This window comes from Neomonachus schauinslandi, chromosome 3 (assembly GCF_002201575.2).
Source record: "Neomonachus schauinslandi chromosome 3, ASM220157v2, whole genome shotgun sequence".
NCBI classification, from domain to species: domain Eukaryota; kingdom Metazoa; phylum Chordata; class Mammalia; order Carnivora; family Phocidae; genus Neomonachus; species Neomonachus schauinslandi.
The window spans coordinates 23,235,809-23,307,897 of NC_058405.1; positions in this window are offsets into that span (position 1 = coordinate 23,235,809).

Consider the following 72,089-nt stretch of genomic DNA (forward strand, 5'->3'; position numbering starts at 1 on the left):
ACATAAAGATGGTGCATGTATATGTGTGTGTATGTGTGTTATTAAAATTACCTCAAAATTCTTGTCGACACAGGTACAAGAAAAATGAGGCCCAGGTTTTCACAAACACAGATGTGATGAAATTAGCTATTTCATCAACAATGTTTTGATAGAAGCAGTAATGCAGATATTGCCCCCAAGGCATCCAAAATGTTGTTTTAAGGCATACTCAGCTGTGCATTCATTAAAATTTGCTGTATAAGGATATTTATGTCATTAAAAAGATGCTATAATAGTAAATGAAAAAACAGCTCATACATCAGAATATCCACTATGATTATCATATCTAAATTATTATTTCTGAAGTGTATTTGGAAAATTATAAACTGAAATTATAAAAAAATTATGATTTCTGTGTGGTGAAATCATCTCTTTATTTTCATTTAATTTTCTTCTGCTTTCTAAATTACATCCAATAAGAACTTATTATTAATAGAAGAGGAACTAAATAAATGTGAGGGATTTAAGATTTTATCAACAGTTAAAATTTCTTTTACTTCATATATACTGCATCTTATGTACAATCATGAGTGTAAATGCCCACTAAGATTGCTCTAAAAAGTTCAAAAAAGAAAGAAATAGCGATCCTAAATGGATAATTCTAATTTAGTTTACAAGACTACAGCGTAAGATAGAAATAAGAATATAATTTCTTCCCATTTGTAACATAGGTGCAATCTGTATTAACAGATTTTGCCTATAAACATGGTAAATTCTCACTCAGATTGACAATGTCGTGTACTTTTTATGACAGTAAAGTCGGCCTTACTTGGGTTGAATCTAGAATCTGTCTTCACTGCTTTTGTCACCTTAGCAAATTGTTTAACTTCTATTCCTACCTCCATTTCTCATTCATGAAATGGGAACAATGACAGAGTTGTTGTGTGGATTACACAAATGAACACAATACAAATAAATCCCTTAGTACGGTGACTAGAAAATTATAAGCACACAATTCACATTAACTAATATAATGTTTTATTTTTGTTTTATTTTTTTTATTTTTTTATTTTTAAAGATTTTATTTATTTATTTGAGAGAGAGAATGAGAGAGCGAGAGCACATGACAGGGGGGAGGGTCAGAGGGAGAAGCAGACTCCCTGCTGAGCAAGGAGCCCAACATGGGACTCGATCCCGGAACTCCAGGATCATGACCTGAGCCGAAGGCAGTCGCTTAACCAACTGAGCCACCCAGGCGCTCCTATAATGTTTTATTTTTTATAGTTGCTGCTCCTAATGAAATGAACCAAAGTTAAAGTCTCTCCTTAGCTCTAGTATTCAAGTATTTCTGATAGGACCTTATTTCAATTTTGACATTCAAATCCCCAAAATAATAAATTCCTCTGTGTGGGTGACAGGAAAAATGAAATTCAAAAAAATTAAAAACACTAAATGTAATCAATTCATCCAATAAGATTGTATAGCTCTGTATTCAAGGGGAATATTAAATATGGATATATTTATGAGTAATTCATTTCTCTGAGAATTAGGTCAGGACCTGAAAAAAAGAATTTTATTAAAATTAGAGACCTCAGCAAATGATACCCTGAAAAAAAGTCTGAAGTGGTTAGAACACCCATAACTAGCAAAGACCTACAATACAAAATTAGAAGTCAAAAATCTAAAATCCCAAATATATGTCTTTCCTAAAATGTAGATACTTTGTAAGTAGAATTACGTCAATATATAACATAGAAGAGACTATTTATGATTTTTCCTCAAAGATAAGTTTATGTTACATGATAATCGTATCAGTCATTGCTACACTAATTGTCCTGACAATTGGTGGGATAGAGTAGAAAAGTGACAGGACACTGCACATTGAATCATTTGTTGCTCATTAGGTTAACCACATCTTCCTAAAAATAAAAGCCCTGTGTGGAACAACAGCACCAATTCAGAAATAATTGAATTACCTTTTCCTCATCAGTTAGATATCAGACCCCTTACAGAACCATGTGGATGCTGATTGCATCAGTGAAATTAAAGTCCAATTTGATTTTTGTCAGCACTTTTCTGTGAGATATGTTTTGCTTTCCTGTTTTAACTTACAGAGAAATACTCAAGACTAATAAAGCAACACAGAAATTTGAGTTGTTAAATGACTTAATTTATGAAAACAAGCCAGCATGTCTCCATTATCCAGATGTACAACTAAAGGTGTCTCCTTAGTCCACTGTGCTTTGTTGCCAATATTTTTTAATGTCAGTAATTTAAAACAAATGACATAAAAAGTGGACCATGTCATTGAAGTTAACTTACAAATAATCAAGATAAAGAAAAACAAACAAGTCAACAATAACAAAAGAATAAATAAATCCAAATGCATAATTAACATGAAAATATTTTCAGCTTTCCTCAAAGTCTAAAAAAATAATGTAATAATGACATTTATTTATAACTATGGATCAGGAACTGTAGTATTTATTTTATAATATTATCACATTAGATCTTCACTATAATTCTCTATGTGGAAGATCATATCATCATTTTAAAGATGGATAAATTGTAGCAATGACAATTTAAGACTTGTCAAAGAAATTAAAATTGGCGGAGTCAGGATTTGTTTTCTTGAGTTCTATTTCTGCACATGCACGTATACATGCACACAAGAAAATGGGCAAAAGACCAAAATTCACTATGCTTATTGCAGTTCTATATGTGCTTGCAAACAATTGAAGTCAATCTAAGTATCCATCACTAGAGGACAACATAAATCAATGGACATGTACACTATGGAATTACTCTGAATTTAGTAAAGAATAAAAATCTTTGTGGATTGACATAACTGTCTATGATATACGATTGGCTAATACAGCATATTGCTAAATAATAGTTTGTACAGTATTTACAGTGTACATACGTATACACACACATATATGCAAAAGAATTATTTAGAAGAATACAAGTTGTTAAACTTGGAAATGTGTTTAGGGTGTGTTTTATGTGATGCAGGGCAAGGAAAAGGTGTTGAAGTTTTGAATTTTTACACTTACAGAACATGCATTCCTATCAACTTAAAAGAATGACTTTTTACGTGAAATTGAGCCCCAGGGTAGGCTCTGCGCTGGGCATGGAGCTTACCTGGAATTCTTTCTCCCTCTCCCTCTGCCTCTCACCCCAATCACCCCCTCATGTGCTCGCATGCTCTCTAATAAAAACATGCAAAGTACTCACTTCTATACATGAATAGTCACTTATGAGACTTTTTATTATTATTATTATATTCATACCACATTTATTCTTACAGTGGTAAAGTACATACTTCTATGTGGCTTTGCTCATGGAAATCTTGAGAATCTTGATTGAAAAGAACCAACTGTAAGTCAACTCCACCACATTCATGCTTTCAAGTTCCTGAGTAACTACATAAAAGTAAACAAGAAATGCTATAAACTATGTCAGATTAGTTGTTAAAAGGCAAAGTACTCATTTCTCTAGATGAAAAGTCATTTCTGAAAGCAAAATCAAGATTGTGTTTTAGATTAGCAATGATATGACTGTGGGAAAGAAAATACAACAATGTTTGGATGTTTATTTATGAGAACAGATTTTTTTTAAAGATTTAATTGTGTTTATCTACCATGCGCATTAGTTTTCTTCTGTCGGCATTCATCGGGAGATAAAATGATACTTGTTATTACTAATCTACTTGTAGGAAAACATTTTTGTGTCTCTCTTTTTCTCTCTCTCACTCTCTTTCCTCTCAATCATAGTTTCAAATTCAGGAGATGGACAATCCTAGGAATTGCAATCTTAATTCTTTCAATAATTTACATTATTTTTTTTTACCTCAGATAAATTTATTTGCTGCTTTCATTCAGAGCACTAAAACTAAGATAAGAGGTTTAACTTGAAAAGATTTTTTTCATGGATAATGTATAAAGTGATTATGAAGCACTTTTACTGCACGATAAGGTTGAATAACTATTTTAGTTATAACCATTTTCCTCAGGTTACCTAACACATCAGGGAGCAAATCAATGTCCTCATTCAGTTTCATTTTCCACTTCCACAAAAGCCAAATGTTTACAAAAATGCTCATATTTTGACTTATACAAAACCAAATGATATTTGTTACCTAACATTTTATATCCTTATTTGAAAAAGCAATCATACTGTTTATTTGCCACTATTTTTCTTTGACAAACAATTGTTAAGAAAGGGTTACTGCTTTGTTTTCTTTTCAAAGGATACTTCTCAGTGAAATATCAAATGTTTTTTTGGTATGCTCAAATATTATCCATATAAATTCCTAAGAATTTTTTTTGGTTGGTGGTTTGTTTTTGTTTTGCAACTCAAAAATTTGAATTTATATTTATAAAACATACTTATCAATCACATGACTGAATAAATAAGTGATTTTAGATAGAGAATGCTCACAGGTTGATATCAGAATACATATGACACAAATGGACAAAAAGTGCAAGCTTTTTATAACTATGTTAATTTTTAAGACATAGTGACCCAAAATGATTTTTTAAATATATTCTTTTTTGGGCGCCTGGGTGGCTCAGTCGGTTAAGCGACTGCCTTCGGCTCAGGTCATGATCCTGGAGTCCCGGGATCGAGTCCCGCATCGGGCTCCTTGCTCAGCGAGGTGTCTGCTTCTCCCTCTGACCCTCCCCACCTCATGCTTTCTCTCTCTCAAATAAATAAATAAAATCTTAAAAAAAATGTTCTTTTTTAAAAAAATATTTATTATTTTTTAAAAATAAGATCTATGCCTAACATGGGGCTTGAACTCATGACCCTGAGATCAAGAGACACATACTTTACGACTGAGCCAGCCAGGTACCCCTTGAAATGATTTTGATATATTCTCAATCTCTACTATTAATTTCAACTGCTCATTAAGTATTTTATAAGTCAGAGGACTTTTTATGGCAAAAAAAAAAGGATTATTGAAATCACTTGATTTTCAAATTAATATGCAGTTTATTTTAATTCAAAATTTATAAACCTTATTTTATTACCCTTAATTTGAACTTAGGAAATGCTTATATTTTCATATATAATCACTAAGTAATGGTATTACCCACATAGTTATCATTCTAATAGTATTGAAAAAAAGTCATATATTCAGTGTTATTTAATATTCCAAAGTTGCTAAACTCAAAATAACCTTATAAATCCTTTGGCGACAAATAAGGAGTAATGTTATGTATAAAGTATATAAGCATAGAATATCAAATTGTCTTAATCAACTTTTATGCATATTGAATATGCACAATTTATCTTTTATTTTTCAACCCAAATCTTAAGTAACTAAACATTTTGTCATTTAAATCACCAAACTAGTTCATAATTATATCTAAAATGTAGGATTCTCATATATTTATAGGTAATTTATTCATTGCACATATTATCTAAATGATTACTAAACTTACCTAAACCTGACATAGACTATCAATATTAGAACTTGAAATATATCATCACCTTTCATTTCTATGCACACATACAATCCGCCTACTTAAAATCCCCATTAGGACGTCAAATGGACAACTGAATGTCTTAACGGATCCCAACGGGCCCCCTGCCCCTGTCCTCATCCCCAAATCTGTTCCTATAGCAATCTCACTCATGTTAGTAAATGGACAAGCATGTTCTTTTCCTACTTTCTTCAACCCAAAACTTGGAGCATTCCACAATTTCTGTCCTTTCGCTTCAGTCTCTACTCAAACCACAAACTTCTCATACTACCACATTTTTCAAAATACAACCACTCTCACCAACTCCATTTTTGTTTTATTTTTTACCTACAGCATTACAACACTCTCCTAATTTGTCCTTTTCTCTCTTCATAGTTATCCTCATATCACCTAGAGTGGAGATGCCACTTTCTTGCTTAATGTACCTCGATGGCTTCCCTTCTTAGAGTAAGTTTAACTATTAGGGTTTACCAGGACTACATGATCTCCCTCTTAATCTTCTGCCTTCATGTCTTATTCATTTCCCCACAATGTATTATAGTCACACTAACCTCCAGTCATACTAACCTCCTTGCTATGTGCATTTGCTTTCTTCTATCTGAGATGTTATTCCCTTGATTGGTACATAGTTCACTCCCTCAACCCCTTCATATTTTTGTTCAACTATCCATTGCTCCAGGAGACAACTCACCCCCTTAGTCTCCTTATATCCTAATTCTGGGGATTCCTCTCAATATTACTTCTCTCCATCTGATATTTATATATTTCTCCTTTCAGTGTCTGCATCCCCTCCATAGCTTTAAAACTTAATAAAGACAAGAAGGTTTTTTTCGTGTTCCTATTTATTCACTAATATGTATTCAGTTCATAGAAAAGTACCTGACAACTCTGAAAAACAAACAGGGTTCTAGAGGGGAGAGGGGTGGGAGGATGGGTTAGTCTGGTGGTGGGTATTGAGGAGGGCACATTCTGCATGGAGCACTCTGTGTTATGCACAAACAATGAATCATGGAACACTTCATCTAAAACTAATGATGTAACGTATGGGGATTAACATAAGAATAAAAAAAAAATCACAGGGCACACGAAAAAAAAAAAGAAAAGTACCTGACATATACTGAGTTCCCACTATATATATTTTTTATGGAATGGAACATTTTTGAAGTTCATCCAAATATATATCTAGCAATATACCTGCATCTATGAATAAAGTGAAGTACGAATATTGCACTAGATGATTATTTGCACCGTGGTAATATTTAAAAATAGAGATGGATTTTCTACAGATCAGTAAGACCTAAAGATGAAAATTATTACATTAAGAGTGATATAAAGTATTTTTCTTATAATTTCTAATATAGTAATTGTGCCTGAAAATAAGAGCATATGAACATACACTCATTTTATGTAATAAATATTAAAATATAGTATCATTGAGGATAAATATAGTGAGAGACTTTTTTCTTTTTTATAGAAATATTCATAGCAGCTTTATTCATAATAGTAACAAGCTACAAACAACTCAAATATCCACTGAATTGATAAATGAAGTGAATTGATAAATGAATTGTGTAATATTCATGTAGTAGAATACTACTCAACAATACAGAGGAACAATGTACTTATAGAAGCAACAACATAGCTGTTTCTCAGAAACATTGTGCTGAATAAAAAGTCAGACAAAAAAAGACTGCTTACAATGGGCAAAACTAATCTTCAGTAAAAGAAAGCAGGTCACTCATTTTTCTGGAGCTGGACCTGGGCCTCCTGACTACAAGAAGGCAGAAGAAATCTCTTTGGGATAATTGAAATAGTCTTAGTTGTAGTGACAGTTACACAAGCACACAGATTTGTCCATGGGGACATTTAATTGTGTGTAAATTATACTATAAAAAAGTAATTTAAACATAAATTAAAATAACATGATTTACCAGGATATTGGGATACTGCAAACTGAAAGAGCAGTCACTACTCCTAAATGTTTGCTGGGTGCCATTAATTACGAAGAATCTCCCCCGTGACTAAATTGGCTGTGCTCTCCAGTGTCTTTGAGTGAGCACAGCTGATTCTCCATCTTCCTTCCCCTTCTCTTTTGTCTTCTCCTTTTGACACTAACTAGGTCTTACCTACATATGTCCTGTAAAAAAAAAAAATGTGTTGTAGTACTTGGTGAAGGTTAAGGAAAACTTACGTTGATCCCTAACAACAAATCAACTCTGGCAAACAATGTAGTAACCAATATGGCAGTCTTCTTGGTGTCTAGTATTTTTTCCTACTGGCAGGATGTTAAATCTCCCCATTTTCATTTGATTACCAGTCTCCTCTTATTCCTCCCGATAGAACCTTCAGGAAAACAGTGAGTACTGGAATCAGAGGAAGCTACTGCAGCAGCAAAACAGGTTGTTTTACAGGAAGACACCTGGAATCTGGCCAATCTTCCCTTCTACTCTAAGCTCATCTGGTGGCCAGCTTGTGCACTGAGAGCAATGTTGGCTTCTTGAGAGGCTTATCGAAAACTTAAGTATTCTAAAATATTATAAAGCTTATTTTCACAATATCTTTTAACTTAAGGCAAATGAGGTAATAGGAAGAATGACATGAATAATTGGAAAACTGTGTATTAGGTATGAGCACATAAAAAGAAGTGAAGATATTTATTCTGAACAGTAAAATTAAATTTTAGAAAATCCACTATTCAATATCATGATTGTACTTTCTTGGTCAAGTTTTATAAATAAAAATTCTATATTGTAGCTCAAATAAAGTCCATTTAACAGCATTCTGAAAATATGATGACAATATATCTTATATATGGATAATAATTTTGTTGCACTTGCCTATTCAGGTCAGTTCAGAGTTATAAAACAGCAAAGCTAAATGTTCTCTACTGTGAAATGAAAAACAGTATCAAGACACAAATAACGTTATTGATAATGAGAAGAACTGTTGACATATTGAGGTTGAGTTAACGTATAGATTTAATTTCTAGTTCCTTGTTCACAGATTATTAAATAAAGTACACCACAAATCAACATGATAGACACTTGAACATTGGAGAGCATTTCAAATTTTTAGACCTTCAACTGGGACCTAATTGCATTATCTATATACTTTGACATAGACTACAAAGAAATGAGCTTGATTGTTTAATACACTAATTAATACATTAATGCATTAACAATACCTCCATTAATTAATTAAAATAAAAATCGCATGCTTAGGGGCACGTGGGTGACTCAGTCAGTGTCTGCCTTAGGCTCAGGTCATGATCCCAGAGTGCTGGGATCGAGGCCGGAATTGGGCTCTCTGCTCATTGAGGAGCCTGCTTCTCCCTCTCCCTCTGCCTGCCACTCTGCCTACATGTGCACTCTCTCTCCCTGTCAAATAAAGAAATAAATAAAATCTTTAAAAAATAAAAAAATAAATAAATTCTTAAAAATCACATGCTTGAACAGGTATTCATTGTGATTGTTAATTTTATGTGTGAACTGGGCAAGGCAATGGTGTCCCATTGTTTGTTAAAACATTTGTTTAGATGTTGATGTAAAGGTATTTTGTAGATGTGATTAGCTTTTAAGTCACTAGATTTGCCCTTCATAATGTGGGTGGGCTTCTTCTCATCAGTTGAAAGCCTTAAGAGCAAAGACTGAAGTTTCCTGAAGAAGCAGCAATTTTGCCTTGAGATTGCATCATAGAAATCCTGCATGGGTTACCAGTTTGCATATTTCAGGCTCACAACTGCAACATCAATTCTTCTCTCAATTTCCAGCCTGTCTACAGATTACATACTTCTCATCCCCCACAATCATGTGAGCCAATTACTTAAATATCTATACGTACACACGCACACACACACACACACTCTTGATTTCCCTTCTCTGGAGAACTCTAATACAGTCATTGACTGACTTCTATGTGCCTGGCACTAAGGACGGTGATAAACATGACAGCAGAGTACCTATTCTCATAAGTCTAGTGGAGTCAAATGACAACAAGCATTTCAGGTCATGATAAATGCTATAAAATAAATTTTAAGAAAGTAAGGAGTGAGAAAATCAAATGAATTGGAGATGAGACCAAGCTTACATGATGGTTAGAGAAACCCTCTCTTGGGTGATAATAAAGCTATCAATAAATGGAGAAATATAATGTGTGGATTTGGGAGAAGGGCTTTATGAGCAGAGGCAAGAGCAGATGTACAAAGAAGCTTGGGATATTTGAAGAATAATAAGGTTAATGTGGCTGGAGAAAGTAGTAAAGAGGAAAACTGAAGGATACAGATTTGAAGAGATGTGCAGAAGTCACTCAAATTGGCCTATAACCATAGTTAGAAGTTTTTATTTTAGTCCAAGTTTTTGGAGTCTCTTAAACAGGCAGATAATTTAATCTGAAAAATACCAATTAATGAATTATTTCTGTATGGAAAAATGCCAGTATGACAAGCAAGCACAAATCCAGTTGCAACTAATGAGTTCTCTACATGATGAAACTGATCATATGGCGAGTTGTGATTAGTAAAAAAAGGGGATGAAGTAATAGCTGTGCAACAATGACTAAAGTAGAGAGGCATCTATGTGTTGGTACCTTTCTCAGAACTTCAAGCCAGTGAATGCTGCTTGACCTTCTGAATCTACTTAGCAGAAGTCCAGTATCAAAGTCTATATCTCAGAATAACATAACAATATTCAGATATTACTTTATGTGAACACTCATGTCTTCTTAATAGAAACACACACAAAATGGTGCCCTATATGCTTGTCAGTTTGTTTTTGGATAGAAGGTATAATTACTGTTGCCATTCTTGCAGATAAAAATGTAGATAGCTCTGATCTTTTCCAACTGATCCATGCCTTAACTGTACATATTTCCTTCATTGTCTCCTTTAGGCTAATGACCATGGGGATTTTATTTATTCTCCTGACAGTTCTTTTCCAACTGCTTGAAAATTCTGTCTCCTCTATACCCCATCTTCAAGGCTCCATCTCACTGATGGAAAAGCTACTTTCAACATTTTTTTTTAAGATTTTATTTATTTATTTGACACAGAGAGAGAGAGATAGCGAAAGCAGGAACACAAGCAGGGGGAGTGGGGGAAGGAGATGCAGGCTTCCCGATGAGCAGGGAGCCCCATGCGGGAGTCGACCCCAGGACCCTGGGATCATGACCTGAGCTGAAGGCAGACGCTTAACGACTGAGCCACTCAGGTGCCCCATACTTTCAACATTTTTAAGACTGACCAGAGGAATAACTCTGTAGTGATAGCAAGGACTGCAATGAGGAGAATAACTGGGAAAAAGGAACAATTAAATTCCCATTACTGGGGGTGCCTGGGTGGCTCAGTTGTTTAAGTGACTGTCTTTGGCTCAGGTCATGATCCTGGAGTCCCAGGATCGAGTCTTGCATCGGGCTCCCTGCTCGGCAGGGAGTCTGCTTCTCCCTTTGACCCTCCCTGCTCTCTATCTCTCTCATTCTCTCTCTCAAATAAATAAATAAATAAAATATTTTTAAAAAAATTCCCATTACTCTGCTGTCTCCTGTCAACCCTGGACATCACTCACAGCTTTCTTCTCACCTACATTTCCTGTTCTCTGTCTCTTCCTCCTCTGATTATTCTATTTTGTCACCACCTCAAGATCCTCATACAACATCTGTGGAAAAATGCCCAGTTCAGCCATCATTTTAAGTAGGAGGAAAAGAAGGGAAGTTGGATAGTTTTGTTTTTGTTTTTTTAATACAGATGGTTCTAATTTAGTTCTTTGTAGATGAAAACACCAATCAGGATTACTACACAACCTTTATCTTAGACATACTAGGTCAGTGTTGCAGTCACAGGTTGGGTTCTACTGGAAACCACCTAAGACATAAAGATTACTAGGAAGTGTTCCTGCAGGTTTATTAGTGAGTACTCTTGGAATCAACACCTGTGGGATGGATAGAAGAGAAGCATCCCGGGTAGAGGGAGAAGCTGAGTTGTGATGCAATCCCAACCATGACATTGGCCAATGTTTCACGGTATTCTGGAAATGAAACAGGCCTTCAGAGTTGTCATGAGTTTGATCTAGATGGCTTGGTCTTTATGGCTCCACACTGGTCAGTCACTGAATGTGGTGCAGATGGACTTGAGAGGGATCTTTTTATCGGAGGCATCTCAGAAGAGAACCAAAAATGAAATGTAACATTCTGACAACATTCTCACCAGCTGAGACAACAAATTCTTCATTCCTGAAGAGATCTGAACATTGCATCAGGGCATGCACCACAGAGTGAGTGGTATAGGGTTACCTGTTAGGTAAATCCTGGTCATGATCCTGAAGAAGAAAGGCAGTTGAAGGGATAATGATATGAATAAAGAAGTGACAGGTCCTGGTATCTACAGAATTCAAGTGAAACCAAAGACAGTTTTATCATTAGACATTTTTTTTTTTTAAACTTTCGATTTATTTTTTCTTCCTTCCTGGCTCTTTCTCAAATAATTGGCTGTAATAAAGGAGTCAGAATAATCACAAAAGGGCTGTATGCTTGCCTTGGTGATAGGCAAGAAAGTTGGAAAGTATGGGATGTTGTCCTATTTTTGTGTGTTTGGACCTGAGGAAGAGAAAGACTGCTGGCTGGAGAGGAGATGAAGGAGGACTAATCCCGAAGGTTCAGAAGAAAAGTCAGTGGATTGTTATGAACACTCTCTGAACACACACAATACCCCCAGGAGGTTTGCACCGTCAGAAGCATGGTGTTTCTTACCTGCACAATCCTTGAGCTTCTGTCTCTCCTCTAAACTTATGATCAATTGAAAAGTTTCAGGAGCGATAGATGTGTTTTATGACAGAAGCATCACCTGCCAAATTAATGGTTTAGGAAAACATCCACTGTCCCTTCCCGGTACTTCTCACATCCTAAGTTCAAACTATGGGAACAAGTACAAGGAATTTTGTAATAAAAATGATTAGCATTTCTTAATTATAGCATACAAAGAAAGGAGGCAAGGATACTGAAAAGTCAATATAGACAAGACTCATGCTGTTGAAAGGTGTTAAAATATAATTAACATAATTGTCAAGAAGATCAAATCATAAGTCTCACATAAATATAAATTGAACACATGTCAAATATTTCAATACATTAATTAATTTTTGGTTAAAGAGCATTTGAAAAGCTAAAATTCTTATAAATGGCAAAATTGCTGGCTTAGATAAAAAGGAGTAGCTTAATGTCCAAAAAGGATATAAATTACTAATTCCAGAGCTATTTACTCCACTAGACACCAATAATTTGCATCTCTACTGTACAAAAATCTACAAATGAGCCTGTATGTTGTCTAAGGCTGAAGCTTTTAATTAATAGTAAATAAAGAATAGAACTACATACATTCTCCTACAATCTAGATAATCTTTGGGAGACATTTAACCTTCATACACACTGAAAAGATGTGGTCCAAATTTTTTTCTATGAATATAAATGTACAGAGAAATAATGTATTTCTGATTTCAAGAACAAATAGTTAAATAAGAAGTTAGGAAGACAATTATGATCTAAAGAAAAAAAAAAAAAACACCAAAAGTTGTGAGTCAGTGATAAAATGAGTATTAAGAGAATAATCCTATACTTTAGTATATAAATTCTCTAATTGAGCCTTTGAAAAACTCTAGTATATGTTGGCCCACAAGTATTTTCATTAAGTTATCTATATGCTCCCTTGCTTGTACCCAGTAGCATTTTAAGATACTGCTATCATTCTGAAAGGTATTCACCCAATAGAACAAGGTACTATTCAGTATTAAGTTAGGGGATAAAGAAAACTGGGCTTTATTAGAAAAGGAAAAGCATCATTTAGGGTGAAACATGGTAGGGAAATACAGAACAAAGGCATCTGCAAAAACAGGAAAGAGCCAGAAATGGAATGTGGGGTTGTAATGGAAGAAAAAATAATTTGAAAATTAACTCATATTTTACTTCCTGTTCACTCATTCCATATTGCTAGTTTTTCAGATATTATCTCAAATCTTGTCTTCAGCAAAAGTCCTTCACAGACTATATTAGCTCAGAATGAATTTTAGATTTCATAATCATTCTTAATGATTTCATCTTCCATCATTCATTCAATTATATCAAGTTTGATATATTTAATTCTTCTTTTAAATTGTTGCTTACCATCCTAAAGTATGGTTTAAGTTCCTTGATTTGAAGAATAATAAAGTTTAATATGTACATCAAAAAATTAACAAGAGTAGACTTTACATAAAAACTTATTTAATCATTTGTTTACTTATTATTTAATTGTTTAATTATTTATGTGAACAGTGTAGCTCCAAAGAGAGTTACGGTGTCTAGCTGTAAGTTATGGTGAAGAACTGGGTTGAATAAGGAAATCAGATCAGAATGTTCATGTAGGCACAGGAGAATTCCAAACTAAAATAACCTCAAAAATATAATCAACAACGATCCCTAAATAACATTGCTTATTTATTTGTTCTCATGCCTTATTTTCTGAATCTGACTCTCCATGTACTCTTTTTAATAAAATAATAACACAATATACTTGTGAATTAGATTCAATATTGTTCTTTAATTCCTTTATCTGATTTTGTTTGAAACTTTTGAGTAGATACCTTGGCTATCTCTAGAATGATGTGTGTTTGTTTAACAAATGTTCAAGCAAAAGAAAATATTGCCAAGTAGTTTATCAAAAAACAAGCATGTACACTCCTGTCAGCACACAGACACATGCAGAGACAGATACACACACTCACAAGCATGCATGTATTTCTTAACATAGAAAAATAAACTCAATTGTCCAAAGAGTAACAATCTCTGTGATAAATAGAAAACAGCAAATAGTCACTTATACGAATGTTACCATTTCCTTTTCTCCTGCTAAGTGACAAAATGTTCAGTGTTATATCACAGATTTTTCAAATGAGCTGGCAAGACAAACAGATACAAATTTTGTAAACACTTGCATTATGTGCAAAAAAAGTTATTTAAAGAATCTAATTTTAAAATGACAAGTACCTTTAAGGATTGCCAATAGCAGCAAATTAAAACATTCTATTTTCAATAGTACTTTAGATATCTAACCACACAACAGTCATTTCACCAATTTTTATTGACTTCATCTCAAAATAAATACCACTATTTTTAAAGTTTTGTCTTTAGACAAAGCTTTTCCATATGTAGTTAGGTTTTTTACAATTTCATCTCTATTAATAATAATGAATTTTACGTTTCATTGCAATTTACATAATAAAATATACAACTTTTTGTGTTTGTTATACGACATCTGATCTTCACAACAGCCGAATGAGAAATGTTCCCTGAATTCTCAACTTACAGATAGTTGAACCCACATAGAATTGTTCAGTAATTTGGCTAGGGCCACAAAGCTAGTAAGTAGGAGAGACAAATTTTGAAAAAGTGAATTCCTACACCTATTGTTACCACAATTGCACCATTTCCAATGTATGGAATTTGAAATTCCACATAGTTTTGGTTTCACGTTAATAACTAGTTCACTACTGTATTCATTATTCTAACCCTTTAGGAAATGCCAACACATTGACTCCAACATTTTTTCATTCATTCATTCCAGGATTGTCATCCTGTCCTTAATTATATATCACAGATATCCTCCCATTTGTATACACTCTCAACTGCTATGGTTACTAATGCTCATAAATACGCCGTTTTCCTCTTTGTGAGCACTTCAGCTACTGCACTTCCCAGTGGTCTTGGATTGAGCTGACAAATGATTTGTTCTAAACAATGAGCTGTAAACTAAAGCAATCCGTATTAATTTCCCTGCTGAAGGATTTCACTGCGAGTGTGGGATCACCTAGTCGTTCTTTCCCTGGACAAGGATGATGATGTACTGTTACCTTGGGGCATCTAATTGTCCAGAGTGGCCCCTTGCTGAAGTGTACTACACATACTACATAACTGAGAAGTAAATATTATGCGTTAAGCCTGGCATTTTGGAACTGTTTCTTCTGCAGCATAATCTGGTCAATCCTAGCATAACGCCCTTGTAGATCTCTCCCTTTTTGGCACTCACCTGGAAAAACCTCTTTTATCTATTCTGCTTACATATACCCCAGCATTGGATAAGGCTTAAAGAAATATACACAGCCTTTTTGTCTGACCCAACTTTATGATCTTAAATTTCAAATAGGTCCTAAGAACTAACCATCCAATTTATTACATTTATCAATCTTATTTTCCAGTCTCTGAGAAAGCCAGGACACACCTTCTCCTCTCCTTGTCAAACTCCTCCTGCCTTCCCTGGCTCCACATTCTCATCTGATGACTAATTTTCTTCATTCCCTGAAATATTGAAGCAATTTGAAGTGAAGTACCCCAAATGCCTACCATCAAATTTAATGACCTCTCAACTTCTATATCCAATTTCTCTACCTCTTTTGATCAATTGTTTTTATTCCTACCTCAAAACCAGCCTTTCAGTTCTGCATAATACTGTTTTGTTAACTGAATCCGCCTGTTTCTTCTTCCTATTGAAGCATTGATTTGATACTTCTCCAGGATCATTTCAGTTTCTCACAAACGGACTCCCATACAAGACAAAAGAATGACTACAACATAAACTCCAAAACAAAATCCCTACTTCGGCCTCTGATCCCTTCCAATCACTGCCTACTTGTTCTACTCCCTTTGTATCAGAACTTCTTGATATAGTTGACTTTGGTCATTGTTTCTGTTTTCTAGATTGTCATTCTCCTTTCAACCCACTCTGAGAAAATTCAGGTTTTTGTTCCCATCACTTTTTGAAATTACATTCGTCAAACTTGGCGATGACCTCCATTTTACCAAACTAAATAATCAATGCCCACTCCTCATTTTTCTTGATCTTCTTGAAATATATAAGTTCATCTTTCAGGTAATTCCAGTCTTCTTGATTTCTTTCTCCCCACTCCACTGGAGAGTTTTTATCTCTTTGCTTCTTCTTCCTCTGCTTTCTCATTCTTAAGTGTTTGAAGACCCAGGGATTAGTTGGTTCTGTTCTCTATATTCACTCTAAAGGTGATTTCATTTATCCCTTCACTTAAATATCATCTTTCCAAATGCATATCTCCAGAGCTGAACTCCATGTGTGTGTCTCTGTGTGTAACATATTTAGTTTATAACCATCTCCTGCCAGACTTCTCCATTTTGATGTATAATAGATACATCAATCACAGATTATTGATAATCCTGTTCCTCCCAAGTATCTTCAAGTACATAAATAGCACCACCATTCATCTAGTTGTTCAGGACTAAAATTATTATTGAATCTTCTCTTTTTTTCATACCTCATTTGTTTTTCAAATTCATTCACTATCTTGATGGCCAAATTATACCCCAAATTCATCCAATTCTTGCCCCCTCTTCTTACTTCTTTTTCCTTTACACGGGAGTGTGAACGACCATTATTTTGGCTCCTAGACCATAATGAACTTGTAAAGTCTCCATACCTGAACTGTGGTCTCTCCTCTGCGGAGTTTATCCTTCTAGTATCCAGAGAGCTCTTTGTTGATATACGTCATGTCATAACATTTAATTGAGCACAATCCTACAACAGCTTTCTTTACAACTAAAATAAAGCCCAAACTCTTTACCAGGGGCTACAAAAAATCTATATGATCTGGACCCTGCCTACCTATTCAACTAATTTTTCTCTCATGGTTATTCTTGACCGCCCAATTTCTTGAGTACATTAAGCTAATTTCTTCCTCAAAGTTATTGAACATACTATTTACTTTGACTTTAGTATTCTCCCTCCAGTTTTCTTATAGCTTTCTCATAAGCATTTTCAAGTCTCTGCTCGGAAATCTTTCTGAAAAAGTATTTCCTAAGCACCCCATTTAAAACAGCCCTCTAAAAGCACACTTCAAATTCAAATACCTCATCTCTCTTCATATTCTGATGCTCCTTCATTTTTCTTCAGAAAATGTATTATTTCCAGAAATTGTACACATACACACACACACACTCACAAAAAAAGAACATCCAAAATCCCTAACCCAAAGCTTTTCCACTGAAGCTCTCTCTTGTTGGGTTTCTGTACATTCAAGGACCTTTAAATCAAATAAATTTTGTGTATATGTGTGATATTGGAGAGGTGGGGGAAGGGAGAGGAGACAAATCTTTGCGGAGCTGAGGGCAATAAAGCAAAGCTTGTAAACTTTTGTGAAACATACAATAATTTTCCTAGCAAAGCCTCAAGGTGCTATGAAAATTTCAGGGTGTATGACATCTGATGATACTTAAGAATATTATCAGCTCACTGAGGGCTCTACTGGCCAATAATAACTCCTCTGGTCTTTTAGTTGTTTGTAATACCGATTTTCAGGAATAAAACCTTAAAGTAAGGGCGCCTGGGTGGCTCGGTCGGTTAAGCGACTGCCTTCAGCTCAGGTCATGATCCCAGGGGCCTGGGATCGAGTCCCACATCAGGCTCCCTGCTCTGTGGGGAGCCTACTTCTCCCTCTCATGCTCCCCGCTGCTTGTGTTCCCTCTCTTGCTGTGTCTCTCTCTGTCAAATAAATAAATAAAATCTTAAAAAAAAAAACCAAACCTTTAAGTAAATTTCCCTTATTCATCTACTTGAAAAATCCTGGTTTGTTTTTATGTTGCTCTTCTAGCATTTCTATATATTTTGTTTTAATCATGAGCACCAAATAAGTTATTGGGTTTGCAAACAAATTAGAATATTATTAATAATATTTAACATACTTCAAATAATCCTACATAGATTAAAGTGGTTCAGACACTACATTTAAAAATATTATTTGCAGTCTAAAATGTGTATGGGTTGGCACAATCAACAGTAAAATACAATTGTGCTATTATATTGCCCTAAATAAATTTTGAAGATGCTGCAATATTTAACTATTTTCTGTCACTAAACATTGTACCTTTAAAGTTTCATTGATTTGAATAAAATTAAATATAACATGAATTGTTCTTTTCTTTCCTTTGTTGTGTTTTATCTACATCTATGTCTACACATCTGTATCTTATTTTTCTTCAACAGCTTTAAGTTTCAAAAAAGCATAAAACAGAAAAATAGTTAAATTATAGTATCAAAGAAATTGATTAAGTTTAGAAAAAGATCAAGGGCATCTTTTTTTTCTTTTGAGACTATTTCATTAATTTTGGATAGTTGATTCCTACTGTCTCCTCTATTTGGAAAAGATATGCTCTCTCAGTAGGATAAAAATAATTGTTGCATGTTACATATGGATGTACAATATGTGAAAATATCTGAATGAGAAAAAAAGAACCAGAAAAACAATAAATATATATCAAACTATGGCAAGATTGGTATGTGGCAATAAAGTTTACTACCCTCTCTTCCTCATTTTATTTATATATTTGCTTGTTTATTTATATATAAGCTGGATTTAGAGTGCTTATAGAAGTTATGTGCTGATTAAATTGCCCCCACAAGTGAAACAAGATACTTTGTTCTATTGGTAATGTATTGCATAAGTTTTGAAAAAAATCTAGGAATCGTTTGTGCATTTGATAACGTATTAAACTTAGAGTAACAATTCAGGTTTTTTCAATGTAGCTAATACCACTTTAAAAAAAGGTTACTTTTATAAGCTCAACATGAAAAAGAAAAAAGATAACAGAAATAATCATTTGCAATCATTTTTACTTATCCTGGTTCAGCAAATGTACCAGTTTAGTGTAAAATAATCAGACTGATGATGCTAACAATATTAATTATTTCATGTTTTACATTAGCTTCATGATCAAACTAAGAGACAATTGAGAAAATTTTTTGGCTAATTGGAATCAAAGCTGTTATACTATTATAAAATTCACAAACAATAAAAACAAAATGTTGTTGTTTCTACTATTTTTAGCAGTAGTCCACAAGACACACAAAATGATATTATATTACAACCCAAGGGACTTTTATGGTAGACAGTTTAAACATGTTTAGTGACAAATGTGAAAAGACATCACATATTTTGAAATATGACTCTTGATCTAAAGCACTCTTTACTATTAGTGATTGTCAAAGAAATGCCAATTTATGCCCAGATGTCAGAATTCTAAATCATTGTTAAATTGTATAATATGGGATATCAAGAAAAACAAATAAATTAAAAGAGTTGGCACGATGACTAAATCTAATTTAATAGCCAAGACAACCCTAAATCTGGAAGTCTTTACAAAGGAACCAGCAATCTGAAACCCAGATGTTAAGGAAGGTAATTCAAGTTTATTGAGTGCCTGGGGAACTGTGCTAAGGACATTCTCTTTCTTTTATCATTTAATGGATCTGCCATTTCCAGAGATCATTATTCTCATTTACAGAGTAGTTAACCAACCTAGAATGTAAAATATTCAAGTAAACTTTCTCAGACTTGTGGAAAGAGGCAGGGCTCAGAGCTAGGCCTGTCACTCTGTAAACGTCCAGTCCTGTAAGTACTAAATTCTTTCCCTGAGAGCTTCTTGGTAATCCAGATATGGAGGTTCACCCATTATGGGTATTCGTGTATCATACACATTCATATAGTCCCGATATTTGCTGATATATTCCACAATATTCAAATACTTGAATATATTTGAATATATTCAAAGTAAAAGTAGGTTAGTGTACTAAGAGGAAAAAATATCAAACCAAAGCAACAACAACAAGGGTTAACAATGAAACAATTTGTGGAGAAGTACTCTACTCTCTTATGTCTTTTATTACATGGAATCATTAAGTTTTGTATCTCAACTTACTTGGAAACAGAACCATTGGGATTCATAATGTTTAAAGAAAGAAAAAATAAAAGCAGCAAAAGTATCTCAGGTGTTTATGTACAAATTATAGGAAAAAAATAAAAGCTAATGTGTGTCAATATATTGATGATTAAAAATAGGCAGAAATTAAAGTACAGAAATTGCAATAGTATCATGATTAAATATTGAGCAATTAATTGTCTTTATAAAATTGTTATTTTACAGACAGGAAGACAAAATATTGCACTTTTAAATTCAAAATCAGGGGCACCTGGGTGGCTCAGTCAGTTAAACATCTGCCTTTGGTTCAGGTCATAATCCCAGAGTCCTGGAATCAAGCCCCGCATTGGGATCCCTGCTCAGCAGAGAGCCCGCTTCTCCCTCTCCCTCTGCCTGCAGCTCTGCCTACCTGTGCTGTCTCTCTATCTCTCTGTCAAATAAATAAATCAGATTTTTATCATATGACCTCACTGATATGAGGAATTCTTAATCTCAGGAAACAAACTGAGGGTTGCTGGAGTGGTGGGGGGTGGGAGGGATGGGGTGGCTGGGTGATAGACATTGGAGAAGGTATGTGCTATGGTGAGCACTGTGAATTGTGTAAGACTGTTGAATCACAAACCTGTACCTCTGAAACAAATAATGCAATATATGTTAAGAAAAAAAAAAAAAGAAGAAGAAGATAGCAGGAGGGGAAGAATGAAGGGGGGAAATCAGAGGCAGAGATGAACGATGAGATACGATGGACTCTGAAAAACAAACAGGTTTCTGGGCGGGGGTGGGAGGATGGGTTAGCCTGCTGATGGGTATTAAAGAGGGCACATATTGAATGGAGCACTGGATGTTATGCGCAAACAATGAATCATGGAACACTACATCAAAAACTAATGATCTAATGTATGGTGATTAACATAACATAATAATAAAAAAAAGGAAAAAAAGATATAACATCAATATATAAAAAAATAAAAATAAAAATAAATAAATAAGTAAATAAATTGAAAATCAACTACTCAGGAATCCTTGCTAAAAATTTTCAAGGTTTGCTAAGAGCAGTTTTCTAATTGATTCAAGTATAGACATAAGACAGTGATTGGTAATAATAATTAAACTATTTGTAATGAGTAATACAGTATGGATATTGATAGTCTATTACTGAGTTAGATATCTGCATTTTTAAAAGTGGATTCTTCATGTGACTCTGGTTTTATGTTATATATTTATATTACTACAACTGGAAAATGATGCAGAGTCCACAAATCTGTTTTTTCAGAGTATCTATAATTAATTTTCATCTCAAATTAATTACTTTGCATTACATGTGACTGTGGAAATACATCTGAAATATTTTTATCTCTGAACAAGTCATGCATTTGCCAAGATAAAGAAAACCCATTCCGATTTCACAATCGTAGGTTTCAAATCTCTACAGTTGTCAAAATCTTTAGATACAAATATGTATGCCCTTTAATATGCTGGCAGAGATACACAGATATTCATTCAGGTTGATGCTGTGACTATGGAAGGCTCTCTTTCGCTTTGCACTCAAAAAGTTCATATTCTTCCAGTGACAACAATGAAGACACTCTGCCAGTGCCTACAGTATTGAATAAATGTGACAAAAGGATTTTTTTAGGTGCCCTCATCTTGTTCACATAACACGCATATGAGTTAAGCCATGTAATTTATTCACAAGAATATTAGCAATCCAGGGATGTGAAGGGTGAATGAAGCTTCCCTTGTCATGTATCTAGATTTAAATGAAGTTCTCATTTTGATGAGGAAAAAATCAAATATTTTTCCACCTTTAACGCAACTCTAATTTTCTGAATTTGATTGTTTTTTAAAATTGAAGGGAGAAAACAGTCTTTTACTTTTGCACTTTCAAGTTCTTGGTTGAGGACCCTATAAAAAGACATACAAGTAATCCACCACTTTTCAAAAGTTTGCATTACGCCACTTTCCTTTTATGAAAGACCTACATTAGTACCTATTTTCATGGACCAAAAGAAATCATAAGAGGACTTTCACTTTTATGAGAAAAGGCAAAAGCAAAAATAGTGTTTAGTGTTTGTTTTGCCACTAGCCTTTGCAGAGGCAGCATGCACCCCAACCAGCAAGAGTAGCCCCACCAGCCTCCTTCCCTGGGAACTACACACAGCATCTCAGTCAAGCCACTGTAGCTTTGAACTGTGTTTGTGAGCATCTGTGTTTTATCTCAATTTATTTTGTGCATCTGTTAGTAAGATGTGTCCTAAGATACGAGAAAGGCCTAAGAGAGGTTATTTTTTTAAGTCTGGGAATGTTTGAAAAAATTTTCATGTAAATTAATGGTAATTGCTTCTTTCCCTTAAGCCATGTCAGTTTACAAAACCTTTCAGAGGAATGTTCTATTTTCCGAAAGCAGAGGAAACCTGTATTAATAAGAGAAAAGCATAGAAATATATTTAATATAAGTCTTATGTGACACAGAATCCTTCAATAGGAAATGAGGACTCAAAGAAGTGGTTCAACTTGAATGATTTTATGCTAGGTTTGATGAAGAGTGGAAAGTCTTGGAAAAATGTGATAGATTAAAAGAACGTGAGCTAAGGGTGCTAACCGGGGAAAGCGGAGTAGGGTTTGTTCCTTTAGATTCTTCTCAGTATCCACCTCTGTCATGGAGATTAGGATGTTCCTTTCTTCTGGGTGTAGAAAGAGTATCTCTCTTACTACACTCTTCAGGGAAGAATAATGGGAGAAGGTCAGAGTCCTTCCTGCTCTTGCCCCTTTCTCAGATTTTTTCAGGTTAATATATTCAATATGCCAAAGTGCCATATTCTGGAGTAATGTGTCCTGAAATAATGTGCTTCATCAAGATCTGAAGTTCTAGTGGAACATCTTTAACTAATTTTCTAAGATTATCATGGATAGGCATTCAATTGTTTTAAAACAAAGTATAATAACATGAGTGTCATAAAATGATTCACAAAGATGGCTATATTGAATTCACGTCATGCATTCAATTTGACACAGGCGATGTGAATGACAATTTTGAACGATGCAACATTACCACTGTACCTTAAATACGGACAGTTTTAGATTATATCATATAGAATTTGTTTCCATATCTTCCTGATTATCTTCTGCATGGTCTTAAAATTTTAAGAACATCAGATCTTATGAATTTATAATACCTAATGTCTTCTAGAAATCTCTCTATACAATTTAGAAAAAGTTTAAGTAGATTTTCTTGTTTTACCTTAAGTACAAATATGAAATAAGTAATTATTTTTTGGGCCAAAGATTTCCCATCCAAAGAATTATTTTATTGAGAAAGCCATGAATAAATATATAAGCATTTAAAGAACACAGATTCTGAAAATATTACATCTTTTTTATGCATTATACATGTTTATTTCTCAATGAATGATATGATCTAACAAGTAGTAATCATTCAATCATGATTTGTTTTGTTGCTACTAGGTTGGCCAGAACAACATTTCATATCTTATCATTTGAAATGTTATTTTCTTAGTAAATAAAATTAATATTTTTAGGTGTTTTGGTTTTAACAAAAAATTTAGAATTCTTATCTAAATTATCTTTCTAAAAAATGGAAATTGTTATATCTAATAGTAAGTGGTAGTGAAGTTACATTAAACTGATCCTTCATGAAAAATAATATAAGTAAACCATATACCATTATAAAATAAAACAGTTAAATCATACTTTGTAAATGAACTATTTGGTAACCATATAACTGATTATCTTCATTATTTATTAATACATAGTTTTGCATAATATCAAATTGACTCCTATAGAGAAAACGAATGCTATATTAATACAGACAAAATCAAAGTTTATAACTAATAGTTACAAACAGAATAGAGCACATGAAAATAATTTATATTGGCCATGCTAAAGAAATCAGAGAAAATATTGCAAATATAATGAACACAGAAAATTTTGGATAAGAAGTCTTTATTCTCTGTTGCTGCAGACTGAAAGTTCTATTCCCCCAAAATTTGTATGTTGAAACATAATTCCCAATGTGATGGTATTTGGAGGTGGGGCCTTTAGGAAGTACTTAGGCCATGAAGTGATGCCTTCATGAATGGAATCAGTGCCCTTATCAAAGATCCCAGGAAGCTCCTTTACTGCTTTCTCCATGTGAGGATAACAGTCTAAAAACCAAGAAAAGGGTTTTCATCAGACACCAAATCTGCTAGTGATCTTGGACTTCTCAGTTTTTAGAACTGTGAGAAATAAACTTTGGTGGTTCATAAGCCTCCCTACATATAGTATTTTAATACTGGAATGGATTAAGAATATCTGTCATTCCTAGTCAGATTGACAGAAAATTGTCCAGGATTCAGTGTCTCTTTCTCAAGCATCAAAACCTATAGGGATATGAACTAAAAAAAAAAAAAAAAAAGAAGAAGAAGAAGAAGAAAGGAAAGAAAAAGGATATTGAACTCATTCTTCACACAAGAGTTCCAGAATCGGGCTTCTCAGGTGATTGACAATGACAAATGTCCAATTATCTTTGTCAATAAATTTAGCCTTGTTTTTAAAAATCATTTTATTTTATATTTCATCATATTAAGTATACTCTCTAATTCCCATCACCTATTTCCCCATTCCCCTCTGGTAACCACCAATTTGTTCTCTATAGTTAAGAGTCTGTTTCTTGGTTTGCCTCTCTCTCTCTCTTTCTTTTTCCCTTTGCTCATTTGCTTTTTAAATTCCATGTATGAGTGAGATCATATGGTATTTGTCTTTCTCTGACTGACATATTTCACTTAGCATTATACTTTCTAGCTCTATCCATGTTTTTGCAAATGACAAGACTTCATTTTTTATTATGACTGAGTAATAGTCCATTGAATATTTGTATATCACCTCTTCTTTATTTATCTATCGATGGACACTTGGGCTACTTCCATAGTTTGTCTCTTGTAAATAATGGGCAATAAACATAGGGGTGTATGTATCCCTTTGAATTAGTGGGGGTTTTTTTGTATTTTGGGGGTAAATACCCAGTAGGTCAATTCATGGATCATATAGTAATTCTATTTTTAATTTTTTGAGGAACTTCCATACTGTTTTCCACAATGGCTGCAACAATTTGCATTCCCATCAATAGTGCGTGAAGGTTCCTTTTTCTCCACACCCTCCCCAACACTTATTGTTTCGTGTGTTTTGTTTTGTTTTTTTAAAGATTTTATTTATTTATCTGATAGAGAGAGACAGTGAGAGAGGGAACACGAGCATGAGGAGTGGGAGAGGGGAGAAACAGGCTTCCCACCCAGCAGGGAGCCCAATGCGGGGCTTGATCACAGGACCCGGGAATCATGACCTGAGCCAAAGGCAGACACTTAATGACTGAGCCACCAGGCGCCCCTGTTTCTTGTGTTTTTGACTTTAGCCACTCTGACAGATGTGAGGTGACGTCTCATAGTTTTAATTTGCATTTCCCTGATGATAAGTGATGTTGAGCATCTCTTCATGTGTCTGCTGTTTATCTGTATGTCTTCTTTGGAGAAATGTCTGTTCATGCCCATTTTTGATTATATTATTTGTTTTTTGGGTATTGAGATGTATCAGTTCTTTGTATATTTTGGATACTAACCCTTTATCAGATATGTCATTTGCAAATATCTTCTCCCATTCTGTAGGTTGCCTTTTAGTTTTGTTTGTTCCCTTAACTGTGCAGAAACTTTTTATTTTGATGTAGTCTCAAATTAGCCTTGTCATACAATTTGTCTTTCTGAGTGTCACTATTTTTCCTATAATTGTCATTTTGAACATGTTTGCAAAGATGCAGAACCATTCTCCAAACCTCTCTGTTCCTAGTTATTAGTCATTGCTTGCACAACAAAAATATATAAACCTGAATAAAGTTCAAAGGACAATATTTTTAAATATTAGTCTCTTCTATTTTGAAATTGACAGTTATCTTGACCAGTGAGTCATTAGTCATTTAATTATCTTGCATCAGCATACACATCTACACACACATCCATACATATACCATATAGGCCTACAACAGAGAAAGGTGACGTCAAACTTTTGATTGTATAAATTCTTCACATGAAAAACACTGGCATTTATTGACAGTATTTACTTATTTATTTTTAAAGATTTTATTCATTTATTCATGAGAGACAGAGAGAGAGAGGCAAAGGCAGAGGGAGAAGCAGGCTCTACATGGAGCAGGGAGCTGGAAGCCAGACTCCATTCTAAGATCCTGGGATCATGACCTGACCTGAAGGCAGATGCTTAACTGGCTGAGACACCCAGGCCCCCCTATTGATAGTATTTATCAAGTGATAGGAAAAGATCATCCAAATAGTAAGAATAATAGTGTATTTTCAGAAATACAATTAATTTCTGAAAATGCATTGATATTTTTTACGAGACACTAATTTATAAAGAAGATTTAAGTTTTTATTAATGTACAATGGTGTTTATATCTTTCCACTTATGAGCATATAAATGTTTGCTATTTGAGGAACATTCTTCTAGATCTCAAGGTACCAAGGAAAACAAATTAATAAAAGGATCAGTTTAAGATTTTATTTCCTTGATGGTCGGATGTATATTTATTCTGTTTTGGTGCAGACTACAGACTTGTTTTTACCCCATTACACAACAGAGTTTCCCAGTGGCTGGAAAGCTTGAGACTGACATTTAAAGATAAATCTTCTTCAGAAGTAGGTAATAGTAAAGCGTTCTAGGCCACCACCCTGTGTTGTGGCAATAAACTGGACCTACTCAAAATTAAATTAGTTCAATTGTTTACGTTATATTCCCTATTATTTATTGAATGAGATTTTTAAACTAATGTTAATTTCATTTTTTTAACTTATTTATGTTTTCTTAAAAACAATTCCAAGTCATTTATTATGTTAACGGTCAAGAGATGAATATTTCTTTGTAGCTCACAGCCCCTATATAAAACTGCACTTTTGGGCACCTGGGTGGCTCAGTTGGTTAAGCGACTGCCTTCGGCTCAGTTCATGATCCTGGAGTCCCTGGATGGAGTCCCGCATCGGGCTCCCTGCTCGGCAGGGAGTCTGCTTCGTCCTCTGACCCTATCCCCTCTCATGTGTTCTCTCTCACTCTCTCTCTCTCAAATAAATAAATAAAATCTTTAAAAAATAAAAAAAAAATAAATAAATAAATAAAACTGCACTTTTTTCTCAATGCTGTAGGATCTTCTAGTTAATACAAAAGTCTGAGAGATGGAGTATTCACTGTCATAAAACTTTGAGAGAATGTCTTTTTGATATTTACTATGATCAAGTCTGATGTTAATTTTTTAAAAAATTGTGACATATGTGCATATTTATCAACATATTTAACATTTACAGAAATAATCTTGGAGATAAAAAAATAAGGAAGAAATAAAAAATGAATACCTGCTATTTTAATCCCTCTATAGAATATAATGATTTCTCTAAATGGCTTTAATGTAACTTTTCTATAAAACCTCTTTCAGCATTCAGAACATTGAAACCAAAGGTGGGTACAGCTTCAATTACCTCATTGTGACTATATTCTATTTTTATCTCTAGGACCAATGAGTGCCTGGGCAGCTCTTTTGAGAAAAACAACAAAACAAATCTTAAAACTAAAGGCAACAGAAAAGTTGGCCTCAGGTATGGGAAAGAATGCATTGTCTTCCCAAGGCCATTCTAACCTGGAAGGAGAAGGGAAGTTTGTGTGGAGATAGTAGTAATTGCTTCCAACTGTCAACAGTATGTCCTGACTTGCAAGCTAAAGTTTTGCAAGCATTTCAGGGCAGAATGCATTTATTTTTCAACAAGTCAGCAGCTCATAACAAAAATTCACCTATGCATAGACTTTAGGCTGCATCTAAATTATTGATGAGTTTAATAACTTGCTAAGAGCAAAGTTTTTCTGGTCCCAGGCTTCTAATATGCAAATGCTCAACTGCTCCTTTTTGAGAGTAAAAGCTTTCTTTTTTTTTTTTTTAATTACTTTTTTTTTTTAAGATTTTTTATTTATTTATCTGAGAGAGAGAATGGGAGACAGAGAGCACATGAGAGGGGGAGGGTCAGAGGGAGAAGCAGACTCCCCGCCGAGCAGGGAGCCCGATGCGGGACTCTATCCCAGGACTCCAGGATCATGACCTGAGCCGAAGGCAGTTGCTTAACCAACTGAGCCACCCAGGTGTCCCGAGAGTAAAAGCTTTCTTAATTGCCTTTGATATTTTATCAATAAACAATTTAAAAAAAAGAAAAAGAGAGAATAAGAAGAAAAACAAAATTACTTCACAAAATCTCAGTGGGATGTATCACATAGCCAAATAGATTTATTTTTCTTCTAAGAGAGAGATAGAAGTTAGATATTTTATTTCTAGATACAAAATTTATAATCCTTTGAAAATAACAGTAACAATATATACTTTTAGAATATGTGATGCAAGTTTTAGAGATTAACTACAGGCCTAATAATATCTGACAGGTTTTTAAATATACAAGATGCCAAAAGAGGTTTGGAAGATAGAATCTCCAGAATTCTTAAATTTTTGGGTGTCTGTCAAGAAGGGGATGAGTGAATGGAACACAATTGCTTAATATCTCTGTTTAATTCTTTCTGCTTCAAGGTTTCTCAACCTTGATATTAGGGACCTTTTGAGTCTCTTAATTCTTTGTTGTGATGAGCTTCATAGGATGTTTGACATCATCATTGTCTTCAACTTACTAAGGCCTGTAGCAGCACTCACTGTAGCACTCCTTCTCCAACCAAAAATATCTCAAATGTTTCCAGACATTGCCAAATGTCCCTTGGGTAGGGTTGGGCAGTCGAAATTGCCCACTGTTGGAAATCACCACTTGAGTGCGTAGAAACCAAATGACCAATACTAGATCAAAGAAGAAAAGAACAATAGAACAATTTTAAAAACACGATGTGTCCCTAAATTGTAAAACATATTGATTCTGCAATCTATTAACAGACTCTAAAATAAATTATTTTTAGAGACAGAGTATGGAATGTACATAATCAAATTACAATCAATCAACTTTGAGTCAACTTTTAAACAGGAATTTTATATATAGATGAAATACATAAATGGGATCAAAAATTTATTTTGTTATTTGGAATCAATCACTGCCAAATACTTTTAATTGGACCTTCCTTATCTATGTCATTCATTATCTTACTGAATTGTTTATGTGTTGCTGAGTGCCAAAAAGATTCAGTGGGAAAAGCCAAGATAACTCTTGGAATGGGTCCTTGAGTCAATGAATTGTGGACAACCGCCAATAGTTGTGCATTTTCAATAATTGTATTACACATATCCTTGGGCAAATATAGGTAAAACATCAAGATAACTACTCAACTTGCTTAATTAATACAGGTCCAAGTCACATAATGACTGATAATTAAAAACAGATTTCCCCCCCAATCTTTTGTAGAAGATAATGAAACCTGTAACAATCTCTAAAAAATAATATTCTTTTTTTTAATATTTTATTTATTTATTTGACAGAGAGAGAGTGAGAGCACAAGCCAGGAGACAGAGGGAGAAGCAGGTTCCTCGCTGAGTGGGGAGCCGGACATGGGACTCGATCCCAGGACCCTGGGACCATGACCTGAGCTGAAGGCAGCCGCCCAGCCAACTGAGCCACTCAGGCGCCCCTAAAAAATAATATTCTTAATGTTTTTCCAGGATAGGACTTCAAAAGAAATTTGAATTTACTCATGAGTCAATATAGCACATAAAAGTTCTATGGGTTTAGGGGCATCTGGGTGGCTCAGTTGGTTAAGCGACTGCCTTCGGCTCAGGTCATGATCCTGGAGTCCCTGGATCGAGTCCCGCATCGGGCTCCTTGCTTGGCAGGGAGTCTGCTTCTCCCTCTGACCCTCTCCCCTCTCATGTGCTCTCTCTTTCATTCTCTCTCTCTCAAATAAATAAATAAAATCTTAAAAAAAAAAAGTTCTTTGGTTTTATGCAGAAGTGCCTTTTATGTGGTGAGGATACAAAATAAAAATTTATTTTTGTTAGATTCTCAGAGTAATGTGTAATCTCCCAAACTCAGAAATTCTTACAGGAGTGTGAATTTTGTTTTTATGTAAGATCAAGATATGGTTATGTAGGAGAATGGTACAGTATGATTTTATTCATTTTGGTTTTATATGATTAAAAATACCATTATTACAAAAAGAAAAATATGAAGTAATAATTTGGATATTTTCAACTTTCATCCAGCTATGAAATTAATTGAAGACTTTATTTGTTATATTTAGGTGTAATTTAAACATAATTTCATACATAATTTTGCCTTAGTTTCTAAAAAGTAACACATTAGCAAACATTAAAATGTATACCCTTGGGGTGCCTGGTTGGCTCAGTCGGTAGGTAGAGCATGCAACTCAATATCAGTGTCATGAGTTCAAGCCCCACATTGGGCATGGAGCCTACTTAAAAAAAAAAAATGTATATATACCATTTCTATCACTCCCCTAAATTTGGATTTAATTCCATCTGATGTTGTATGGACCGTAGATATTCGAGGAGTTTGTTGCAAAATCTCACTCTTTTCATTGGTGTAAGATAAAACAAAAATCACTTGCAAACTTATCTCTAAACTTTTCTAATGAGATATTATTTTTCGAAGGTTTCAGCTTTCCTTGCTACAGATGTTTTGAGTATTTACTTGAAATAAGCGATCACCTATATGTTACTTATTTTGCACTTTTTTCTTTTAGCAGTATGACAATATTCATATACTTATCATTTAAGTGTAATGTATTGGTCTCTATTCACATTATTTTGGACCTATCCAGATGTTATATAATAATGCTAACAAAAATGCCTACCGTCATATCTGTCTCTAACCAATTTTTATAATTATATCTCTTTCCATTTCCTATCACATTTTCCTTGAAGAGCTGTAAGTTTTAATTTTTCTGAGTCTTTGTACATATTGTTTCTTTTGGCCAATATAATCCTTTCCTCAAGGATAATATTAATTGTCATCTTCTCTACTTTACACAGAATGAGTTGTTCCTTCCTGATGTCCCCACATCCTCACCATCACACATCAATTGTATAACTTGATGAGGGGATTTTCTTATTAATTGTTCCAGAGTAGGGACTATATCTAAATAATTTCTGTATGTTTAATCATAAAACACAACCTGGCACATACAGAGTGTTCATTAAATCTTAAATCAATGACAGAAGGAATAAGTGACAATGGAAGTGCTTATAAAGACACAGAGAGACTTAAAGGTGACTTTTGGATGTTTAGCTTATTTCTAAAAGTAATAAGGAATTATTATAAGCTATTGATGATATGAGTTAAAAGATACTACCTGTGCAATTTGGAAGGTAACTTCCAGGAGATTGAAATCTGATTCAGTGAGAAAGTAAGGCAGAAAAATCAAACTGGAAGTTATAGTAAAAATCTAGGCAAATAGGATAAAGAATTGAATTAAGCCAGTGATAGTTGCAATGAATAAAAAGTAATAGAGAAATGATGTGTCGTTGTTGTCCCATAACCTGGGAAGAGTGAAGTGTACACACAGTTTATTAATATAGTCAATTATCAAAATGGTGGTTATGAATTATGATTACATACATCTGTTTAAAGTTTAGTGAGTCAGGTATTAAATTAAAAGGCTTGCAGACTTTATCTCACTGAATCTCTAAGCAATTTTATGTAGTAGGCATAAGTAATCTTATTTTACAAATAAACCAATATTTGTAGGTCATAAGTTAATGTTAGAACTGAAACTTTAATGCAAATCTATCTCTTGATCTAAAATATCTTTTGTAAAACATTTAATAAGCTTGGTGAAAGCAAATTAGACTTTGATTAAATATGGATAACATGCAAAAGACTAAGAATTTCCTGATTTTTTAAATCACCTGTTGTTATAGAATATCTCCTTTAAATCATTATTATTCTTTCATCCAAATCACATTTTTTTATGCTCTAGCATTTCTGATGACTCTTGAGCTTGGAAAATTCTAGTTCATTTAGAAGAACATTTCTCTAAGCCTGGTAAGTGAGTAAACCACTAAGAGTTAAGTAATAATGGTGGTGATTCACAGATGGTTGGAATTTGGGAATCATGAGAAATATATTGTATGACAAGTAGAAATCTTAAACATCTGGATATGCTACACCTGTGGTCTTCATTTTACAAGATAAAAAAACATAAGGAGAATTGTACACATAAAAGATGGTAATAATAGTAATTAAGGATAATACAAATAAAAATCATTACCTGTCCATAGAATAATTATCAATACTAAATAAATAGCCTATGGCAACTATCAAATATAAGCTAAGCTAAGTTAATAATAGGGAGACATATATTCTAGTTTGTTGAGGGCAATTCCTCTTTTTGCCTATTGTGCAACTTAACCATTGTATAAAACTGTTCAGTTTTAGTGAAGAGTTGTTATAAGAGCTGCCTCGAAAACTGGTGATGTATTGTATAGTGACTAACATAATAAAATTAAATTAAAAAAAAGAGTTGCATTATTATAAGCCAGATGGATTTGAAACCTCTACTTTGACTTCCAGTTTTTGCTGTGATCTTATCTAATAGTATGTGAGAAGCATGCATTTATTTTTACATGTAGTGAAACTGAAAGTCAACCAGAAATAATTAATCTTCCTTTTCCCATCCCCTTCCAAATAGGATGTATTTGACACTTCCTTTTCAAAGACAGCCTTCAGGATGCTATTAATAGAAATCTTCTTGGATAGGAGGTATTAAGGAAGGCTAACTCACTCCAGGTTATAATGTGAGCGGAAGCAGATTTAAATGTAGCTGCCTAAACCAATCACTGTTGTACCAGCCAGTTGGAGCATGGCTCATGCAGCAAACTGTGAGCTGCATGAAGCTATCAGGCCACAATAAATAGGATTAATTGAGAAATAGGCTAAAGTATAGATTTGCTGTACATAAAAATATAATAAAAATAAAGTAAAAATAAAAGGTGAGCCATTCAGCTATAGAGTACACAAGAACCGCCACAAAGGCCTTGTTATATTGTATATACTATATAGTTATGTTGTAATTTAATCAAGTATTATTTGGTGTTAATTTACATTTATATTTATTTTATAGCAATGCCTTTCATTTTGTACTATAATATTTTGACAATACAACAATAAACTAAAAAACAGGATTGAAAAATATAGCATGTTTAATAAAAAATTGCCATTCAAATTTCATTTTCTCAAATTTGATTGCCATGTGGCTTACATCATAAGGGTATTAAGATATCACAAACTACATAAAAAAAAATCTCCTTGAAGTTGTTTCAGCATTTACTTCAAAATTTATTACTTACATTAAAAAGATGTGCAGCACACACAAATTTGACACGTGCACTTGAAGAGCTTATGTTTACATATTGCTCTGTGAAGTATGATTTTTCATTTAGATTAAACGATTGTATTTTCAGTTTTCAATTGCAAGTTTTATTTTTATTTTTCATGTGTGTGTGGGTACAGGTATAAAAGAAAATCATAGAAGTTAATATGCTGATTGCATTACCAGAAGAGGAATATTTCAAAGAGTTAAATTATGCCAGGTTTACAACAGTGTCATCAGATTTTTCAGATAGAGAATCAGGTTGTTGCTGTGTTTGCTTGCTTTTTTTTTTTTTTTTCCCAAGTGAGGATTTAATTTTTTTTCACCTAATTCACGGAGTCAAAGTAAAACTTTTGAAAGTTTATTCTACTGTACATAAATTGTCTTATGATATTATGAGTGCAATTGTAAAGTCAGTTAAAAGTACAACAGGGAAATACAGTTATTTGCTTTTGGGCTGATAAAGCAAATATGAATTTTAGAGGACCACATTATTTTCATGAAAACAATATTCTTACTGAAGACATGTGTGAGACAAATATATACTTGGAATATGTTTTGGTATATATTCAGAATTGTGTTCAAACAAGATGCAATATTTAACCAATTTAATAGAAGCATAAATTGCCTACATTTTTAGATAATCTTATATGTAAACAGAATAAACAAACCATAAAACTTGTTAATAAAATTAATGCAATCCATTGGATTTAAAAATATTTGGCCTTTGAGGAATTACATTGCAAAATCACTTTAGAGTAGTAAATAGTTTGTGAGACAGTTCTCCATTGATTTCTTGTATTTTATGAAGGAAATACTGGCTGCCATTTGTTTAGAACATCCTACTCAAGGATGTTTTTATAGCAAACACTCTTGGAAGATGGAGGTAGTGTCTTTTTCTAAGTAAAAAGGAGGCATGCATACATCTCATTATAAAAGATTCAGCTTTAATAAGCTCAATGTTCCTCTCCTGTAATGCAATCCATTACAAATGGCTGTCATCTTCTCTCTTTATGTTGTCTTGAGTAAATTGGGCTTTGGAGAAGATTGGTGGAATGATGATACTCTGGCTACTTCTCTTTCTGTGAGTAGTTAATGATTCTTCTCTGAACTAGGTGCCTTGTATCTTCTAGTGACATAATAACATTCTAGCTTACAAGTAGAGTGAAACCTCAGAATCTTTACAGTTCTTGTCAAATGGCAATGATAGATTATTAAATATGTCATCTGGATTTTGTTTTCACTCTGTTTCAAATCAGTTGGAAATAGTTAACCAAAGAACTCAATAGAGCATCATAAATGCCAGTTTCTGAGGCTTCTAAGTGATTTTGTTAATTAGAAAAAAAACGCTTGGAAACCGGTTGATACTAAAAAAATTTTCACTACCAAAGCAAGGGAGGAATTGCACATATTTCATAATGAAAATTTTAAAAAAAGATAAAACATTATTTCTGATAATCCATTATTTTCCTTGAAATAACTCAATTTATAAAATAATCTTTGTATAGGGCTCCGCTTTTTAATTTCCTAAATTCATATTATGTACTTTGATGGAAAACATTTAGAAGCCTGTGATTTGAACATTTAAAAAGAAGAAATAAATTTAACTCATAAATATAACTCGAATGACATTTTTTTCTTTAAATTTAACTGTTAAAGAAAGATACTCTAACTGCAGGCCAAAAGTTAGAGACTAAAATATTTGGGCTGACATACTTGCACATTTAAGTACAAAAATTGGATTTGAGAATGGACGCATTCAAATTTATCTAGAGTTACCAGGTATCTCAGTTAAAAAATGTTATATCTACGTGATACAATCATTTACTCCAAAAATAGAGAAACCAAAGTATAGACTAAATGAACTATGAGGTACATGAAGCATGGATTTTTAAAAAGAAATAAATTTGAAAATAAGGAGAGATAAACTTAAATAGGTAAGTGGATTAAAAGAAAATCAGTTAAATGATGTTTAGTTTACAACAAAATTATGGTTAACATGGGGTAAATAATAATATTCATGTGCCTACTTATAGTAGATTCAGACTATTAGCTAGTAGGTAGCGAGTTAAATATAGAAATATACAATGGTTTGTTTCCAATGCTGGATAACTGTGATATTTATTTTCTTGCCCAAGAAAGGCTCTGTAGGTACAAATAGCGTATAGTCGGAGGTCCCATGGTCAATGAAAAATAATACAATCTGTTATAAATAATATATGTCACTAAAATATTTTAAATGACTCTATACTTGACATCAATAATTCCATTGTTGGCTGTAGCACCTCGAGGATTCCTCAATGTATTAGTTACTTATGGCTAACAAATAATGTAGCTACAAGGAATGAAAAAGATGGACAATGATGAGGGCGTAGCTTCAATTGCATAAAATATTTTTACTAGTATATATAAAAAGCCAACAATTTTTAAGATAAAATCTGATGTCAACCATGGGCATAGAAGGTGGAGCAGGCATTGGAACACTTTGAGAAGGACCAGGCAGTCCCACCGCATGTATATACTAGAAAGATTCTTCTAATCCTTCCCTTAAAAAAGCGGCAGTCATTTATCAGGTTAATATATATTAAGCAACAGGGAATACCTAGAACATTGGAGAACTACCAGATATGATGTCTGAACAGACGGTTATAACAGGGAATCTAGAAAACTTCATTGTTGCCAATTAGAGAGAAAACTTATAAAGTCTAAATAAAAAGTGAAGTTCTAATTCATATATATCTTACACTGTATCCAAGAGGTGTTTGGGGACCAATTCTGTGGTTATTTTTTTCCCTTGTGTATAATCAGGGTAGATATATTTAGTAGTTGCCCACACTCTCTTATTGATTTCTTGACCTATGGACTAAAAGCTTTTATGAAGGCTTTTTCCACTCCCTAGCCAGTAGAGAAATTCAGAAACAGTATGGTACCCCAGGAAGTATTACCATGATGAGGAACAACATAAAAGCCTTAAAAGATGCAGAGGTATTAGTCACCATCACATCTTCTTTCTAGTAAGGTGTTCCTATTTTTAAAACTGGATCAGTCATTCTGTAAGACAAATCATAAATTTAATCATTTTTATTTTTTTATTTTTTAATTTAATCATTTTTATAGGGCCCAGAACAAGTAAGAACTCTCCAGCAGGTCCTGCACACCATCTTCTCTATGATCTGGTGATGTTCGAGGGACCTGTGTCAGACCAATGTGTTGTGTGGTGTATCTTTGAAGCCTCAGTAGGAGAATTTCTGGTAGATTCCTAAGGTCTCAGAGCATGTCCATGCCTTCTGGAGCAGGCAATTGGTCTCAGTTGGAAAAGAAAGTCACTGGTATAATATGAGACTTTAGAAAAGAATCACAACAGATCTGTGGGCACCAGGTTACTGTGTAAACAGAACTTCCTATCATGAGCTGGTTAGCATAAGATCTACTTAATTTTAAAGGCAGCCAAGTATAGTAGGAACCCAGTATATGATGAAAAGACAAAAAAGAAAAAAGGATTTGGCATAATCGGTTTCAAAAAGCACAAACAAATTACATAAACATTTGTCACTGTTTCCTTGACAAATGGTCCTATTGCATAAGGATCATGCAAAGAATGCCTATGACCACATAGTCAGAGGGAAAATATCAAACCTGGTTCACAGCAGAAACAGTGCAGTACGTTGTTGATGCTAGCTGTAAATATACTACCACCCTGTTATAGTGGTACCGTGTGCCACCCTGTGTCCCTTCAGCACTGCCCTCCAGAATGCAGTGTGTATGCTAAATCCACCTTTGACATAGAGGGTTACATTTGGGAGACAAAAGTCGTAAGGAGGATTAGCCCTTCTCACCGTGACTCCCTGAGACCCAATGGCAGAATTTTTGCATCCCATTCCCACAACCTAAGGGGATACCATTTCAGAGGCATTGTTTTAAAGGAAAGGACACTTCCTTTTTCTGTAGTTTCAAGTTTTTATTTAAATAACAGTTAAAGTACAGTGTAATATTAGTTTCAGGTGTAGAATTTAGTGATTCATCACTTATATACAACACCCAGTCCTCATCGCAAATGCCCTCCTTAAAGGGCACTTTCACTGAACTGGAAGAAACAGCCACTACTGGGTCACTTTTGTCTCCAGCTGCCTGTAGAATAGCAGGTAAATGCAGGAGTTCCTTCAGTGATGGCAACAGTGACCCTGATTTCAGTGCCATTCTAGTTGTCTCCATGTTAAAAGAACGTATTGTGGTATGTCTGAAATGAAGGAGATTCACTGGGGTGTTTCTTGGTGTTTCCTTGCCAAATGATAATTATGAACGGCAACTGCAATGACCCAGGCCTGACACAGATAAGGAAACTAAAATGTAAGACACTTTGGGGGTGAAGGTCTGAGTCATCCAACCAGGTAAACAACCTGGACCATCAAAGTGCAGGCTAGGGAAGGGAGACTCCAGAATGGTTGGAAAAGACCTGAGATGATTGCTCTCAATCAGGGCTTCAGGACAGGCTGCAAGTAACAAGGATCTGCAGCTTGTCCCATTAAACTCTCCCCCTCTTCGTTTAGTTTTTTTTTTTTTTTTTAAGATTTTATTTATATGAGAGAGAGAGAGAGAGTGAGCACATGAGCAGGGAGGAGGGGTAGAAGGAGAGGGAGAAGCAGGCTCCATGCTAAGGGAGCCCCAACACAGAGCTCAATCCAGGGTGCTGGAATCATGACGTGAGCTGAAGGCAGACACTTAACCCACTGAGCCACCCAGGCACCACTTCATTTAGTTTTTGTAAAGATTGGGAAAGCTACCATCTTGACTGGGACTTTGTACTGAATGGGGAATATAATGCCTAAGTGAAGGGAAATGATACAAATGTGGAGTCTCCCTTCTACTGTGCATCACTCCACATCTTCTCTGTCCCACCCCTTACACCTGATGAGTCCATTGGTTTTCTGCATACACCCACCAGCTATTTACAGTTGCAAATTGATAACATCTCACCACTGTCTGTAGCATGTGCACATCCTGTTTTGCTCTCAGGCCTACCTAATACAAAAATGTGGGCCACCTTGACAAACGTACTGGGCACTCACACTTGGGCAACTTGGAAGTGAGGGCAACTTTATGTGCAATGTGTTGTCCTAGATGAGAGAAGGATGTAAGTTGATGAATAAATGCTTCACCGTTTCATGTCCTAGCAGAACAGTGCTGTGGCACATTTCTTAGGGCGTTTTAGAACGTCCAATGGCGGGGAGGGGTGCCTGGGTGGCTCAGCTGGTTAAGTGTCTGCCTTTGGCTCAAGTCATGATCCTGGGGTCCTGGGATGGAACCCCACATCGGGCTCCCTGCTCAGCGGGGGTCTGCTCTTCCCTCTCCCTCTGCTTCTCCCTCAGCTTGTGCTCTCTCTCGCTCACTCTCTCTCAAATAAATAAATAAAATCTAAAAAAAAAAAAAAAAAGAGGAAAAAGAAGGTCCTGTGGGATAGAGCTGTAGGCACAAGCAGGAGGAACAGTAGAGGCAGAGGGAGAAGCAGGCTCCCCACCAAGCAGGGAGTCCCACACAGGGCTCCATCCCAGGACCCTGGGATCATGACCTGAGCGGAAGGCAGACGCTCAACCTACTGCACCACCCACGCGCCCCCAGTGGTCAACTTGATAAGGCGTCCTTGTATGCTGTATCTTTTTGACCTCCTGTCCCCAAGACCCATTTAAGCCGGCATCTTGGAGTTACAATCCTAAATAAGCCACCTGTACACAAGACTTTTTCCTCAGGCCCTCGGTCAAGGTATCCCAGACTAATTACTCTGGTAGAGAAAATCCTTGTGGCATATAATATAAAGAGCTCAAGGAGGAAAAGAAAATTAGAAAAAAACATTTTCTGATGGCATGGAATATACTTTTCTACTGAGATATTTACTTGGTCAATAAATTTATTAATTAACAATCAACGGAACAAATATTTTTTTGATGAACTAGCACTTGTTAATTGCAGATGTCATTATGGTGAATAAGACATGATTACTGAAATAAGGCTTAAATATTTTAAAAAGGTATTAAAATTATAAATTCAACATAATTACAATAGAAAATGAGTAATGTGAAGTAGGAAAAGGATGACTAGGAAGATACGAGTCTGTTAGATGTTCAAGCAAGAAATGACTATGTTGTTTACATTGAGAAGTCCATTTATTTTTAGTTATTTACTGGCTAGCTCTTGAATTTTCTATAATTTTAGTTAACAGCTCTCAGCTAAAATAAATAACAGAAGTTTTTATTATGCTCTATTTATTTTCCTAATAGAATAGTCTTCTTTGAAAAGTAGCCCAAATATTGGCGAAGTAACTTATGCTTTGGAGGTAAAAGATAAAAGCTTTCATTACTGACATAACATTTATTTGCCATATTAAAAAAAATTGAGTTAATCTCTAGTGGAACCTCTGTTCATTCACTGTAAAGTGTGCTTTGATATAAACCTTGAAGGGTAGTTCTGATTACTTAGTGAGATAAAGTGTAAAATTCCTGGTTCATAGTAATTGCTGAATAAATAATACCTATGAATAGGCAGGTAAATGATAATTTTGCTTTTTGGTTTATTTCTCTGTTTTTTTACGGTAACAGAAGACAGAATATATGAAAATACATGTCATGTCTGATATAATATAGATATTTGAAGAATATTTCAGGTTCCGTTTCACACTATAAGAATTTATTTTTGGGCTACAGCTACCCAACATCCCTATTTACAAGCAAATCATATGTTTCGGTCAAATTTCCATCTACACAGCAGCAAGCAAAGTGACCAATGTGGGAAATTAGGAGCCGTTCCCTACAGTGCCCAGACAACTGTATTTTTTATGTTTTGTGAATGCTTTTTTTTTTCTTTTCCCTAGGTTGCATTTGGAATTAAAGGTTCTCTCTCATCCTACTGATGATATGAAAATCATCTGCAACATTTTTGTCTTCAATAAAATCTACTAAAATTTTTAACTTTACTCCAAGACCTAGGATTCATTCTTTGCTTAAAAATAAATCTTTAAATAGAAGAAAGGTTAAAGCATGTAATTTTTGTCTAGTGGTCTTCTCATAAATGATGTGCCTATTTAGTTGGTTTCATTTCTATTGTAAAAGCACAGACCAGGGAGATAAAAACTTACTGTCAACCGGGTCGCCTGGGTGGCTCAGTCGGTTAAGCGTCTGCCTTCAGCTCAGGTCATGATCCCAGAGTCCTGGGATCGAGTCCCGCATCGGGCTCCCCGCTCCACGGGGAGCCTGCTTCTCCCTCTGCCTCTGTCTCTCTCTCTGTCTCTCATGAATAAATAAATAAAATCTTTAAAAAAAAAAAAAAAAAAAAACTTACTGTCAACCATGAGATACACTATGTTTGTAAATATTTATCTCAAGTCAGGAATGGCAAAAAAAGCACATCTTTCAGTGGAATACAATTTATTCTCATCTCCAAGCATACGTATCTTGAAGCCAAAAGGAGAAAAGCTGCTATGCAAATCCTTCTGGAATATTTTGCTCTTCAAAACAGACTAAGAGTAAGAATAATATTTGAAGGAGTACACCAAAATGTGATAGCTATATAATCTGTAAGTAACTCTTTTTTTTTTTTCACTTACATTTACATACCATTTCTCTTTTTTGGTTCTACTGTTAGTGCATTTTCTATTTTATGGTATGTAATGAATGATGCTACCTATGCATTTAAGTCTGCGCATAAGACTGAATGTCTTCTTATGAAAATAGTTCTAAATATTACTTTAAAAATTTCCCCCATTTTTATTCTTATAATAAAAAAACATTTAGTTGGAGTAAATCTCAGTATTTTAACTAATTGATTTTTAATTTAATAAATTTTGCAAAAAAATTGTCATGGGCATCCATCACATTTATGTTGATAGGCGAACAATGTATCTCTGAATGTGTGTGTATATATATATATACATATATATAGTCATTAATGTCTTAATTTTAAGTTGAAATGTAGAGCATATTTAAGGAAAATAGGATATCTAATTGAAAAATTATTTGGGTCAGCAAAGTAGACATTATAAAAGGACAAACAAATCAATAGGCAGCATGTTCAGTCTTTTTTGAAAAATATGATTTTTAAAGAGTTCCTTGAAACATTGAACATCTAAGCATTTGAATTCTATATTTAAAAACTGATGCTAAAATCTATGATTCCAGTAATATTTTAGAAAAAAAAATTATGCCAGAATACAAGAAAGATTGTTGATAAGGGAACTAATTAGGAGGCTATAACACCTTTAAAGAGTGAAGGCAGGTGATAGTAAGGGCCAGAGCTAAGGTGGTTCTGTGGAAATGGAAATTAAGATATGGATATCATAAAGAAAACCTCATCAGGATTTTGAAATAAAAAGATACTGGTTCAAAGCTGTTAGAAATCCTAAAGCTGGGGCGCCTGGGTGGCTCAGTTGGTTAAGCGACTGCCTTCGGCTCAGGTCATGATCCTGGAGTCCCTGGATCGAGTCCCGCATCGGGCTCCCTGCTCGGCAGGGAGTCTGCTTCTCCCTCTGACCCTCCCCCCTCTCATGTGCTCTCTCTCATTCTCTCTCTCTCAAATAAATAAATAAAATCTTTAAAAAAAAAAAAAGAAATCCTAAAGCTGTCTCAGAGATTTTAATCTTGCTGAGCTGGAACAGTTGTGATATTAACAAATGTAGACAAGTCAGAGGGGTAGTTGGCTTTCACACCTGGTGAATGGGGATTATATTAATGAATTAGTAACCATGCAATATCACATGTAAAGTGATTAAATAGTAACAGGTTGATCAACTGATTTAGTAGAGGTAAACGTAGATTTATTCAAGATTATATATTAAATGCCATGGTATCCTGGAAAGGAAGACTCATTCTTTTTCACTTTAGACCTTTACCAGCTTTGCTAAAAGGAACTGTATGTTTCTCTAGGTGCCTCAGTACACAGAACAGAAAAACTGATTGCAGCCAAGAGCCCATGATTCACAGACAGAGCACATTTGCACAAGGAGCTGTCATGTCAGAAAAAAAAGAGGTAAGCTATTTCATGCATGTTTAAAAAAGAAGGCAACCAGCCAGAATTTTGTAAAGCAAATTGGAGAGGAGCAAAGAATCCCGCAGAAGACAACTGATAATGAATCAGTATTCAATGTACTTTGTGCAGGTGCAAAGGAAATCATGGCATTTTTGCTTATTAGTAATAAAGATTTTGAAGCAAGAATGGACTTCCCAGTATGGTTGAATAAGACAAGGAAAAATGGAATCTGAAGAAACAGATCCACATTGATTCAAATTAAGGTGAACCCATATCCAGATTTGAATGACACCATTCACTCTTTTACCTTTCAGTTCCTTACAGAAATAACAGTTTTTAAATTTCATGTTGTGACTTGTTTAGAAATATTTTACTTAGACTATTATATCCTGTGTTATGAGCTACTGTATCAACTTGCTAAGATATAAAAGTGAAATTATACCTGACCCAGAAAGGTGGGTGCCCAGGCATAAGGAGCCAATTCAAAATATTGTGCTTAGAAAAAGGTTATTGGAGACATTCACTGTCATCTCTATTCTAAAAATATGTTGTTATGGTGATTGGGAAGACATCACTCCTTATAAAACTAACAGAACAAGCCTAAAGGAACTTAATAATAAAAATATTTATAAAATCTACTAATTATGGAGTACTTTATATATACAACAAATAAATGGTTAAAGTGTTCACTCATAATATTGAATTTAAACCTGACAGAAAACTGGAATGTGAATGTTATGATATCCACTTTACAGATGAAAAAGATAAGAGAAAATAAGCAATATGTTCAAAGTCACAAAGAAAAAAAAAAAGAGGAGCCAGAATTGACTTTAGTTGCTCAATTGTAACAAAATCCAAAACTTTATCCCTGCATTACTATACTACATTTTCTTACAAAGTGAGGGTTTTTTTAAAGGGAATAGTTTTCAGTTTTATGAAACAAAATTAATTTTTATATGTGTCTTGATCAAATATATCTTTATTAAATGTTATTCATTGAGTTTCTAATAGTTTACTAAGATTTACAATTAACAATGATTCCATTATTAAATATAACCCAACTCAATTGTATTATAAATAAATCCTAGACTCCATAAAGTTAAATATAAATGAGTTAATGTGTTTTTTTTTGTTTTTTTTTTTAAGATTTTATTTATTTGACAGAGAGAGACAGCAAGAGCAGGAACACAAGCAGGGGGAGTGGGAGAGGGAGAAGCAGGCTTCCCGCTGAGCAGGGAGCCTAATGTGGGACTGGGTCCCGGGACCCCGGGGATCATGACCTGAGCCGAAGGCAGACGCTTAACGACTGAGCCACCCAGGCGCCCCTAAATCAGTTAATGTTAATGGAGATAAATAGTGGGACAGACTTGATTTCAGGATCATTTTCCTTTTCTTCTTCTTTTGAGGTTGATAATGGAGACATTTTGAGATTGAGAGAAGGAGATCATAGTATGTAATTTTGAGAGAAAGAAATCATAGTATGAAATGTAGTAGTAGCTGCTACTCTTTACACAAATTGCTGGAATAGCCTAAACCCATACTATAAACACCTACAAATCAGTGTTAATTATTCATGGACTTTGAGGACATATGCATTCAAATTTTTTACTGTGAAGTCTAAGGATTCATTCTAATTAACGGAAGAAACACAAAAGGGCATGCAATTTACAGAGTCTTTTTCTCCAACATTACAATTTACCCAAATTCACATTATTAACAAGAATTGTTAAAATAATATATCTCTAAGGTATTCTACACACTAAGGTGTTACCGTCACAGTTAACTGTCGTGGTTCCTGAAAAAGAGGTGGGAGAAAACTATCCTAGCTCTACTTGACAGATGAAAGTAAATAAGGGCAAAATTCTTAAATATCAGGCTATCAAACCATCTGGGTCTGGGGAATTTCAATGAACTGGACACAGAACAAGTCATCTCAGTGAGGACGGTGAGAAAATACCTGGGGGATTCACAAGAAGAGGCTTCAATTACAGATCAGCTCTGCATAATAATAGTAAATGAGTCTTAGCCTTTGTTATAGAAAATAGGTTGGTTCCCAGATTACCTAAGGAAGTAACAGAGAACGCCACAGGACAGATGGGAATCCTGAAGAAAAAAAAAGAAAGAAAAAGAAAGAAGAAAGAAACTGTACAATTTCATGGACATTTTGGTGATACCTTTTATAATATGAATAGAGGCTTAGAGAGACAATGGATGAGCCTAACTAACAGAAATTCTAACTGTTTTCAGTTGTCCCAAAGTGGCAAATTTCCAAGAGGCTTCTTAGGATGAAAAACACTGAGGTCATGAAGGATACACCTAGAAGAATACTTTAACACTGCAACTTTGAATATTCTTTAATTTGTACATACTACATAAATGTCTTAGTTGTTCAATATCAATGGCAGTAATTCAGGACCTAGAAATTCACTTATCCTTTTATTCCTGTTCCAGCTTTCAACTATGAAAGCCACACAACTGAATTCTCTGTATCTTGTAATTGAGGTTTACAATACAAATTTGTACGCAATGATGATTTAATACTTATTTTATCATGTTGTATATGTTTATTTATGTTACACTCAACCAATATGTGAATCACTTCTAGGAGTACTATATTTTCTGTATATGAGTGATTTATTCAGCAAATATTTGTTAGGTGCCCACTATATGGCAGGCACATAATGGAAAAAATTTAAAATGAGATTTTAAATATAAGATGCTCATTCACTTCTTTGTGATTCTATATGAATTCCATGGTAATACATTTAATATTTTCACATTTAATAGTTTGAAAATCTGCCTTCTTCTATTAGAGTCCATGTGTTTTATGTTTAACAGATAAATGATGATGTACCATCATAACTTTACAAGAATAATATGGTTCTAAAGCAATGTTTTAACCTTTAAATTTATCTGATACTCTAATAATTTCTATAAATTATTTAAAATTATTTAATAAAAGATAGTATCTCCATATTACCTTTTCCTTTACTGACTCTTATGTTTATTAAACACTCTAATCTTTATGTAAGGTTTAAGGTTTTCTGTTTTATTTACCTTATTCTAGCTACCTGGAGGATGAGTAATCCTATATGTGTAAATGGTAAATGCCATTATTCAGAGGGATGGAATTCCTAGGGAAATACAGGGGGATCAAAAAAATAGAAATAGATTGGTAGCTCTCTTTGTAGCTCAATGAATCATCTTTCCATTCTTGTTCTTGAATCCTTTCTAATTTGGGTCACTTAATAGTCTATGCAATAGCTCTCACTGGGGAGACAATCCCATTCTTGAAATATCTCCTAAAGCGAATGTGACATCAAAAATAAAAGGACTGAATGACTATCTATGACAAGCTTTTTTAAATCTTTTGAAAGAAAACATTTCTCTTGTTTAAAAATAATAGTCTATATCAATATATAAGGCTAAAATGATTTTTCTACCATATAGTTAATTGAAGTTATTTTGCTGAGAAGAATAGGTGGATTGTTTTCCTTAAAGAAAATTCTCTTCAAAACTCCCTTTAGTTGGCATTTCTGTAGTACAGCACCTGGAACATTAAGAATTTCATTTGTCAGAGGTTCTTGAAGTTTTCACCTAATTTAAATTTTGGCACAGCCATGCCTTCAGTGGAAACTTGAACTAAAACTGGGTTTATTTGGGAGAGAGGTGGGGTGTGAGATAAATATAGCTATTTATGCTTGGTCAGCAAAGAAAGAAAAATGCAGAATTCAACAGCTAGACGCTGAAGAAGCAGCCTCCTGAGTCATCTGACAATTTTTTTGGTCTTAGCAGGAGCAGCAGTTTCTTTGGCATCTTGGTCGATACGGAGACATCGGGAATCATTCCTGGAAGTCCAGGCTAGCCATGTTTCTCTTCAGCTCTCCCAACAATTCAGTAAATATTTTTGTAATCTTTTTGAAATCCCTTTACCATAAAACTAACTATTCATTGTCTGTAACTAAACCCTGATCTGTGCCTCCAGCATCGTAAGAAAACATAATGTGTGTAAGTTCATAGTCATATTGTGATAAACAATATAAATGACATGTCTTCTCCTTGTGTATCCATCTACATATCTTTCCTGAGACTCTGGTTCTTGTAACTAGGATTAAAAGGTAAATACTGGGCCAGACACATAGTAAGCCCCAAATAAATATCCTCTGGCTCATTATTCTGTAGCTTGTCTGCATTGAGTTTTAAGGCACCATAACAACCCGGGACATGGTTTCTATTTTTTGCTTTTGCCGTTCACATACTGTGCACTGTATCATTACTAGTCGAAGTGTATTTACTCATTTTTCTATAGAGCGTGGCACCTTTACTAAATTTTTAAAAAAAGATAATCTCTTTCCTACAGTATGGAGAGATCTAAAATACGTTGAGAAACTGGAATCTGTTAATTTAAAATCAGTCTACTTACTAAAATAATATTTCTAGAAAATACATCATATGCTAATATCACATTTACTATAGTAATATTTGTAGGAATTATATTGTGAATTAATATCATAAGCATGTACCTCTACTAATGTTTTTAGAAATTATAAGCTAATACTAAAAACAATGCATTATGTTCACTTTTAACTCTTCCAAAACCTTTTGTAGGCAACAACATATCTGACCTGTCTACTCACTTGGACATCCCCATATATGACATACTATGATACAATTGTCCACATCAGGAAAAAGGAGAATTTGGTCTTTAAGTCCAAAGACTTAATTTTTTTTTAGAAAAGTAAGCCTCATAACAGTATCTGTTTCTGAGCTCATTATCGCCGAGTCTTTAAATCATTTGTTTTATGATCCTAAATGTCTTGCACCTGTATTTCAGCTGCCTGTATAACTGAGCCTATGGAAGAAGCTTATTAATCATACTGCATAAGCCGTAAGTCAGACCTTTAAAGCTGTGCTTTGCATAAGCAGCATCAACAATAACAATGGATCTCTATGATTTTTAGCACTAACATCAACATTTAATCAAAGTTATCTCCCAGTTTTGTTTTGAAATGTGAGGCTATGTACATGTTCATTATCTGATATCAAATTCTTTCTTGCATCCTTGGAAGAAATAATGGAGTTGAGCGTGAACAGGAGAGACCCTGCCGGATACAGGAACTTAGAAGAAGACTCCACAAATGCGACAGTTAATCATAGCTCTTTGACATCTTTCTCTTTGATGGTGACCAGTCCCCTTGGACATGTTACAGGAACTTAAACTGTTAAGAAATAATTTACCTTTTGACTTACACTTCTTAAGTGGCAGATCTTACCCTCTGGTGTTTCTATCAACAACACTCTCCTCTTCCTTCTAAGCTTGTTTTTTTTTTTTTAAGATTTTATTTATTTGCAAGAGAGAGAATGAGAGACAGAGAGCATGAGAGGGAGGAGGGTCAGAGGGAGAAGCAGACTCCCCGCTGAGCAGGGAGCCCGACGCGGGACTCGATCCCGGGAGTCCGGGATCATGACCTGAGCCGAAGGCAGTCGCTTAACCAACTGAGCCACCCAGGCGCCCCCTAAGCTTGTTTTTTTTTAAACTAAACCTAAAGTCTTGTTCTTTTTTCTATTGTTTGACATATTCTGTGAAACATCACTTCTTTATTTAAAAAATCATGTTGTGTAGAAAACCTTAACTTTCTTCTGATTTGGAAGAGATGACCTATGACAAATTCTCCAGCCAAATGTTTGATCAAAAATGTCTATGACTTGGATGTATAGACCAAAGCCTTTCCTATTTTCTACCCCAGAGGACTAGAGGCAAAAATGTAAATAGCCTAATGGCCATCTCCCAGGAAACAGGACCAGATCTAGACCAGGCAGGAATGAAGTTGCTGTCTCCATGCATTCTCCTTTCTGGACCATTAATCCCCTCATTTACTTCCCAGTGACAGAGATACATCCAGCCAAAGAAGGAATACCAGACCCTGTTCTTATCACAGATGGCCTGGGGACACAGATGACCCCACTTTCCATCAAAGCGCTCCCAATGTATCCCTATTCAATTCCCACTGTAGGTTAAAGTACTAGGTCAGGGATGTTTTCATATTGATCTATGAGGTGTCTTTACTGCTAACCTGGAGACCCTTTTAAAGAAGAAAATATTGAACATTTGGTAGACTTAAGCATGGATCATACATTGACTTTAGTTTAACTATCAATACAATCACAGTGGGAATGGTCTGAGCTATTCTCCCTTATCAATCTTTCCTGAGACTTTAAAAAATCATGTCTATTGAAGTTTTAGAAGATGTGTATTTCATGGAAAACCTGTATCGGAATAATTCAGGCATGGAGAAGAAACGTCCAAAACTTTTTAATTTTGATAGTTGAAAGGACTTAAAAGAGCATTTAAATGACTCAGTCCTTTTAAGGATAAATGGTAGTGAGACAGTATAAATGATTTATTTACAGGCATGCTATTAGTCTGGACTGAACCAGCATTCTAGTCTTGAGCCAATAGGCTGTACTTGACATATCCACCATTTCTAAATGTATTTTAGTCATTTTCTCTGTAATATAAATATTTCAAATTACTTGCAAGCCTTTATAATAGCACATTCTACAATGGACAAAAAGATAATTTTGCCAATTATGTTCAGTAATATCACTCTTTGTTCCTTTAAAAGTGTTACTTCAAATCAATTTACCAAAATTTGATTTTATTACTACTCAGGAAAAAATCATTGGCACATTTACATTTTAATAAAGTGCCCTCCGAATTACCAATTTTATCATATTAGAGATTGTTTCTATACATAAAAGCCTATTTTACAATTTGTAAAACTTCCAAATGACTAGTTTATGTGTCATAAAATATTTTTACTGAAATAACTATAGAGTAATGTTTCCTAAATTTAAGAATTCTGGTAATAGACTAAAATTCAAAATAATTTATGGCAATCCATCTAGTTTATAGTTATTCTTCCATAACATCAAATAAAATATCAATTATTAAAATATTCTATCAAGTATAATGCATGAACTTAAATATAAAGCACTTCTGTAGATAATATTCTATGAAGCACCACTCAGAGTAATTTATATGTAAGGTTACATTTGAATACCAAAAGTACTTTTAAAGTGTTTGAATAAAGATAAATTTATTCCTGCTTAATCATATTGTAAAGTCATAAATATGCTTATAAAAAGTTGTTATGTTTTCCCCAGAACCTGAGTATTAAAGGTTTTCTTACCAGATTTACTCTTTTCCTCCATGAATAATATGGTCAGGGAATCTAAGATAAAATTATTCCATAGGGAAGGTCGCCTGCTTGTGCTAGGAAGTATGTATGTGTCTTATTTATAACAACAATTCTATTAAGTAGGTACAGTATTTAAATTTCCATTTTCTAAAGTACTAAGGCTACGGTGATGACCTTTCCAATGTTACACTCCTGCTATCTAATACTCACATTGATATTAGTCTCACTCCAATACACATGCATTTTTCACTAGACATTTCTGCCTTTCCATCTTTTAAATTCAAAAAGGATTTAAAATAGTAATACTTAAATATAATAGACACTGACATTGCCTATGATATCTAATAAAAGAAAAATAGTATATAATTGTGGTAAATAAAAGAAATACATTATTTAGCAGCCATCAAAAATAAAGATCTAATGTTATGAGGTCCGGGATTAACTTCACAAAAATTATGACGGGTGAGTGAGTAGGGATATAGAAGAAACAATAGTGGTCATTTATTTGATAATTGCTGAAGCTGGGTAATGTGTCCATTAAGTTCATTAAATTAATCACTGTTTTTGTACAAGTTTTCAAGTCCTTTCATTTAAAAAAAAAGGTTTGAATAAATCAAGATTACCAAGAACATTTAAGGACAGGAAATTCCTATAATATATTCTGTTTTTAATACTCTCAGTCCCTTGGGTGGCTCAAATCAAGCTTACTCATACTACATTTCTCCTTATGCTGTGTTCCCTAATAACTAACACTTTCACAGTCTTATGATTCTCAGGGGCCACTGTAGACAATCTCTTTCTAAGAGATTGTCTAAGTGGGCCTTCCTTCAATGTCTCTTTGAAAAATAAAATCTATATAATCTCCATTGTTCATACTCTTCATATTAAATGTATAAAAGCTACATTTATTTTATCTTTTGCCCAACACTAAGCAGAATTGATGCTCGATTCCCACTCTTTGCAGTGATATACTTAAGGACCAGATCTTACTACTTCATGTTTGTTTTCAAAGATCCCAGGAATTATTAAACACATTAAAGTTCTTTAAAAAATGTTTGTCAGAAGATAAACAAATGAATGTATAAATCATGGGTTGGAGTTATTAATACATATTATGTCTTTTTTAAGATTTTATTTATTTATTTATTTATTTATTTATTTATTTATTTAAGAGAGAGAGAGCACCAGTAGGGGGAGGGGTTGAGGGAGAGGGTGGTAGGGGGAAGAATCTCAAGCAGGGGGTGCCTGGGCGGCTCAGTTTGTTAAGTGTCTGCCTTAGGCTCAGGACCTGATCTCGGGGTCCTGGAATCAAGTCCTGTGTCGGGCTTTCTGCCCAACAGGGTGTCTGCATCTCCTTCTCCCTCTCCCTCTGCCCCCTCTCTACTCAAGCACTCTCAAATAAATAAATAAAATCTTAAAAAAAAAATGATTCTCAAGCAGACTCCATGTTGACCACAGAGCCCGGCCTGGTGTGCAGATCTCATGACCCTGAGATCATGATCCAAGCCGAAACCAAGGATTGGACACAACTGACAGACCCACCTAGGCATTGCACATATTATGTGTCTTAAGGCGTTGTCCTTTCTTTGAAATTGAATGACTTTTCTTTTAAAAAAGTGTACATGTACATGAATCCTGATGTTCATAGCAGCATTATCAACAATAGCCAAATATGGAAAGAGCCCAAGTGTCAATTGACTGATGAGTGGGTAAAGAAGATGTGCACAGATGGAATATTACTCGGCTATCAAAAACAATGAAATCTTGCAATTTGCAACAATGTGGATGGAACTACAGTGTATTATGCTAAGCAAAATAAATCAGAAAAAGACAGATACCATATGATTGCATTCATATGTGGAATTTTAGAAACAAAACAGATGAACATATGGGAAGGGAAAAAAAAGAGAGAGGAAAGCAAACCATAAGAGACTCTTAACTATAGAGAACAAACTGAGGGTTGATGGATAGAGGTGGGTGGGTGATGGGCTAAATGGGTGCTGGGTATTAGGGAGGGCATTTGTCGTGTTGAGCACTGGGTGTTATATGTAAGTGATGAACCACTAAATTCTACTCCTAAAACCAATATTACCCTATTTGTTACCTAGCTTGAATTTAAATAAAAATTTGGAAAAAAAAAGTACTATAAAGGAGAAAAGAAAATCATACACTAATCAGGAATTTTATACTAATATGAACCTTAAGAGAGCACAAGCATTTTTTGACCCCAAAATATGCTGTTTTGCTAAGATGGTTTCACTTGGGGGGAAAAAAGGAAAAATCTGGTTGGTCATCTTCCAAACTGTGCCTAAGTAACACTGTGGATGAGAATGCTGGTTGTTGCCAAGGTCCATTTCAGAAATGATAGTTCCTCCACCACCCAACCCCCAACAAATGTATTAAGAGGTTTTCTTAGAGAATTAATTTTATAACCAGCTAGAGCATCAAAAACACTTCTGCATGTATCCTCTATTTTCCTGGACACCAGAATTTAGGAGATGTATATATCTGCAGATATTTAACCCCTTCTAAATAGGAATGTTTGAAAATAACAGATCTGTACCTCTGAAGCAAATAATACATTATATGTTGAAAAAAAGAAGGGGGAAAATAACAGAAGCATTTTATAATCTTAAAATAATTTAAGCATGATGGCCTCACTATTTTTATTTGTAAAAGGAGAGTTTTAGGTTACGGAACCTCAAAAATTCCTTCTAGCAATAAAATTCCTACATTCTGTCATTTCAGACTGAGGAAAAGGAAACTTTAGGATGCAAGAGGATCCAATAAGATCCTCTATTTTCTTTATATAGTCATATATATATATATATGCTTGAGTAAAGCATCCATGCTGCCTTGATATTCTCATTTGAGGCTATTCAAGTAGGGAATTAAATATTTGCTTTCCCTTTTTAAGTACAGATATTGAAGAAAATCTACAAAGAGATGAAAAATACATATTCTCATAGAGAGAAAACAATGCTGAAATATAAAATCTGATCTAGATGATCTACATTAGTTAACAGAGTTCTGTAACATAATCTATTTTTTACATTGGAGAGAAATATATTCTGATTTTGCCACAAGTTTAACTTTGCACCTAGGTTTAATAGGTAATTATTAAATTAGTTTTCTTCCATAATTAACTGGAAAAGCGAAAAAGTTTGGAGAGATTTAAGATCTTGGCCTGAAGACCATCACATTTGAGACTCAAGTTTTTTGTATGGCCTTGTTTGACACAGTGAAAGCAAGAGGTAAACCTGTTGGATTCTTTATTGTTTTTTTAAATAACACTCGAGTTAAAAAACATCATTCAAATTCAAAAAGGATAAATGATAACTTCCATCTTTTTTTTAAAAGTATAGGCACCAGAGATGTAGACATTATGTTGCCAATTTGTTTAGAGTTTTTATGGAAATTGAAAATTACTTATATATGAATTATTTTCAAATATTTGCTTTGCAAAAAAGTAAATATGAGTTATTTTTTTCAGAATTCTATGCATTGATACCTTACATAATGCCTGCAAACACTCAATAGGTAATTTTTAAATTCATGATGCCATAAGTTATATCAATGACCTGAAATGTATGATTTTATTGCTTGGTGTAAACATGCCAATTTATATTCAAATTTGTAATGTCTGCTTTTTAATGTTTAGGATAACTAATTTCAAAAAAGAGAGAAGTTAGTAATAATATTTTTATTTTCTTTGGTAAAAGCAAATTAAGTGTGATTTCTTAGAAACAAAAATAAACAGCAAAGTTATTTGCTTAACCAAAGATCCAGTTACATTACAATTATTTAATGTACTAATAGCTTTATTGGCTGCCCAAATTTTATCTCATAAATGGTATTTTAAGGAATTTTTCCAGTTTACAAAATTAGGGTAATGGCAGTCAGAAATTTGGAGAATTAAAAATGTAGATATGGGGGAAATCATTTCGGTGTACTGAAAATTTGAATTTATTGCCTTTGATAGGAAATTGCTGAGCCCACAGCAATGGACCTTAGCTCTGCACTAGAATTTGACCTAAAATATTTCTTATTTGGTTCTTATAGGTCAGATTCCCATACTTGAAAGAAAACCATTCCGTTATTCAATTTTAAAGCAAACTTATATTTAGCTCTGATAGCAAATAGCTGAACATAAAATGTTCTGAAGCCCAAAAATTAAATAAGATGAGACAGATAATAGGAATTTCATCTTCTACATGTTGTAATAATAATAGAGAGAGCAATGTTTGGCAGATGTTGCTTGATGAAATTATTGTACTATTGAGTGAAATACTTAACAAAAATTCATTTGATTCCAGCAGACTAAGGAGGACTGGATTAAAAACCACTGTGGTTTCTTATTAGCTGTGGACTCTCATACAGTAAATAAATTGCTTGAGTTTTGCCTTCTCCGGAAAGTTTCATGAACTTGATTTTACAGAAACTTGAGCTGCTTCTCCTAATAAAATCATAGGGGCTAAGGAAATATATAACTTTTTTGGAAGAATTTCATTATAAAATACTCATTTTTCTTCTGAAGAACAAAAAAGGTGACCAGCCTTTATTGAATAGCTGTATGTTGGACACTTGACTATTTTCATTGTGGAGAGATAGGATTTTGCTATCATTATAGGCTCTATCAATGGTGTCCACTGAAACTTTTTGAGAAGACAGATATGTTCAATGTGCACTGCCCAACATGGTAGTCACTAGCCACATGTGTATGAAGCACTTGAACTGTGAATAGAGTGACTAAAGAATGGGATCTGTAATTTTATTTAATTTTCATTAATTTCAATTTATATAGCCACATGGGATAGTGTCCACATATTGAAGAGCACAGCTCTACAGCCAGATTTAATCTCCATGTGCCTTTTATGTGTTACTTAATTTCCATAGGGTTCCATTATCATATTTATAAAGTCGGGATAATATGTATACCATCTTCTGGGTGTTCATATGGATTAAATGGCTTTTTGAATGATGTGGCCACATACTGGGCACTAAATACTTTTGCTATAAATGAATTTTCATGAAGGACTATCACCTAGGTACTGTTATCCACATTTCACAGCAAAAGACACTGTGAGCAAGACAAAAGGGCCACAGATCCTACAAGTACTGGATTGTATCTGCACCCAAGTAGCATGACTCATTAATTATTCTATACAGTTTTTCTACATAGACTAACACACCAGCCAATAGTGATGGATGGTATTACTTTTACCATCTTTATTGGACTCCACTCTTTTTTTTTCTGTACATCAGAGAATCCATGGAGTCCTACTGTTGGGCATTACTGTGGTTTAATACTCATTGAGGCCCCTTCTGCTCTTACCTACTTTTGATACATGGAGCTTATCATAGTGTTCTGATGATGATTTGCCAAACTAGAGTGCTGTTTAGATTCTAATATTTTACAAGAAATCATGAAAGAGTTTTTATGGCTCTACTTCTACCCAGACAGAAGACCAGGATAATTAGGCAGGAAACTGATTCAGTTGAAACACACCATGCAAACTTAGAACCACTATTGCTCCCTGACTACACAGTTTACAAATTGAACCTGTAGCATTTCTCTCCTGAAGATTTCTTTTGCCAAAGGCTACGTATTGCCTCATGAAAAGTATATACTTATAGAATTTGCCTTACCAACCTATCAATCATAAATATTAGCCTGAACCCCTGTGAAACCCCTCATAAAGAAGGCTTTAATGTTCCTTTGTGCATGAGTAAACTTAGAGAGGTTTCTTGATTGTTTTAATTATTTGATTGTGAAAAGAACACTAGACATGAGATCTACTCTATTAACAAACTTTTATGTGTGAAATACATTATTGTTGAATGTATGTACAATGTTATATAGCAGATATCTAGAGCTTATTCATCTTGCTTAACTGAAAGTTTGTGCATAAAGATTAGCAAATCCTCATTTTTCACTCTCCTTGCGCCCTGGCAACAATTTCACTCTTTGATTCTATGAATTTGACTATTTTAGATACTTTATATAAGTGGAATCATGCAGTATTTTTCTTACCGTGATTTGTTTACCTTACTCAGCATAATGCCTTCAAAGGTCATCCAGTTGTCATTTATTGCAGAATCTCTTTTTTTTTTAAGACTTAATAGTATTCTATTGTATGCATAGATCACATTTTATTCATCCATTCATCTGTTGATGAACATTTAGTTTATTTCAACATCCTGGCTGCTGTGAATAGTCCTGCTTTAAATAAACATCAGAGTGCCAATATCTCTTTGAGATCTTGATTTTAATTCTTTTGGATAAATACCCAGAAGTAGGATTACTGGATCATGATAACTCTGTTTTTAATTTTTTGAGGAACCTCCATACTGTTTCCCATAACAGCTGCACCATCTTGCATTCCCACAAACTGTGTGCAAGAGGTCCAATTTCTCCACATCCTTGCCAACACCGATTGTCTTTTTTTTTTTTTTAAATATTAGCTATCCTGACAGGTGTAAAGTAACATCTCATTGTTGTTTTGATTTGCACACCCTGATGACTGGTGATCTTGAACATTTTTTCATATAACTGTTGGCCAGTTTAGGTTTTCTTTGGGGAAAAAAAAATGTCTTTTTTAAGTCCTTAGCCCATTTTTAAACCACATTATTAGTTTTTTTGCTATTGAGTTGTAGGGGTTCCTTATGTTTTTAACATTAATTCCTTATCAGATATATGATTTGTAAATATATTCTCTCATTCTGTTTATTGCTTTTTCACTCTGTTGTTGTTTCATTTACTCTGCTGAAGGTTTTTAATTGAGGTAGTCTCACTTATTTATTTTTGTTTTTTTTGTCTGTGCTTTTGGTATCAAATTTATGAAATTATTGCCAAAACCAATGTTATGAAGATTTTCCTTTATGTTTTCTTGTAGGAGTTTTACAGTTTCAGTTTATACTTTTAGGTCTTTCATCCATTTTGAGTCAATTTTTACATATGGTATAAGATAAAAGAATCCAAATCAAAAAGGAAGAAATGAACTTGTCCCGGTTTGGGTACAAATGGTCTTATAAATAAAAAATCCTAAAGATTCCATTAAAAAAATGAACAAACAAACAAATTCAATGAATTTGAAGGATTCAAAATCAACCTAAAAAAATTAGTTGTGTTTCTATACATTAAGAACAAATTGTATGAAAAAGAAATTGGGAAATTAATCCCATTTATGATAGCACCAAAAATAATAAAATACTTAAAAATAAACTTAACTAAAGAGGTGAAAGATTTGTATACTGAAAACTATAAACATTGATGAAAAAAATTAAATAAGACACAAACAAATGGAAAGACATCTTGTGTTTGTGGATGGAAGACTCAATATTGTTAAAATATTCATACTAGCAAAAGTGATCTCCAAATTCAGTTCAATCTCTACCAAATCCTGATGGCATTTTTATAGAAATAGAAAATATTCTAAAATTCATATGGAATCACCAAAGACCATTAACAGCCAAATCAATCTTGAGAAAGAACAAAGCTGGTGTCATCACACTGCCTGATTTCAAAATATATTAGAAAGCTATAGTAATCAAAACAGTATTCTACTTACATAAAGACAAACATGTAGATCAATAGAACAAAACAGAAAGTCCAGAAATAAGTCCATGCATATACATCAATGGATCTTTGATAAGGTTGACAAGAACACACAATGGAGAAAAGATATTATCTTCAGCAAATGGTGTCAAGGAAACTGGATATCTACATGCAAAAGAATGAAAATAGGGTGCCTGGGTGGCTCAGTTGGTTAAGCGTCTGCCTTCGGCTCAGGTCATGATCCCAGGGTCCTGGGATCGCGTCCCCCATCGGGCTCCCTGCTCCACTGGAAGCCTGCTTCTCCCTTTGCCCCTCCCCCACTTGTTCTCTCTCAAAAATAAATAAATAAAATATTAAAAAAAAGAATGAAAATAGACAGGCTTCTTCCTGACTCCAGGTCCCTGATCTCCCTTTTCTTAGAGCATTTACCGTCGAAAACATACAATTGTAAATTCCTTTTCTGTCCCATTTAGATGTAAATCTTTTAAAATCTTTTAAAAGGGCTCCTGCCAGTTTTACAACCTGGAACTATCTCAAGGACCTGAGAGGCACCTCTTTTAATGTAATCATCAGGGAAGATAGTTCCGCATCCCCCAATCTCTGTGGAAAGACTGGGAGCCTAACTTCCTTGACGCATGTTTCAAAAGATAAAACTATCTCTTGTCATGGAGATAGAAGAAAGTTTACTGTTCCTTTGGGTAAAACCAGTTAGTGAACACAAGGTCTCAATCCTTCACCCCAGCTCTTAAACTCTCCCACCATTTGTTTCAACAGAGCTGAGTATCCAGACTTCATATATGCTCTGTCTCCTAATGCTGAAAATAGTATTGCAATGAAAGCAATTTCTGTTTGCTCATTTTATCTGGTGAAATAGTCTGTAATATCAATATATATGAATTTTACAAGAAAGCATCAATTTTTAAAGTGCTACATAATACAGAGGATGAATTTAGTTGCTAGGATTACAATATACATGGTGCAGCAAACATTTTAAATTTCCTTTTAATCATTTTTGCTCTTTCCACGAAAAAAGAAATGTTCTCTGTACAGTAGCTCTCTTTTTACCACAGACCTTTCTTTTGAAAATCACCTAAGTCATACTGGCTTTGGATTACATTCCTGAATTTACTTGGGACACCTTTCAGGTAGCATATTCTACTAATCCATACAAGAGCTACACAAACTTAATAATTACTTTTAGCATTCTCTGGCAGTTAATTTTAATTTGATAGTTATTACAACATCTGAAATACTTATGATGTAAATAACAGGACAAATGAGCAAGGACATAGTCTAATAAAGTGTTATCTACAAAAACAGGAGAGCAAGAAGATTTGATCCATGGTATATAATTTCCCAATCTCTGCTCCAAACCCTATCAACTTGATCAGGCAAAGCAATAATAATAATCTTATTGGTTTCACTGGCTCCACACTTGACTTACCCCCCTCTTTAATAAATAAAAAAAGTATTTTAGCAGTTAAAGGTGTCTAAATATAAAATGAACTTCCCTCAAGCATGATAACTTTTTAACATCCATGTTGAGACATATTTGGTCTGATTACTTCAGGAGGAACTTGAAAATGGGAGGAGTCTTTTCAAAGATTCAGTTCAGTTCTAACTGTTTAAGGCAAAGATTCAGTGAAATTTTGTGTGGCTCCATTCAGGGCCTGAAGAAGGAGTTAAAATTAGGTAGACACATTTTTTAAGGCTTCAAAGATAAAATTACTAAAATAACCTCTAAAGGATTTATTTCTGGGTTTTGAGTTTAATCATATGAGAACGTTTTTCAAACATTTGCCTATGGCAAATCAATTCACCGAAATAATAAAATATCATTCAAGTGCGTGTGTGACCTATTAAATCAAGAAGTAAAATACTTAAGATATTGAATAAAAACGAGTCAATTCTCATGACCTGTGTAGGAAGAAAATTTTAAAATATGGCAAAAGACAAAGAAGTGGATCTGGAGGTAACATTAGAGGTGGACATACATTAAAACTCTTTTCAAAATAAATAAATTAAGAAATATAATAGGGCATGCAAAACATGGCATAATGGACACAAATGTTTATCTTTGCTCAGTCTAATAAACAAAGAAAAACATTTTTTTTTTATTTATTTGACGGAGAGAGAGACAGCCAGAGAGGGAACACAAGCAGGGGGAGCGCGAGAGGGAGAAGCAGGCTTCCCGCAGAGCAGGGAGCCCGATGTGGGGCTCGATCCCAGGACCCTGGGATCATGACCCGAGCCAAAGGCAGACGCCCAACGACTGAGCCACCCAGGCGCCCCCAAAGAAAAACATTTTTAGTTTTTTTATAAACTGGTAGGTTATGGGCTATAGGAATTAACATAAAGTTGAAATCTAGACCTGGAGTGAATAAAGTTAACAAGAGGCAAATCACTTCCTCTTTAGAACCTGTCCTCACAGAAGCTCAGTAATCAGAGACACAGAATACCTGCAATGCATTCAGGAACGGAGTGTAGCTTTTACTGAAGAACTGGTGCTAAGCCTTTAAAAGGACCCAGAAACTTCTTTGCCCACATATTACTCCCTTCCAGTCTAGCACCAGAGGTTTATTCTTTGGAAGCTTGAAACAAGCAGAATTTGGGCACCAGGTCCAGTTGAGAGTAGTGGTAAGTTACCTTATCAAAAGTCAATAAATAAGTCAATCAGAGAAAGACATGTATCATATGATCTCACTGATATGAAGAATTCTTAATCTCAGGAAACAAACTGAGGGTTGCTGAGTGGTGGGGGGGGGGAGGGTTGGGATGGCTAGGTGATAGTCATTGGGGAGGGTATGTGCTAGGGTGAGCTCTATGAATTGTGTTAAGACTGATGAACCACAGATCTGCAACTCTGAAACAAATAATACGTTATATGTTAAAAAAAAAAAAAAAGATAGTAGGAAGGGAAAAATGAAGGGGGGGAATCGGAGGGGGAGACGAACCATGAGCGACTATGGACTCTGAGAAACAAACTGAGGGTTCTAGAGGGGAGGGGGTGGGGGAATGGGTTAGCCTGGTGATGTATATTAAAGAGGGCATATACTGCATGGAGCACTGGGTGTTATATGCAAACAATGAATCATGGAACACTACATCAAAAACTCATGATGTAATGTATGGTGATTAACATAACATAATAAAATAAAATTTAAAAAAAAATTTAAAAAAGTCAGTAAATTTGACATGAGGACTATTCTCTGCCTACTTCTGCTAGGATCCTAGGACATCAAAAGCCAGAAGTACACCTTCCAGACTGATAATTAGAAGATTATTGTCTGGAGAAATCGACTGCCCCCCCCATATCACTACATATATGGTCATTGGCAGATCCCTTGAAGAAATATCAGTGTGCCTACCCAATAATCATGTAAAGAAACCCACCAGTCACAAGCCCTGCAGAGATATTTGATGTCTTATACAGAGTAACATATAGCCAATGATCTCAAAATATTTAAGACAGACTCCAACCTTAAAAACTGAAGATGAGGAGTCCCTGGCTGTCTCAGTTGGTGAACCCTGTGACTCTCGATCTCAGGATTGTGAGTTTCAGCCTCATATTGAGTGTGGAGACTACTTTTAAAAAATTTAATAAAATAATAATAAAACAATAAAAATGAAAACAAATAAGCCTAAAAAAGGAAATTGAAGAGAATAGAATCAGTGCAGAGAATTAAAAAAAAAAAAAAACAAAACCAAGTAAAAGTTAAAAAAAAACCCAAAAAAAGAAAATGAAAAGAAAAGAAAAAGAGCAGAGAAATAAAAAAAAAAAAAAAAGCCAAACCGAGTTGAAGTTGAAGAAATACCCAAGAGAGAAGAACCAAAAGAAGAAGAACAGAAGAAGAAAGATAAATTTTTTAAATTATATTTTAAGAAGTGTAAAATCCAAATAACATTAACTTCAGAAAAAACAGAGATGAGGAGGGCAGCAAAATATTTCCCCAAACTGAAGAAAATAGGTTTCAGAATCCTCACTGAGTGTCTAGTTATATAAATAAAAGCAGATTCCCAGCAGGGTATACTACTGTGAAATTTCAGATCACTGAAAATAAACAAAAAACTCAGAAAGCCCTGAGTAAGGGAATAGAGGTGAATGATATACAAATAATCTTTAGTAATAATTCTTTTTAAACAACCACCTGGGAAGTTAGATCATTGCCCTTGAAATTCTGAAGGCATATGATCCTCAATTTAGAAAATCTAAATTAATAAGAGATCAATTATCAATTATTTTTATCTGAATCATTAATTTAAATTATCAGTTAAGAAGGAGGGCAAAAAATACTGTTTGATAAACTAATTCCCCCAATTTTAATATCCTTTGCTTCTTTCTCAAAAAAATTACAAGAAGAAAAAATATGATTAACAAAAACGAAGACTCTCAGGTAAAACAAAGTTGATGTATAAAATATCTTTCTTGGGGCACCTGGGTGGCTCAGATGGTTGGGTGTCTGCCTTCCGCTCGGGTCATGATCCCAGGGTCCTGAGATTGAGCCCCATGTCGGTTTCCCTGGTCACCGGGGAGCCTCTTCTCCCTCTCCCTCTCTTTGCTGCTCCCCTTGCTTGTGCTCACTTTCTTTGTCAAATAAATAAATAAAATCTTAAAAAAAATAAAATATCTTTCTTGTGTTGGGATTGAGTCCTTGTGAGATTCAGTGCTAGTATCTCAAATCTGAAAACAAAAATTAGTTCTGGAAAACTAGTAAAGTGAATAAGAAATGCTTAATATAAGAAAAGATTAAAAGCAATATTCCAATACTGAAATAATATGAAAAATAGGAGCTGTCAAAAACAAGAGTTTCTATCTCTAATCTTAGTTCTTCTCAGGTTCTGGTTCCAAAACAATGATTTACTTAGGAAATCTACTCTGATTTGCTCCCCCACCCTGGCAATCACATTGTCACATGAGCACATTATTGACATAGTAAGACTTCGAGGTTGCATTTTGCTCTCATAATGTAATTCTAGAGTGAGACTCTTGAACAAAGATTCTATCTCAGATTGTTACACCCATTAGGTGTCCAGTGAATGTTTGCTGGAAGAATATTTGTTTCCAGTATTTTGATTTTATATAGATTTCTATAACTCATATCCTTCCTTGTAGAAACTTTAGAAATATTAAGAATATAAATTTATAATACTTATATTGTATATGTAGATGATACCTATAATATAAAATGTATGTACATGATCTCTTATTATAATTATTACACAAATGTAAAATTGACTTAGGAAAAGCATATTAACTGGAATAGTTGAGAGGTTAGCTGGTGAAATTCAAAGATGCTGTAACATTAATTTTTCAACACCTGAGGTATAATGTAATTTTTTTTTTTATATCTGAGAGTCAGCAAATTGTTGTTATGGAGTTATTTCAAATAAAAGCTTCTTTTAATGAAATTGTTTCTGTTCCAGGACACTGGAGAAGAAAACAAACTAGTATTTTTATGCAGAATGGCTGGTGAAATATAAGTTCCTTTTAAAAGCTGATTTTTTTTAAAAAGTACAAACCAAGAAGTTTTTGTTATAATAATACTCAAAATGAGTTTGAAAAATAAGACTATCATAAAAAGAATAAAAAAAATTTATAAGGCTCACCACTGGCTCTCAAATGTTTCCTTTTCTTTACAGATAGTATGATCCAATATATTAAATACAGATACATGAAATCTAAATTAAATTGCCACAGAAAGCATGCATTATAAACTTTGTTCTTGTCACGGGAAGGGTATTATGTATAACATTTGCCTAAAGATAGTGTTCCTATAAATACAAGTTCTTTGTAACGTATTAAACTTTGCTTTGGGGCGCCTGGGTGGCTCAGTTGGTTAAGCGACTGCCTTCGGCTCAGGTCATGATCCTGGAGTCCCGGGATCGAGTCCCGCATCGGGCTCCCTGCTCGGCGGGGAGTCTGCTTCTCCCTCTGACCCTCCCCCCTCTCATGTGCTCTCTCTCTCTCATTCTCTCTGTCTCAAATAAATAAATAAAATCTTTAAAAAAAAAAAAAAAACTTTGCTTTACCAAACACTTATAACTTGAAAGACAGGTTTGCATATAATGTGCTACAAATGTGCATTAATGAGTGGAGAACAGAACAGCATTTGGTGTCAGAAGTCAGAATAAATGAAATAATGCAAGAATTTGTTATTTTTCTTGATAATATAATATCACTAGCCACAGTGGAGAAAGAACTTGGATTTCAATGTTCCCTCTTTTAATAGGAATAAAGTGAAACAAACACATATTAAGCCACCTTCAGACACTGACTGATGATGACTTAAAAGAGTGCAATCAGTCTTTTGCAATAAAGACATCTCTATCAATTATGAGAGTATTATACACTCAGCATTTTTATATTATCTGGGGGTTCAAAGTTACTTAAAAAAAATCATGCTGCTCCATTTGATCCTAAAACTTTTAATTTAAAAATAATTTATTCCTTTATCTAATATACTGAAGCCATGTTTTTCTTTTTTTTTTAACTTAACTATTCTTAGTATACCAGAACACATTTTTTAACTTATCCTCATCTGTAATATAGGTAATTTTAAAGTATGAAATAGGGAGAATCTGAGTGTAACAGAAATTTCCTAAAAATTTCCACCTTGAATTATTGTTGTTAATTATTTATTAACAAATTATTTTGTTGTTTCTATGCCAATTTTTCCCTGTTTTAAAAATATGATCACCAGTAAGATAACATTACTGATGAATAGTTATATAAAAACAAACTACTGTATTTTATATCTTACTGTGGCACTTCTCATCTTCTCATTAGTCTGTTTTAAATACAGAAGAAGGAAAAAAGAAATTGCAAGCTGAGCAAACCATAAATGATTGAAAGTTAGCTTGAGGAAAGCTTAGGGTGTGTTCACCAGTGTTTCTCATACTTCTCTTACTTTCACCCCCACCCCACAGTGCATATTCATTCTTTGTTCTTTTCATTTCAAGAAGCAAAGGTATGTTAATTAGTTTTGCTTTCTATAACTCACTGTATGTAGTTTAATTATGCTTTTTTAAGCAATAATACCAGCAACTTTGAATTAAATAAGCTATTATCAAAACTTATATTATCTAGGTGCAAGGGCTGATGCTTATCAAATTAACTAGGCATAGTCTGATTTGAAGATATAACCAAGACATCACCAACCCTGAAGTTGGCAACAATCTGTTTCTAGATGAATTTTGAGAGCCCATTGCTACTTACTCTCATTGAGATTTCAGAATAAAGATTGTCCCCTCCCATCCCTATAGTTTATAGTGACTTTTGTTTTGTTTTGTTTGTTTGTTTTGAGAGAGTGAGTGAGCATGTGGTTGCATGCGTGCCCAAGTGGGGAGAGGGGTAGAGGAAGAAGAGAGAGAGAGAAAATCTCAAGCAGGCTCCACACTCAGTGCAGGGCCAACAAAGGGCTTGATCTCAGGACTGCTAGATCATGACCTGAGCTGAAACCAAGAGTCGGTTGCTTAACGGAGTGAGCCACCCAGGCGTCCCAATAGTCTGTATTTTAAACTGATGTCTACTACTGCCCAAGGTCAAGGACATTCTTCCAGATTTCTTTTTAGTCAAGCCATCCTAAAAATAATTGCTATGTGCTCCACTTCCCGTGATCTCACATTTTAGCTTTTCTGAAATCAATCACGTAAGTGCTGTATCTAGACTTCCCACTCTGCCATCTCTTTCAGATTGACTACTCTTTAGGATGGTCTATCCAAAATTTTATTTAATTTTTCTAGAGCACCACATTGTGAATCACTTCCCCAGCGGGATTTATAGTAGCCTGAAAATAAATAATAATTATCAAAGCCCACATCACTAGATTCCCCACCCCCATACCCAGCTTGCCAACTGCATAAAAATTGCATTTTAAATCAGATGTTAGCATGCAAATTTGGGTAGAAAGAGGGCTTGAATACATATAGCTAAAATAAGAAACAGTGGGATTTTGCTTCTAATTGTGACAAACAATTTCTTAGACTTTGGCACCATTTATGACAGCACTAAAACCTAAAGAATTCTTTTTGCTGGTCATTTGATTAAAGAGATTTTATAAATTTAAATCAAAATCTTTATGTGACAGTTTTAGAAATATGCACTGTACTTTTAGAGATGAAATCCAGATAGACATCAGTAACAGATAATTTGTATGAACTCTCAGAATGTTTGCATTGTTCTTAATATCTTAGCTGATTTATTCTTATATTATCTTTTTAGTTATGTTATTTCATTTTTGAAATGTGGACATCGTAAATTGTACCATTTGAAGTATTATTTTTTTTGAAAGTGCCTTTTTGAGGGAACTAAATCTATACATTAAAAAGTTGTAGAGTGTGTAATGTCTGACTTGGAGAAAATGTGCTGGAGTAGACAACTCCAGTTCAGGAAAAGGAAAAAAAAATCATCATAAGGTTAAGCAAACTTTATTAAGTTATAGTTAAAACTAGGAAATAAAAATATATAAATATGAGTAATAGCATTGTTCCACATTTAAATATGGAAAACTAATGTGTTCCGAAATAACTTTCAAAGACAGTAAGATTGGAGACCAAAATATAGAGCAAATTGAAAACAGGCTATGTGGTTTCAATACTATTTCCTTGTCTTTTATCATGGGTGATCACAGGAAAGGGTCATATAAAAGAACTTCTGGATTTACTATAAACTTTCTGTTAAAGACATCACATGTACCTTGTGATTTAATGCTGATTGTAGAAGGTCGCTTTGGACTTGAAAAGTTTCTATGGGCACAAATGATACCTTTCTTTGAAGAGCATATATTGTTTCTTTTACAAGAGAGTAAGAAGTATGTAGACATTCCTATCCCATCAGATGTCTGTTTTTTGCTCTGATCACAATAAGTTTAGAGTTAAGTCTAATGTTTAAACTTAGAAACGAGGTTAGTTCTGTTTTATAATTTTTACTGTGTCATTTGAGGGAATGTGTGGATCACAAAAAATTAAATATTGACTGTGTTAGATTTAGGCTCTTTTACGCTGCAAAAATCACCTTCACATAAAGACCATCTCATGTGATGAGGATTTTTTTATGAGGACTTAAGGAAAGGTAGGTCATGGCTTAAACGGCCTCATGTTGAAACTTGAAGAAGTAGGGAACGTTGCTCGGGCCACAGATCAGCTCGCAGGGTGCAGCAGCGTCTCTTGGGGTCCAGCTGGACAATCTGGCCATCCTCTCGTTTCCTCAGCAGACAGAACACATTGCTCCCTGCTCCAATAACCCTGTTCTGCTGTGAATCCTTTGTCTCCCCTTCTGGGATTGTTCCTTCTGCTACCATAAATACCCCTCTACATCACAGCCTCTGCTTCTTCTTCTTTCTTTTTTTTTTTTAATTATGTTATGTTAGTCACCATACATTATACAGTCTCTGCTTCTATGTGACTTTTTCTTTGACATGCAGTGACTCTTGTTTGTGTATCTGTCCCTTTCTTTCAGCTGAGTTTCATTCTCTATGATTGTCTCATACAACCAAGAAGGATTTTATTTCAGTCATATTCCAGTTATAACCCAGCAGGGTGAGATGTATGTAGTGTTGGGAAATGTCATCAAAAAGACGTGACGGTTGATTGACCTGTGAGCTGGACCCAGGGTCCCAAGCCCCCACCCTTGGAATGTGGGTTCTGCTTGCCTTTCCCACTCCCAGAAGTTCTCCAAGGAGACAGCCTTGAGATAGTGATGTGGCATTGAGAACAACTGCATAGTATACAGGATGAGCCCAGTTAAGGCCTCATTACACATTTCTAAGATTTGGCAGGTGGTTGCAGGGATCCATTCATCCTGCCCCTGCCCAAGAGAGGCTTCATATGGAAGTTTCCTTCACTTATTAAAATTGCCACCTACGAACCTGGAGTGGCCTGACTCTTTCTTTGGTCTCCCTCTGTCCTCTAAATACAGGGACCAGTTTCAAATTACACCTGGGAAGCTCCGCATAGGGTTAAACACCAATATGCAGTTAGATAGAGCTGTTCTCTGTGACAGCACCTAGGCTATTGCTTAGCCTGTGGACAAGTGCCCTCTGGTTTCTGACTCAGCCAACTGTAGCCAGAGTAGTAGCAGTATGTGGTGTGAGAGAATTGGTATCTAAGGAGCCCTTTGGTCCTCAATGTCGTCTGGATGTCAGAAAATTATGTGTAGTCCTCATTTCCCAAGGACTGTATTGGCTCTTGATATAAGGAAAGAAATAACCAGGTTATGCAGTTTACTTATTTTCAAAGAGGTATTTTTATACTATAATATACTGTATTATATTCTAATGTATTAATTTTCTTCATTTTAAAATGTACCACATAGTCCTCTTTTTTTTTTTTTTAAATATGGCAACTTGCCTTTTCACTTTTCAGTGTATGGAGATAAATACAAATAGTCCTATGTGTACAATGTCCAGAAAATTAATTTGAGTTTATAAATAGAATATTAAGTTAACTAGTAAAGCATTAAAATTGGATAGAAATTAGGTTTCCAAAACACCTGGAAATTCTTAATTTTGCTGAAATAACAACTTAAATCACATGTTATTGTAAGACTAAGAATAGACACTTACTTTAAAAATACATTTACCCAATTATCTATAAATGTACTCATTGTCTGAAGAAGTTGACAAATTTTGCAATTACATCATACTGTGTTAAAGAGATGGAAATCATGCTCTATGAATGTAGTATATGTTTGGGGTATGTCAAACGTCTATGCAAGTATTTTTTGTAAGTGTTAAGTTCTATCTGTAAGATAAACTCATATAACTTATAATACACAATATACTTTTCAATATTATAAAAGATGAAGGGTGGTTATCCAAGATCTGTTTATAAATTGTATTATCCAAGGAAGCCAAATACATATTTAAAAAGAAATTATACTTTGAAAACAATGCATGTATGTATATGTGTGTACATGCATATATACCTTCATATAAGTTTTAATTACTTTTTATTCCCAGTGATTCCCAAAGAAATCATGTTTCAGAAGTCCACCAATAAAGCCTGAATGAAATCAATAAATTTTCTGAACTTTTCTTCTCCAGTTGATACCTATTAATTTTTCTCACCATCTTAGGCACTACCGTCCAGTCAGGCACTATGTGCTTTTCTCTAAGTCATTTCTTCTCACAGTTCTAGTCATAGTCTAGTCAACAGTGTTAGCCTCATTCTTAATCCAGAGTCTGCACTCCATTGTATCTACTATCAGAGATAATAATGATCTCCATAACAGAGATCACTTGAAGATCTCAGATAATTTACTCAGATCATAGTATCATCCACCTATTGCTTCTTTCTTGACCTTTGTGTCTGCTATAAAATTAAGGTTACCTCAGGTCATCTGGGTGGCTCAGTTGGTTAAGCTTCTGACTCTTGATTTTGGCCAGGTCATGATCTCAGAGTCCTGAGATCAAGCCCTGTATTGGGTTCTGCACTGAGCGTGAAGCCTGCTTAAGATTCTCTCTCTCCTTCTCCCTGTACCCCACCCTCCACCCTCTTTCTCTCTCTAAAAAAAAAAAAAAAAGAAAGAAAGAAATTAAGGTTACCCTTTTTTCATTACCATCAGTCAAAAATTTAAGTTTCTTCTTTGCTCTCCTTTTCCTACTTTCACATTTTAAATATCAATACCAAGATTCCTTGTCTATCTGGAACTATTTGCTAATTTGTGCTGACTTACCCTCTGTTGAAATCACAGGAGTCTTGAAAACTGTCCTAAGAGCTATCCTTTCCTGATATTCTGTGCTGAGCAGTATTTCTAAGTATGCATTACCTATCTCCCCAATAGAACTCCCTGTCAAATGATATTCTATCTTGTCCACTAAACCTCTGCAATGCTGACCCCTTGTTTGAACCAGTGAGTATTTTCTCCTGTATTCTCTTTTGGATGCTCCCTTCACTTTAGTTGAGATTATCTTAGGTAGAATCTGTATCACTTCAACATTAATTGAGCTTTAATGAAATTACATCATTTAAGATTTTTTAAACTGAAGTATAACCGAATATAACATTTATATTAGTTCCATAACTATAATATATATAACAATATATTAGTTCCATATTAGTTCCAATCATACAACATAATGATTGGATATTTGCATATATTGTGAAATGATCACCATAATAAATCTATTTGACATCCATCACCTTACATAGGGAACAGTTTTTTCTTGTATGAAGATTTTTAATATCTACTTTCTTAGTGACTTTCAAATATGCAATATAGTATTATTTACCATACTGTACATTACATCCTCATGTCAGTCACTTAAGACTTTTAATAATGTAGATGTGTCTTCTATTTTAACACACATTATTGATTGTCTACACACAAAATATTTAACCTCTTTCCTGGGTAACAGCCAGCATATTTCCTTCTGGTATACATAGTCAAAGGTGTCTCTATCTTTTTTTTTTTTTAAGATTTTATTTATTTATTTGACAGAGAGAGAGAGAGAGCGAGAGAGGGAGCACAAGCAGGGGGAGTGGGAGAGGGAGAAGCAGGCTTCCCGCTGAGCAGGGAGCCCGATGCGGGGCTCGATCCCAGGACCCTGGGATCATGACCTGAGCCGAAGGCAGGCGCTTAACCACTGAGCGACCCAGGTGCCCTAAAGGTGTCTCTATCTTTAACATAAGGGTAAATTTGAATTATTCTAAATCAATAATATCATCATTTCCCTGGAAAATGATACATTTGGAGTACTATGGTAACATTTTTGGCCAAATAAATGTGACAGGATATTTGTTGCAGAGATAGAGGGTGTGTGGTTATTTCACATTTAAAAAACAGATTAAAAATAAGCTTTTTTGTTTTTGTTTTGTTGTTGTTGTTTTGTTTCTGGATATGGTCATTGTTTGCTGTAATGCCTAGGATTACTATATTTGTCAAACCATGAGAAGAACAACCAAAGAAAAATACCAAGACACTAAGAAGAAAAAAGGGGAAAGACAGTGTAACCAGAGTAGAAAGAAGCTAAAACTAAGTGTAAATAAAAACAAAGGCATGATTTCAAAAAACAAATTCCAGTAATTAGAAACCCTAAATAAATGATTTATGAAAGGATAAGTCACGGAATATCTCAGGCTTCTGATTATTTTGTCCTCTATTTAAAGGCAATAAATCAACAAAATTCAGCATTCATGCATACATTTAAAATGAGATAGGTAAGCCTTGTTTCCATCACATTCTACTGTCTAAAATGTATAGCTACTCTATGATTCCAAAATTATACCAGATTGTTGTGTAGAAAAGGAAATACTCTTGAATTATTTATATAATAAGCAGGTGTGGAGTTTTCCTTCATGTTTTAAATACACCAGAAACTTCTTTATATGAAATAATTAGGAGTAATTCTTTCTTGGTTGATCAAAACCCCTTTTTACAGTGGGAAACCAAAAATGTCATATTAATATGCAGTACTATTTTATTTTAACCTGAATATGAAATTGTGGCAACGTATAGTCATTAAATACAGGGCTTTATTTACTACCATCCTTTTCTTTATTTATGGTCGTCTGCACTACTTTTATAATACATGGTCCACAATTTTCAGTTTCACTTTTCTTCATGAGCAATAGGAATAGAAAGTACTTAACCTCCTCAATATTACATTCCTACCAACCCCACTTCTCTCATAGCTAATAGAAAAATGTGTTGTTGTTAACATCGTTGTGGCCTGCCAAGCTATATCAAATAATTTGCCATATCAAACAATTTCCAATTAGACTCATTTTTTTTCCTCATACAAACAATAAAAGTGAACCCCCAGCATGTCAAGGGCTTTGGTCTGTGTGCTTTAAGGGGAGAGTGTGGTGTGGTAGTTATTCTGGTGAGTCTTTTTTTTTTTTTTAAGATTTTATTTATTTATTTGAGAGAGAGAGAATGAGAGACAGCAAGCACATGAGAGGGGGGAGGGTCAGACGGAGAAGCAGACTCCCTACCCAGCAGGGAGCCCGATGCGGGACTCGATCCAGGGACTCCAGGATCATGACCTGAGCCGAAGGCAGTCGCTCAACCAACTGAGCCACCCAGGCGCCCCTCTGGTGAGTCTTATACATGAATGCTGGCAAACAGGGTCTGCTGTAGTCACCTTCATTGTCTCTTCACTGTGAATAGACACAATGCACTTGAATGTGGAATTACCTAGACAGTAAAATAGTTTGCCCTTAAAGGTACTTAAATACCATTTCTTCAATGGTTAAAAGTGGTATGATAAATATTTCCCTCCAATGTATATAGAAATCTTATGGGTCTACTTGGCTAGTATTATAAAAAGCGCAATTTTCTGTATGCATAGAATATAATAATGACACCATTTTTCAAGAGAATTATAAAAATTCTGAGGTGAGAGTACAATATAAAGACTGAAAACATTTTAGTACTACTATTATTAGGTGGGATTAGATGGGTTGTTCTTGTTATTGTCATTTGCTTATTTGTCTTAGTATTTATGCATTTACAGATCACTTATACTATTCAAAAATTTTTTTCATGCCGAACTTGTAGAATACATTTGGTTTATTGTTTTAATTTTGCTTTGTTTTGTCTCCTGTTTTAAAATAAACTCTGAAGAACCATAAATTCATATATTCTAGGGTCCAGAAGAGAGTTAATGAAAAAAAAAAAATCAGAAAAGGGTTGTTCGGTGTCTCATTGTTCATTTAGGCTATTGTTTTCCAGAACTTGCTAAATATTGCAAGTTGGCACACTTACAATTCATTTACTTTAACCTACATATTATTTCTTCAAAAAATTGCTTACAGTTA